Source organism: Labrus mixtus, chromosome 11 (assembly GCF_963584025.1).
Source record: "Labrus mixtus chromosome 11, fLabMix1.1, whole genome shotgun sequence".
NCBI lineage: Eukaryota > Metazoa > Chordata > Actinopteri > Labriformes > Labridae > Labrus > Labrus mixtus.
Genome location: NC_083622.1, coordinates 18,583,875 through 18,651,806, shown reverse-complemented (window position 1 = coordinate 18,651,806; position 67,932 = coordinate 18,583,875). Strand labels below are relative to the sequence as shown.

Here is a 67,932-nt window from a genome sequence, read left to right as displayed (position 1 = left end):
TCATGGATCATTGAAAGCAGGGGCGCACAAACAAAAAAAATGCAATATGAAGCAAAAATGCATGACCATAGCCTTGGGGAGTAGAAGGACAGCACGATAGGGACCGTTTATATGTGTGTGTGTGTGTGTGTGTGTGTGTGTGTGTGTGTGTGTGTGTGTGTGTGTGTGTGTGTGTGTGTGTGTGTGTGTGCATGTGTGAAAGATATAAAGAAAGGGACCATTTCTCTCAGAGCCAAAATGAGGTTGGGGAATTGGATAGAACACTTTCGTTCCCCCCAATGAAAGTGGCTCTCTCATATTCGTAGGGAGGACATATGGGGTGTGAAGCAGGGGGGGAGAGGGATGCTTGCAAGGCTGAAGAGATGACAAGAAAAATAAAATTGAAACCGAGTTAAGAGGGAATCAGGTGGAGTGATTGCTTGGGAAACCTCGGGACTGGCACCAGTGCAAACTTTAATGAAGAAACTTCCTCTCCTGTGGGACTGATTGTTTCGACCATCTCCCCCACCCCCAAAAAAAGAATCCACGGAAACTTTCTGTCAAACTCTGATGGCCTGCACCATACGTTCTAAGGTGTCCACCTCTAAGAATGTGAAGATACACTCAGGCTCCCACACAGGCACATGTATGCATCACACATGCACCAGTATTCATGCAGACACACAATACTGGACACACACACTCAGACTCACACATACATACACACACACACACACACACACACACACACACAGGCACACAAGCAAGACAAGGAGGTATAGACAGTCGGTGTGGAGATGGATGGGGGAGGTAAATAGGGGTGTCATGGTGGTGTGATGGAATGAGGCAGAAGAGAATTCATCCTGTGTTTCCTCTAGCCTCTGTCCCCCTGCTGACAGCATCCTGAAATAGGGCCCACTGTGTCTGTATATATACCTGTATGTATGTGTGTGTGCGTGTGTGAGCATGTGTGTGTGTTATGTTCTCTTTGTATGGTCTTCCTCCTTTCTTATGTGTGTGTGTTTTAACTTCTATATGTGTTTGTGTCTATGGAGGGTGTGTGTGCATGTGTGTGTGTGTGTGTGTGTGTGTGTGTGTGTGTGTGTGTGTGTGTGTGTGTGTGTGTGTGTGTGTGTATGTTTCTCCCTCTTTGTGTTGTGTATCTCCTCAGCTCTGGGAGCTGGATGAAAGAGGCCTATGTGGAAAAAGATAGAGATAACACTTGGGAATGGGTGAAAGAGAGACAGGAGAGAGAGAGAGAGTCCCCCAGGGAATTGTGAAACATCCTGTTTCACTTCACTGTGTTCATAACCGGTTTTGAACTGAAATCCCATTGGGCCGATGGTCAGTAAAGTGTTAATTAGATCCCGCTGAGCATCTGTCTGTAGTCTGTACAGGTTGGCAGTACCTGAGGGCAATCATTTTAATGCTGCTGCAGCTACAGGTAGAGGAGATACGGCAGTAAATGTGATCGTTATTCTGAAAATGTTTTCACATTGCCTGTACAATTTGGACCAACTTCAGCCATTGTGTATTTATAGACCAAAAATATGAGAAAACCTGCTGCAACATTCGCGACTTACATGGACATTTAATTAATTAATTAATTCAATGTTAAGTTGTAAAGATACATGTTTGGAGAATAAAACAACATTTATAGCCTTTACCCTAATGAGCAATGCCTGTCCCTTTCAAATTCATAATAATAAGTTGAAGTTACAATGATCCAAGTTAAGATCCAGTCTGAGCTCTGCAGGTAAGGTGTTTCTGATTTTGATCCCCTGATGAGAAGAAGCTGCTTGTCCAAGCGATGTTTTAAAGCACTCTCTTTCCTTTTATTCTACTAAGAAATACTTATTAGAGATATCATTTTGGATATTGTGGTACATAATTCCTGTTCGGCATACATAAATATGCCTTTTAGAGACGTCCATCAGTAATGCAGAAAATGTAGCTTAAAAAAAACTGCAAAAACAAAACAGAGAAACAAACAAAAACCCTGCAGAATTTATATATAAAAATGGCCTTTGGCTTTACTATTACAACAAAATAACCTTCAAATTATTCAAATTGACATAAATATCCAATATCCAATAGTGTCAGTAGTGTGTCCCTGCGGTACAGAATATTGTTGTTCAGCAAATATTGCAAAAAGTGCTTTCCTCTCCAACCCAAAGCAATCATTTGGTTTTTAAGAGGCATGTTTGTAATTGTGATGCCATGTTCTTCAGAAAATTTAAATATGTCTTTATCTCAATTGCTTGTTTTTTTATTTGCTTGCCATCTCTTGTCATTTAGTGTTGAGCAAGGCGGTACTGTTTCTGTTTTAGTTCCTCTTCTCCCTATAAACTCCTTGTTTAAGACATTCTGTCTTTCCTCCCGCTGTTTTTCTGGTTCTGTCTGTCTGCCTTTGTCTCCTCCAGTCTCTTCCTTCTTCTCTCCCGAGGGATAAAGACCCTCCCAGTCTTTAGCTCACTGAAGCCTGTGTGGAGTAATTAGAATTAAAGTATTAGAGTTAAAAAGGAGGATTTGAGTCTGATTATGATGAAGGAAAAACTATAATCCAAATATTCCCTCATGGGCTTTATATAAATTCAGCGCACTCCCGTCAAATAAACAAAACTAAAAAGGACCAAATATGTTTTGCTATTAAGTGTCTGATGCTCTGTGTGTTTGCTTAAGGCTTGTGTGAATGGTTCTTTGCATAGGTGTGTCTGTAATGTGGGTCCATGGGTGTGCGCAGGCATCATCAATCTCTCTTTCTCTTTGCAGTGAAGCTGACTTTTCCTCTCGATTAAAAATGAATGTCTCCCCTTCTGCTCTCTGTCACATTCCCTCGCTCTGCCTGCGCCTGCTCCCTCTCTTTTTCACCGTTATCCCCTCTATATTCTCTCTATTTTCTTCAAGCCATCTCTATATATCACCCCCCACCCCCTACAAGCAGTCATACCCCGACACTTTCCTCCCCTCCTCGCTCCTCCCGGCTTTCTCCTCCCATCTCATTCTCTGCGACCCCCTCCCTTCTCTCTCTTTCTGAACATATTTCATCAAAGGTCTCCTCACAGGTAACACTCACCCTGATCTCATTAACTGCTGCTAAGCACAGAAGACTTGAAAGAACACACTGTCTCATCCATGCACACACACATGCTCACACACACACACGTTGCTTTTATAACCCTAACAGTCGGATAGGACAAGGGAATCAAAGACGGGGAACCTTCCAGAAACCTCATGTATAATTCTTAAACTGAAGATAGATATATGGATCTAATGATTTCAAGCTGCACGGGCACAGAGATAGGGCCCTTTATTGGCGCTTTGTGTGTGCGATATGCATGCGTGTGTGTGTGTCCCTCGCTCAGTCTCTGTCCTGTTAGTAGCTGTATTAACCTGGGGTCTCTCTGCACTCCTGATCACTGTAACCCCATTAACTCCCATTAAGTCTCATTACCACCCTCGTGAGAATCGTTACCGCTTGCTTTATCTAATTTCCTAAACACCACACTATGCATTCCTCTGCTCACTGCAACACAAGTTTTAGTCAGTAATTGTGAGTTGTTATGCATTTGGGTGGAGGTGGGACTAGGTGTGAATGATGGCAGTGATTGACAGTAATTGAGCAATTCACTGCCAACTCAAAAGGAAAAGAAGAAGGCAGCCCACACTGCCATGGAAAAATGTTTTTATAGGCCTGGAGGGTTGTGTGGAAAAACTATCAGGCACGGGGCACTGGAGTGACAGTTTGACACAGAGTCATCTCTAATTATACATGACCGTCAGAGTTAGATATTCAGCAATGTGTGGTCATGCAGGTGAATTATAAATTCAGTACCATCAGGACCTCTGTTCCAGAGTTGGATTTGATGTTGTAAGGGTAGAGGGGGAGAGTAAAATGGAGATAAAAAAAGACAGAAATGGGAGTGAATGGAGTGATTACAGAGGAAAATGGAGGGCAGATTACATTAGACATGGAGGAAGTGAAGTTTTAACTTCTACAGCTCACTGGAGTCTGAAATGTCTCCAGGTAGTTGGAAGATGCATGCCAGGTGCTGGTGACTTACAGCCGGAGGGCTGGAAAGTTTCTAACACATTGCATATTAACACATTTCAAGTTTTGATTTTAGTTTTCAGTTTGCCCTCGATAGTTTTGTTTGATATTTTCCGTCCTGTGAGTTGACAGTAATAGATGACTATCCAAAACGCAATGAATCATCCACAACCTCTGGAAAATGTGCTGAACAGTGCATACTGCTTCCAGTCAATTCACTTTCACTTTCTGATTTTGTGTTTTTTTTGTATTTATTTCATGTAATATAAATATAGTTTAAAAAAATGACTTAATAGGTCTGTTGTAACTGTTTTCAGTAGACATTGAGTTATACAAAGAACAGTTTCTAAATGGATATGGAGAAAAGCCTGCAAAGCTAGTTCAGACAGTTGTCTGCTTTTACAGCCCTGTTTGCTATGAATGCTGGCAAAGTTACTGCTATAGATGCACTGCATTTCATAGAAGCTCACATAAAATATAGTTTGATTTCCCACTCCGTATCAATTGTAGCTTGGATTTAACAGCTGAATCATTAAGCCTAAAACCTCTCTACATTGTAATTAAAAGAAGCAATAATCATATGTTGTATTACCAATTAAAAAGTCAAATCCAGTGCATCAAATTCATGAGTGGTTGTGTTTTGATCAGATGTGATTGACATTGGCCAAACAACTCTGCAACTTCCATTTATTCAGCAGAAGAATCCTGATCATCGCTTCAAAGTATGTGACCTTTTTCCTAACCGAGCCCTGCCACAACTTCAGCACACCATAGGCGGAAAAAAAGAAATGCAGAAATCTCTCATGGGAAATAACTGGATGGCATAACCCATAACCGAATCCATTGCAAAAAAACCCACAAAGAAGCTGATTAGGGAAATAAAATTCAGGGCCTTTAAAGTGTATGTATGATTGATGAGATAGCAGCGAAATATCAACTATGCAGTATCCACAACTTGCAGAAATACAGTATCATATGAAAAAATACATTTATGGAAGTAGACATGAAGTAAAGTAAAAAAAAACACAGAAGTGTGGCCAAGTTTCAAAACAAAGACAATAGCTAAAAAAAAATATCATGATTTTATTTTATCAATTTTATTTTCTCCCCAGTTTTGGTTTGAAATTATAGGCATTATATGTAGATGCTTTGGTCTTATTTCCAAGCTACCAGTGGCTTTAAAAAAGTGGGTTTTACCTGTCATGTTAGGAGTTTGACCCACAAGAACACCAAAAAGCAGAAAACATATAATTAACAATATTGCTTGCAGATGGGGAGCTACAAAAAGGCTAGCAGTCTTAAGTCACAGGCTGCACAGTAGAGATTGTTGCTGTAAAGGTTCAATGACACCAGCCTTGGTGACTACCTCAACCACACTACCAGCGACTGCACATCAAGTTATGTGCTTCAGTAGCAACTCTCTGCACCTCCAAGAGATCCCAACGATGATAGTGTCCTGACATTTATCTGGCAGCTTCACATTCATGAAGCAAATGTTGCAAAAAAATAAATAAAAAACTGGTGTAATGCTTGTGAAACCAAACTGTGAACACCCGTGTGGATGTTAAGGACTACGTTTGACTAATAACGCAGTAGAAAATATAAGGTTGGAATCCTGATAAAGTAGCTACAAAAATAAATCATGATACAGATGCCCTGATTGGAAATTTGCACATACTAACAATGCTGGTCTTTTGTTGCCCTGTGACCTGGAATTTAATTTCCCCAAATGTGCATCTGATGCAGTAACATTCGTCACTTCTGAAAGGTTTTGATTACCCCAAGTCAAAAACGTTTTTTAAGGCTGCAATACAACACATTCGGTTTTCATGATCTTTCTTGCCTTCCCCCTTGTGACTGATGAAGTTACTCGTGCAACAGCATCATAAGGCTTCTCCATCCTATTATGCATTTTGGACGTCTGCTAAAAGTCCTTGCAGGTTTATAAATACACTTTACTCTGAATGGATCAGTATACTCCTCGCAAAATGATTTATCTCTAAAAAGCTGTCAACTTCCGCAAAGGCTGTGTCCTGACATTCTTTAGATGAGGTCCAATAAATCATCATATATGAAAAAAAAGTGTGCGTGGACCATTGTAGGTTTTTCAACAACTCCTTATCATTTATTTTTTTAGTTGTTGGCGACAGAATGACACGGAGTGAATCTAATATCAAGGGTCTCAAATCCTGAGGTTCCCTGTAATATTGCATACCTCGCTGTTAACACAGAGCTACTGCTCACCCATCCTGTGAGGTTTTATAACCACTGTGATTAGAGTCCCTATAAAGCTGAGACCATGTCCTCATGCTCTTCTGAATTGTATGAGACAGAAAGAGAGACAGGAAGATTCGTGTGTCGTCTGTGTGAGGACGAAAAGATAGAAAGGCAGTGGATGTATATGCGTTTGTGCCTACGCGTGTGTATGTGTGCGTGTGTGCATGTGGAGTGAAGTGTGTTACAAGGAAAGATTGGATCTGACCCATTAACTTTACAGGCCACTCATTGAGCACCGATGCAGTAGGGGTCACTAGGGAGATTTCACTGTAAATCTCTGCAACGATCACAATGATAGACTAGAGAGAGAAAGATAGAGAGAGGGAGAGAGAGAGAGAGAGAGAGAGAGAGAGAGAGAGAGAGAGAGAGAGAGGCACAGCTTGCAACACTGTTCCCAACTCTGTCCAAAGCCAAGATAAGTTTCACTTAGGATATCATCTCCTGCCAACCAGCCAGCTGGACTTCCTTTTTTCTTTTGTTACTCATCTAAAATGCTCGACAAAAAAACAGCTTACAACTTGGCCGTTTTCTGAGAACATGATGAGAGTACATTTTGGTTGTTTTTCAGCTGTGCCCTCTCAAATTCCCGCCTTAAAAGAAGCTGTTTTTAGATGTGGCCTTTCTGGCAGTGTTAGGTCATGCACTGCGCACTCCAAAACATAACCTCAAAAAGATAGCTGATGGCGCTCGTATGAGGACACTCTGTGCCTCAAGGAAAACACAATCATCACATGTGTTGTGTAGGGGAGGTGAAGCGAAAAGAGAGAAGTCACTATACCAAACCTCGGCCTACGACCTGGATGTTTCTCACTCTCCTGTTTCTGCCCTGAGGCTAAGCTGATCCTTGGCTTGGTCACACCATAGATCCAACAACATTTACCTACCAACCCCCTGTGGGACTGTGGGACCATTATCTGGCAGGACTTCTAACACACCCAGCCCTCCTTGATACTAGCTTCCTCTTTCTTTTCTGACATGAAATCACACTCTGCAACAAATCTTTCCACTGTAGATTATTAATAATTTAACCCCCTTGCCATACTGTCCGCTGAATAATTGCTACAATTATTCATGTATCTGATGATCCATTACCTGGAGAGCATCTGCTCTGGTAACCTCATCATTGCAGAAAACATACATCAATTCTTTTTTTTCCTTCATCTCTCAATAGTCTAAATTCTACCATGTTCACAATTATACATCCAATATAGCTGCTTTGGAGATATAGCAGCACAAAAGCCAAGCAAACAACACTGCATTAGGAATAATCAATCATGTCTAGTAAAATGATCTAGAAAGCAGGATGTTACTGTATCAGTGAGCCTGATTTCATGCACCAGAATTCATTAGCATACACTTGTGGTTCTAATGCTCCCTGCTTTTTGCTTAGACAATCACATATTGCGCAGTGTAAAGCCAATCATGGTAATGGCTGCAGCCTTGGAACACTGGCCGCTCCAATCATCACCCTTGCTTTAGAGTACCTTGTTTTCCAGGCTTGACATTTGATATGTGATTGCAGCTTCCATTCAGTTTTGTTTTGATCATCAGAAAACCACCCACGCTGTTGGAGCCTTGATTGTTTGTTGCCCACAAGTACTTGACTGCAGTTCCAGTGCTCAGTGAGGTCAAGCTGGGCCTGGGCTGTTACTCTTTGATCTTTGAGTTTGGCTTCAGAGGGCAAGGAACTTGAGTTCAGTTATAACTGACCACTCAGCATTAGAAATAAATAAAACCAACTCTCACCAGTGCATAAATCATTCTGACCTGCACCCTTTCTGTAAGCTTGTCTTTTGTTTGCTTTTGTTCTTTTTAATGCCATGCCCCAAGGACAAAGTATGTGTGATTTCTGACTAAGCTGATGTTTGAAGGCAGCAGGTGATAGTCTAGAACATTAACTAAGAGTAGAGCAAGTAGAAGATGCTGTTCACATTGAGTAAAGTTTCGCTGCTTTATACTTCTTCCTGTTGGCCTCAGTTGCCAGTTTTATGTTTATCCTTCTTGTGTTTGTATTGCAGAATTGTCCTGATGTTGTGATGTTTACCCTGGAAACAGCCCCCCATTACTAGATGTTCCTTCTCTTCCTTCTGTATGGTCTACCAAATTGGCTATTTCCAATTGTAAGTGACCCGTACAACACAATCAATCTCTGTTGTGTTCTAAAATTGTAAGCAAGCCTAGAAAATGTCAGGATCTGAGTGTCTGGAATATGTCTGGAAATCTTTCAGAGTTCATGTGTAAAAGGGACTTTGGGTAATAGTTTACCAAACCACAGATTAACTGCTGTGCAAATTGAAGCTCATGAAGCCAGATCAATGCGATTTAACGACATTATCTTTTGTCTGTCTCTATGTTTTGAGTGGGTGATTTTGTGCTATTAAAATAAGATTACATTTATATGACAGTTAGAGATTCACATAATTACAACAACATACACAGGCGTTTTAGTGGAGCAGCAGAGCAGAGTGAGTAATTACAGTGTAGGACAGGTCACTAGGCCTGTGGTTCACCTCAACCCTTAACACTGCAGCTATTCTAGACCTCTGGGAAAATAACAAGGGCCACTCTCAGAGGCCAACTTCAGCTACCAGGCTATGAACATTAATTACTCACAGGGGCAACACACAAGTGCAGATTAGACTATAATTGGTGGGTTTGCCTGCTCGCATGAATCAAGGAAAGCCTCTGCTGACCACCGTATCAGTGACTGATTATAAGGATTGGGTTCTTTCACTCAGAGTGCACAACAAATGAAGTGCTGCAAATAAAAATGTGAGTTATTTGTTTTGCACACATGTCAAAGTGATTATGCACTTGGCAGGGTGTGTGAGGTTTATGGTCATATAATGGATATTATGCAGGGGAGGAAAGGAGGGGGTTGGGAGCATTCCAGCATATTCTGTTCACATACCGTGACTTAGACTTGGTCCATATGTGTCCAACTGCTCCCATTTTAGTCTAATTACTCTTTTTGTTTTTTAACTTGCACTTATTCTAGGCCACTATCTGAAGATTTACTGTCACTGCTTTGTTTTAATTTTTTGTAAATGCCGAAAGCTGTTAAAATTAGCTTGTAGCTACAGTAAGTCAGTTAGAAAGACCTCATTGTGTCTTTAAATGTGCTTCTCTCATGTCCTGAAATAACCTGACTTCCCTCTTGTGTTTATATTTGTTCAGTCAAAGCAGTGATTTGGCAAGACCAGAAAACCCCAGCATTCCAGGTTCAGAATTATTGGCAGAATTATGTATCTTCCAGTGTTATACAATCTGTTACAGATCACCAGCTGGTTTCCCAGAAGATGTTTTATGGCACAAAATGTTGTGACAAAATGTACTGGCCCAAGACAAACGTGCAGCAACATAGACACACACAGAGTTTGGTACAAATCAAACACTGTTGCATTCTGATAATCTTCCCAGCAGAGCTACATGCATTCCACCTTTTGCACATGGAGTTTCCCAGTTTAGTCAGATTTCACACTGAGCCAAGGGAGGGGTTGGGCTGTTACAAAAACTCACGCTGGTTTTCTAGCACACACTAAGAATCCGTCAGTCTGAGAAGTAATAGGTTAGTAGAACAGACACTCGGGCTTCAATTTCTGACACTTTTTTTCCTTAGGCAACTTGAAGAGCTATTACTTTGAAGGCTATTACTTTTGTAAAATATACCTTGAATCTGGAGACATTAGTCCGTCATATTTCAGGACAGCTGTCTGGCTTTGACAGATATCTTGGTGGATTGTTTTGATCACAGGAGATATCTTCACTGTTTGTGTCAGACTCGTCAACGGACAGATTGAGCAGCATGTCAAAGGAGGAGAAACCAGAGAGCGTGTCGCTGTGTCCCTTGGGTGCAGCAGCTGAACCTGAACAGGAGCTGCTGTGCATATTTGGGACGGGGGATTTAGGGCGCTCCCTGGGCCAGCGTCTGCTCCAGTCTGGATACAGGGTGGTGCACGGCAGCCGCAGACCTCACAACTGTGGCCCCTTACCTCAGGGGGCTCAGGTACAACACACTAAATGCATAATGTTTTCTCCAATCTACATTTATCTATTTCCCAGCGTTTTGATGACTGCTGTCCTTGTTTCTTTGATTAGGATTTCAAAGGGGGAAGAAGATTGTGGATAAAATAAAAGTGCAAAGCTAGTGGAAAAAAAGTTCACTGATGTTTGTCTGTACATGTTACTGCTTGGTTTGCATTGTGTTTTGTGCAGATTGTTTTTAATGAATGGATCCATCACAAAACATGTTAAGCCAGTTTTAAATAAGTGTGCTGCCCAATGTGACGCATGTGTAAAAGTAGTTCTGTGGTTTTGTGTGTTTGAGCAGGTGATGAGCCATGAAGCAGCAGCCCAGTCAGCCAGTCTGGTCTTTCTTTGTATTCACAGAGAAAACTATGACTTCCTCACGACTCTTGCACCTCAGCTCAAGGGAAAGGTATCTATGTTTGTGAAGTCAGACGCCTTTCTGTTGCAAAAAAGTTGCTGAATTTCTATGTTTTTTTTATCCACTCTGCTGATTTTATTGAATGCAAGGTGCTGGTGGACGTCAGCAATAACCTGAAGAAGAATCTATACCCAGAGGCCAACGCAGAGTATCTCCAGAGGTAAGAGGAAATTATAATTCCATTCCCTTAACTATTAGCGGTCTCATACATCATGTGGTTTCAATCTCCAACAACTGGCGGTACAAGATGCAAAACAGAGTTTGTTGTTTGTTGTGCAGGCTGATCCCTGGAGCACATGTCGTGAAAGCTTTTAATACTTTGTCTGCCTGGGCCCTGCAGAACGGGCCCTCAGATGCCAACAGACAGGTAATAAATATGCAGTTTGTTAGTGTATTTCCAGTCAGATGTTTTAAAATATCTGATACTTCACTCTTCTTTGTCTGCTTCTTAGGACTGCTTCTATTTTTCCCTAATGGGGACATATCTTATTTTAGAAATTCATCCTGTGTGTATTCTTCTTCCAATGCAAAACTACAAGCTTTTTTTTACGATTCCCTATTGTGTTCACATAGTGGGGTGTTGACCAACAAGTTAAAAATAATAGTCGCTTTCAGAGAGGAAAGCATTTCAGTCCAAACTATATTAACTCATTTTGAAGTTTTGATCAAACCAAATCCAAGTAAAAGAAGCCAAATCGGAGGAGTCAGCCTTGTCTTTACTGTGAGTGCCATCCTTGATGTATCCTTGAATCAATTAACTCCACAGTCGCTCTCAGATCTGAGCTTCCATCACGTGCTTTGCTCTCTCACTCTGTACTGAAAAGCTGCAGCATATGTGGGTTTGTCTGTTTCGTTTGTATCTGGTTTGTACAATCCCAGAGGACGGTTAAAACCACACAGGAGAGAATGTGTGTGTGCTGTAGAGGGCATATGTTTAAGTAGTGGAGTGTGTCGGGGTATTCAGAACAAAGTCCTCAAACTAATATAGGCGTTTAACTGAACGTTGTTGTTGCTTCACCTGTTTTCTTGAATTCATTTTCGTATTCCATGCAGGATCTTCTGGTTCTTTTGTATTTGAAAAGAAATGTACAAAATCGGCACGAGCTTTAAGAAAAAACTTGCAAAGGTATTGGTGAATGATGCCTCTAATTATGATCCAGGTGTATCTGTGTGGAAACAATGTGGAGGCCAAGCAGGCAGTAGCAGAGACTGCATCCAAACTTGGCTTCTCTGTTCTGGATAGAGGGTCTCTGAAGGCAGCCAGAGAGCTGGAGGACACCCCTTTGCTGCTCTTCCCTGAGTGGAGGCTGCCGTTACGCCTGGCCGTCGGCCTCAATGCCTTCTTCTTTTTCTATCTGCTCATTAGAGATGTCGTCTACACGTATGTTGACCAGGGGAAAAACAACTCCTTCAGAATAATGGTGTCACTGGCTAACAAGGTAAATATTTGTTCCTCTTCAAACAGTAGCCTCAAAGTGTGATTAATAGAAGAAAAGTCACAAGGATCTAGTGCATGATATCCTTTCTGTAACACCTTCCGTGTTTGCCCTCCATCTTTCAGGTGTTTCCCATTGTGTCTCTCATCATGCTGTCTCTGTGTTACCTCCCTGGTGTCATAGCTGCCATATTTCAGCTGTACAGAGGAACCAAATACAGGTCAGAAAAAAAACAACAAGGGATGGATATTATGAATCTGCACAGAGGTGTATACTATTTCCATCATGTTCTAAATATTGCGTCAACCAAATGAAACTGTGTGTTTCAGGCGTTTCCCTGTCTGGTTGGATCGCTGGATGCTTTGCAGGAAACAACTGGGACTGTTAGCACTGGGCTTTGCATCTCTACATGTGCTCTACACTCTTATCATCCCCATAAGGTTTGTAACAGCGTATGCTAGTACTCCCCCTTTAACGTATCTGAACGGGCTTGTAAATGTTGTTTATTTCCTCCAAAACAAATAGTGACACCTTTAAACTTGGAAGTAATGCAAACCTTAACTTTAACGACAGGCAGTTTCCAGTTTTAATACAGGAACTGATGCTGAAGCAAATGCAGTGAACTAATGCCAAGCAATACGTTTCACCTTTGGGGAAGGTTTTTATATTTAGATCGTGTTGAAACTGTGTTAGTTATCTGGTGCCTACACTTAACGTTTTCTCTGGATGTTGTGGTTTGTGCTGCTTTTGAGTTGTGTAATGTTAAGGGTATTCAGATAATATTGTCCACACTTGGTTTAAAGGTTATTGTATAGACTGTAGCTTAATAGCAGTCAGACCCCACAGAGGATAACAACATGTTACCTTAGAACTCATATTGTAGAAATAGCTTTTAGTTTCTTAAAAAAAGATCATACAGGAGCTTTATTTAACCTGAAATAGTTTGAAACCTAGAAGGGAAAGAATTTCGGGGAGAGCCAGTGATTGATAAAAATACAGAATTACACAGGAATAAATAAAAAAGAGATGTGGTGTTTACTTAGTAATAACCGTGCTGATCTAGTGTCTGTCTGGCATAAACTCATGATTAGTCTGCCAATGAAAATGTTGTCTCCTTATGGTGTTGTGCCAAGGTGCATATTTTACAGACTGGGCTTATCAACTGTAAATAGCCTTCCTTGTTTTCATATTTAGCCATGTTTTGAAACCCCATATTTTCAAGTAATTTCCATTATTCCAATATGTTTTTGTGTTTAGCTTGCATTTTACTGTTTTTAAAATGTATCTTAGTGACTATTTCTTTTGTGTTGCACTTTGTGCTCTTTGCTTAAAACGTTCTCTACAAGAAAATAATCATATAAGCTTGGTTAAAAAATACATTCAATAATTCTTACAAACTGGAGTAGTTTCCATTACTCTAGATAAGCGGAAGAATGCATCTTAATTTCCCTAACAACTTGTATCTTAATAGTTTGTCATGTTCATCCCCAGATATTATGTGAGATTCAGGATTGCTGCAAGCACCATTTCAAAGGTAAGCCAAGCAAGTAAAAAATAGCAACAACCATTCAAAGCATTCAATTTGCATGAAAAAAATACATGCCTATTTATATCCCAAATTCCTACAATTTCGGATAATTTGGTTCTTTTTCCAATCTTATAAATACAGTTAATAAGAACCCTTTGGTTGTTTGATATAATTTCCAGATAAAGGAGAACCAAACGTCAGAGTTTGACATCACCTCAGCCTGGCGTGGTGATTCTTACTACTCTATGGGGATTCTGGGATTTTGCCTGTTTCTCCTGCTGGGAATAACCTCTCTTCCCTCAGTCAGCAATGCTCTCAGCTGGAGAGAGTTCAGCTTCATACAGGTAGATACTGGCATGTGTGTCTGAGCCGTATGAGAACTGGATGTGTCCGAATATGAGGCACAGAATACAGAGCTCCACTTTTCTTGTGAAGAATGCAGCCCATTTAAAATTATCTAAATCCCTGCATCCTGTTTACTGCTCGCTGGCGGTCAAAACTCGAGACTGTGGATTTTTTTTTTTTATAACCTTTTCCACTGGAGCTAGCCCTGTGGTCTCTTTAGCAATCTGTCTAACAGCTCTTCCCTAAGCGTATGTTTATGTTTGTGCCTGCGTGTGGTATAACAGGATTTACTAAATAACAGATTGTGTAGTTACTGCATTTCAGCTGAATATCACAGAATTCTAAAACCTTTTATTTGAAACCTAAACTGACTTCAAAAAAGTAAACACAGACGAGCCTTCACACCTTTTGTATCCAACCAAACAGGCACTTGAGAAGGAAACTGAAAGGCAGACAAACACATAGCAGCTCATTTTAGAGCCACTTCTATGATATTTAATGAGCCAGCTTGAGATAGAGTGAATACAAACAGGCTCATTGTGAAGTTTCATTCAGAACAACTGATTAGTTCACCTCTACAATGTGGCCTTGAAAAGCTGCAAATGACATGTAGATTGATGATTCATTTAACACAGTGATGCATAATCTCAATAATAAATGGACTCAGCGGGTATCGACTTATGATGGGTAAACTGAAGTCACTTGGAAGTGCATTATGAAATGTTCTATACACTGTCTCTTAGGATGCTGATTTTCAGTAAGCAAAGACATTTAAAAGGAAATTAATGAACCTAAAATGAAAGTGGAATCGTCAAAAAAAAAAGAAAGTTTTTTCTACAATTTCCATTTACAAAGATTCAAGTTACAGCAGATTCTGAGCCTCAGCAAAATGTAAAATAGGTGTGTGAGCCAGATAGCAAAGTTCCTGTTAAAAGTGCGTTAGTGATATTTTCCATTTTCCATGGTAATTTGATTCACGCTGATACAAATGTTTACCTTTTTTTTTTCAGCTACTTTTGACCAATTGAAAATTAAATCAGCCCCTCACCACAGGGAACAAACTCATTCATAAATGTAACTGGGTCATGTCAAGCTCTTTTTATTTATTTTTTTCAATCCACAGCCCTCCCCTTTACTCTCGCCCAAATTAGAGCTGTGCTTTAAATGTTAAGTTATTCATCAAATATAATTTAGGGGGCATACATTATCCTTGGCCACAGTCTTTACATTTTTGTTCATGTGCGTTGCATGGATGCTTTTAAATGTGTGAGTATGTGGGTGCATGTTCTCTCTATATATAAACCAACGTATCTCTACAAGGTGATGAGTGTGCACATGTGTAGGTCAAAAGCTTGTCTCTGTAAAGGTCAGTCTTTCACATTTCAGCTTAGTGAGCCCATTACACAGTGATTAGTCATGTGTTTAATGGTGCATGTGGAATCATGTGGATCTGTGAATGTGCACATCTTCAGCGTCTGTAAAGGTGGAACTTGTTTTTTTTTTCTCTCTCTTCCAGTCCAAGCTGGGGTACCTGGCATTGTTCTTCTGCACCTTTCACACCTACCTGTACGGCTGGGACAGGTTCCTTCATCCCTCCACCTACAAGTGGTACACACTTCCGGGCTACATGCTCTCTCTTGTGGTGCCGTCGGTGGTGCTGATATTCAAGCTTCTGCTCCTCCTGCCCTGTGTGGACAAAATGCTCACACGCATCCGACAAGGCTGGGAGAGGTGCGATCCAGAGGAGGACGCCAAGAAGTCACTGCTAACATAGAACGGTCACTATTCCAGAAAATGAAAAAACAATACCATGTAAAAAAATAAATAAAATCAGGATGCAAAGTCACCACATGATATAACCGTGAAACAACCATTTACAATTGTTCCAGTCTATACTGTCAACATAAACATCAGACATTAAATCAGACCAGTCTCTTATTCCACTTTTTAAACAGTTTGTAATACAACATTATGGAGGTTAATCAAATAACTTTATGGGATTTGGCTAGGGAAAAAAAATCTAAGGTGTGCACAGACAACGATCTCATGTGCACCAGGAACTATCACATGAGCATAAGAATGTTTCGGATGCTTATGGAAAGGTATTGCGTGCGCAGGAGATAGTTTCTTGTTCTCATGAGAAAATATTGCATGTGCATGAGAAAGTTCTCCAATCACTAGAAAGTAAAGTAATGATTGTGCACCTAAGGGTTTCTGCCATTCTGTCTCAGAGGATGATCTCTTGCCATCTCTGTTCTCTGGAGACTTCTTGCATTGTGAGCATGTAAAACCTTCTAGTGAGCCCAAGAACATTTTTTTGTGAGAACAAGAAATATTCTTGTGAACATGGGTTAGTTTCTGATGTGTACCAGAACTGCTTTATGTCATTACTTTCCCTTTCAAATAGGATTGTTTTTTCTTAGTTTTACATGCTGTACTTGTGTCTATCAATGTTACAGTCTCTAGCTTGAAGATGACCAACTTGTTGTAATCCCCTCAACAACATAGCAACATTTTAACCCCCTCAGATTTTTATACCTTTAATTTTCTCAACTTTTTCTTTTTCTACTGTATTTGGCAGCTTGTGTTTATTGAATATAAAGTGCATATTTTTTATGTAAATTTAGATTTTTAGAAAAAATAAAAGCAAAATAAATGAATAAAAACATCAGCCTCTCTCTCTCCATTCAATAAATCTCATCTTGTCTGAAAGCTCAGTCAAACTCAGCAGTTTTTCCCCGCTGACTTGAGAGTTCTCTGTCTCATCGTCTCGGTCTGATCCCTCTCCAGGGTTCATCTCCCTGGCTGAGCTGTTGCTGTTCTCCAGGAAACATTCGCTTTGAGCTGCAGGCTTCTCCCCAGTCACTACTGGATCTCATCACATCAATGAAGAGAGGAGCGTGCAGACTCCATTACTGAAGTCCTCTGCAGAGAGGAGGTTATATTTGGCTGTGTCGGTACAGATAGGCCCTTGATGTCAAGCTACAAGTCATTTCAGTTGATCCTGGATGGAGTGAAGACACCAGATGACTATGAGAACTCGTAGTTGTTATTGGCACAGGATCCAAAATTAATCCATAAACACTGACAAGAAGCAATACAAATATGCAGCATGTTATTATGTGCTTAATTGTTTATGATGAAGCTAAAATAAAACTGATAAAACAAAACTCCTGACTGTCTCCTGGATAAGATCATTACATCCAGTCAGTAGGTCCCAGACTTTGGAATGCTCTGCCTGTGTCGTTGCGCTCTGCTGAATCTGTTTGTAATTTCAAAAGTCAACTTAAGACACACCTGTTTACGGTATACACATGTTTACCTATTACGGTAATTCTAACTACACCATTATTACTACTCTTTATTGTATTTTATGTCTTTGTAAAGAACCTTGTGGCTAATGTCTTTGAAAAGTGCTATAAAAATAAAATGTACTTACTTACATGTAATGCACAGGTACACTCATATATACTGTAACAAGCTAGGGCAAGAACATATCTTTGTAGTTACTTGAGGAAAAAAAGTCAGTGGATTTGTCATTAAGTTTGAAAGGTAAAGGGGATATCAAAGACATTTCTCTCTCTTTGTTCAGTACTTGAGATTTGCTGTTTTTAGTAAGACTCTTTAAAGCTTCAAAGCCTTTTTTCATAAATCATGAATGATAGGTTGGCAACTTGGGGAGCATCCAGGCTGTAAGATTCAAAGATTCAGTCCTTTACATTTTTGAAAATGAAAGGTCCTAATAATTACATTTTTGTACTTGCTTTAGAATTTTCACTAATTATATATTTTAATTTAAAAGATACACACGAGCAACCTGAGTGTGTGTCGCTATAGAAGTACAAATCTTAAGATAAAAACTTTATGATATCATTAATAGCTATTCCCCAAAAAGTGCCCAATTGCACAAAGCTGGAACTCCAGATTATTGAGTTTTGACAATTGACATATGACCTGTCAACTTTAGAACAAAATGATCAATGTCCTGTGAAGTCAAAAATGTTAATGATTTATTTGTTCAACTTTAAATCTAGTATAATTGGTACCATTCTCTAATGTTAACGTGGTCATCAATCAATCGATCAATCTTTAATTGTATAGCGCATCATTTTTATTATTTAATATTAGAAAAGAGCAGGTAAAAAGATATTACTCATTGTTATATGTTACCAAAAGCATTAATCAATCATGACCGTAGAACTTAGCAAAGTTACAGTGGCAAGAAAAAAACTTTAAATGCTGTGATTTACCATGTTGAAATATACAATACACAAGTACTTCTTATGGCCTTAGTGTGTAAATCACTCCTCCTAATTAAGACCTACCATGTATGTCAGTGTATTACTATGAAGTACCTTCCATTTTTCGAAGACACTACAGTGAAACTGGACTGGAAAAGGAAGCATGATTTGTTGCCAGCTTCAAGGATGTTTAGACTTCAAAGACATTTTTATTTTTATTTTTTACGTTTGAATTTGGTCTTTTTCTACTCTGACTACTTTTCCTTTGTAATTATATGCCCCCTCCCCCCAGTTGTTTTACATGTTTCTTGTGCAGATATGTCCACCATTTATCAGTAACTCATATTAATAATATGCAATGCAGAATAAAGACTATTTCAACATGAGGGTTTATTCTGTTGATTAAGCAGAAACTACTTTTTTAAATAATATTTTCTATTTTTTAGATTCTGCAATCAAAAAATGAAGAAGTAGATCAAGGAAGGAAACACAGTTTAAAGATGTACAGATGAAAATAAGGAACAAGTGAGTTTACATAAACTCACAATCTTTTTCCCTGCTGCACACACAGTTCAAGCACAGATTTGAAGGTAAGATCTATGAAATACTGCACATACAGGAATTGAAAGTTATTGTATCATAAACTGCTTTAAGTTTTTTTTTATAGCCATCCAATACAAAGAAAAGATAAATCATTTCGGATCTTTGGCACACACAATATTTATTGGACCTCAAAGTTAAAGAATTCATAGAAATCATTTTGTCTTTAACGTTGTTTTTTTTATTTTTGTTTGTTATTAGATGAAGCTGCTGATGCTGTTAGTGTTGTTGACAACATGCACTGCAAGTCCTCAAGGTAAAAAAGAATCCTTGTTTGAAAGAGAAAAAACAGAAATGAAATGTGTAGTCGCATTCAAATGTAAAAAAGTGTGAATAACTCTCAGTTGAAGCCTAAATTTAGTCTTTTCCATTATAGACCTGTTTTTTCAAAAATCTTTTAGGTACAAGACAAAATCTTTTTTTTTTCTGAATGCATTTTGACAAAGCATTTCCAGGGTGTTTCAAATTATAAATAATGTGGAATATAATGAAAAAAGCAAAAATGAGAATGTTCAATTGGAGAAAAGACTTGAGAAAGCCCAAAAATGTATGAAAAATGTAACATAGTTGAGGGTTTTATTCAACATACAGCATATTGTGGTTGTCTATGATTCTTGCAGTTAACATCTCATCTCCAAGCTTTTAGATTTTATTATACATTTTGAATGATAGATATGCCACATGTGGAGCAACGCTAACATGAATGCCAACAGGTTCAAGAGTCTGTGATTTCTACATGTTCCTTATTTAGTTTATGGTGACTTTCTTTCAAAATATACAAGTTTGTTCGTTTCCACAATCTAAAGGGCAGCTTTAATAAAGATGATGTATTAAGTTTTTTAGAAAACCTTAAAATATATATTTTTTTAGCGGAATATATAATCTATTCTTATAAAAATATTCTTAAATATATTCCTCTCTTTCTCTCAGATCTTTCAGGTAAAATGTTCACCTTCCCTCTGAAAACCAACAACGCTCATGTGAGACTGTTGACATCTGTAGATAGTTTGAGTGCTTTTACCGTCTGCCACAGGTAGAACAGAATAAGAGAATTGTATCAAAAACATAAAAAACACTACTGAATCTTTGATTGTGAAAAGCATCACAACTGATGATTGTTATTTTTTTTACTTATGTCCACAGGTCCTTTACAGACCTGAAGAGAGATCATGTGCTTTTCTCTATGGCCACGCTTTCTAATCCTAATTCCTTCCTGACATTTTGGGATGCAACAAATAAGGAGATGGAGGTCCACGTCAAGGACAGAACATCTGATATGGCAGGGCTGGACTACAAGCTGAACATGTGGCACTCCATTTGTACCACATGGGAATCTACATCTGGATTGGTGCAGCTGTGGTTTGATGGACAACCTTTGGTTAAGAAATTCACCACCTCTGGAACAAGAATCCAAGGGCCCTTTATAATAATTTTGGGACAGGTACAGTAATACCAATAAGGATCAAAGTAATGGTCTTCTTATCAATGCTGTATTTCTTAAATTCTAATTTATTGTGCCTTCCTCATGTACATATTTTGTTAAGATTTTGATTTAATTTACTGAATCTCAGTCTTCTTTCATGTCTACAGGAGCAGGATTCACACGGTGGGGGGTTTGACATTAATCAATCATTTGTTGGAATGATGTCTGACGTCCACATGTGGGACTACACCCTCTCCGCTTGCGAGATTCACAACTACATGGACGATCTAAACTTCACTCCAGGCAATGTGCTCAACTGGAGGGCGCTGGAGTTCCAGACCTTTGATAGAGTTGTGGTAGATAAAGAAGAAATGACCTGTCAATAAACTTTATGTTAAATACCAACAATATTTGAGAATTTTAGAAATGTACCTTTCTGTAATTAAGATCCAGTGTAGACAGAGAATCTCATAAAGACACAATTAGGAAAAATGCCAGGGTAACACAATTTAAAGATAAAGATAAAGATAAAGATAAACTTTATTGATCCCCCGTGGGGGAAATTTGTGCATTACAGCAGCTCCAGAAAACAGGGGACGGGAATATAATTATTCAAAATAAAAATAGAAGTTAAAATCAAATCAAACATATTTACATCAGTTAAATAAAAAAATACAATAATGTAAAATTACACAGTAACTACACAGGAAAGGGTTTTGTTCTTAAAAAAACACACACAGTGTGTAGCATGAGGTGGTGATGCTGTTAAAGAAATGGGTTTGTATTCATACAGTGGCTGTCAAGTGAAATAGTCGAAAGTCGTACATTAAGACAAATGTGCAGCAGAAACAAAGCAAATAAAAAAAGGACATTGAAAGTCCACAACAAATGCAACAATTTAAACGTGCTGCAAATGAAAAAAAAAAAAATTGCTGCCAAAAGCTGAAATAACTGCATTAAGTCAGGGGAACATTTGATTATTAATGGGAGAGAGTGAGGGAGGCGAAGAAGTAAAGGTATGGTTTGGATGGGACAATGATAGTTTGCTGACAGGGAGTGTGAAGGCTACTACCAATACAGCAACTAGGAGATTCAAAGTGAGTCCAGCCATTTATGCGTTTATTGAAATGTTTCTGTGTTTCATGAAATAATTTTTGTTTTGTGACACATTTTCAGGTTTGATTCAATATGTTTGTGTTTTGTGAAATATTTCTGTCTTCATTAAATAATTTTTCCTTTGGTGAAATGTTTTTAGTGTTCTGTGAAAGGTTTTTGCAGTGGACCTCCCGGGCCACCTTACATTTAGACCATATCTAATTTATCAATATCATGCACAAAAATGTATCTTTTTTACTTCAATAGTAAGTACAATGTAAAAGTTAACTGTATCTACATTTGGTAAAGTGGAACATGTATAACTCTTTTTTTCTGTTCTGTAGTCTCTTTTTTGAAGAGAACCTTAAAAGCAATATGGGAAGCAACTTGAGTTCATACTTGACCTATGGTGCTTAAGAACAATTTTGAGGTTCTTCAGTATTTTGTCTGTGAACACTACTATTATACTTACAATCAAAGGCACACATTTGACTTTTTACTCCATTACCATGCTATGGATGCGTCGGATGTGAACACTTCACAGTAAAGTGCTCCACTGCCCAGCTCGACAGAGTCTCCAATACCCTGCCTCCCAGAGTCTGCAACCAATCATGTCTGGTCACCAATTTGTAGCTCACTCCTGTGCCTATGGTCAAGCTGCCCCGGCTGATCCCTGTCCTCATGATCCAGTCGGCGCGCTAGCTACTCCTGTCTCTGTGATCCAGTCAGTGCCCCAGCTGACTCCTGTCTCCTAACTAAAAGGAGGCTGTTCAGGCCTATTCTCAGCGTCAATCTCCTCACCTCAAGTCTGCAGTCACTGACTCTCAGCTGGAATCCCCATGAACTCAAGCCCCCAGGAAGTCCCAGCCAATTTCTCGTCGTTATGTGGGTTTTCCAGCTGATGTCTAAGTCTACAGTCTGGGGGTCCCAACTAATGTCTCTCCAGTTCCTGATCCTCTTCCAGTCTGGCCTGTTGTTGATCCAGTTTGTGAGGATGCTCATGTTGCCAGACCAGTTCCTTTTTTGGACCAGCTGGTCAACAACCCTCTTAGTTCTCCATTGGTGATCAAGCCAACACTCATCCCTGCTCTCTGTCAAAGGTCTTGTCATCACCTGTAGCTGATCCCCTGGATACTCTCAGTTCCTCTCCAGCATCAAGGCTGTTTTGACATTAAACCTAGCTATTCTTCTACTCCTAGAGCAGTATCCTCTGAGCCCCTCCATCCATCCTGTTTTCTTGTTTCCAGAGAAACATATTGGAAAGTCTGGAATCAAGACTTCTTTTGATTAGTTTTGATTCAGTTCTTTCATTGTTCATTAACCATTTACATTCGATTTGGTCTTTTTCTACTCTTACTACTTCTCCTTTGTAATTATATGCCCCCCTCCCCCCAGTTGTTTTACCTGTGTCTTGTAAGTAACCTGTTTCTAATTACACATTGTGTATTTAAACTCTCTTTAATCCCATTGTGATTTTTTTTCCAAACCAAACATATCTTTCATTTCTGGGTAACTCATATTAATAATATGCAATGCAGAATAAAGACTATTTCAACATGTGGGTTTATTCTGTTGATTCAGCAGAAACTACTTCTTTTGTAATAATGGTTTCTATTTTTTTAGATTCTGCAATCAAAACATGAAGAAGTAGATAAAGGAAGGAAACACAGTTTAAAGATGTACAGATGAAAATAAGGAACAAGTGAGTTTACATAAACTCACAATCTTTTTCCCTGCTGCACACACAGTTCAAGCACAGATTTGAAGGTAAGATCTATGAAATACTGCACATACAGGAATTGAAAGTTTTTGTATCATAAACTGCTTTAAGTGTTTTTTATAGCCATCCAATACAAAGAAAAGATAAATCATTTCTGATCTTTGGCACACACAATATTTATTGGACCTCAAAGGTAAAGAATTCATAGAAATCATTTTGTCTTTAACATTGTTTTTCATTTTTGTTTTGTTAAAAGATGAAGCTGCTGATGCTGTTAGTACGGTGGCCGGTAGGGGTTAAACACTCAGCAACTGATGAAACAACATACATTTAGAAAAACAGGCAGCATATATAGAAACGCTGCACATTCAAAAGCAAATGCAAACTACCACAACAAATGCAAAGACACAAACGTGCTGCAAACAAAACAAACGCGCCGCAAATAGGCAAAACAACTGCATCAGCATCAAACGCGCTGCAAGTACAGAAACGAAACTTAAGTCAGAACACACACAACCAGAAAACAACTGCAAACACAGAAACGCTGCAAGTTCAGCCTTAAATGGAAGTGCTCCAGGCCTGTAGGGGCGCTGTGGAACTGTTTATTTCGGTTTATTTACGGGATAGAGTAAGAGAGACAGCTAGGATCAGAAAGTTATGTTTAGATAGGGAAGTTGTATCATTGAAAGACACGGGATAACTTCAATGTTACTGAAACGCAGAGATTAAAGCGAGTCCGACCGGGATTTTGACATCGGGGACGAGAGCCGAGTGTGGGTCTGTGGCTGTTAGCCCCGGGATGCCTGGAGCTAGTGCTAGCTCTGGGGCTATGAGCTCCAGCTGCAACTCATCCCTCGGCACCCGCTTTACCAGCCTTACACTTTGTGCTTTCGCCATCCCCGGAGTCCGGGTTGAACTCGCTACTCATCTCTTTGCAACAGTTTATACTTGTACGGTCCTCCCCGGAGTCAAACGGGACGTTTGTTGTTTTATTATAGTTTAAAAACGGTGGGGACCATCGGCTACATGGTGCCGGGCTTCTTCTGGCGTACCGGGGCTGCTCTCATTGAATCCCCGCTCAGGTCGCTCACAGATGCAGGAGGGAGACAGGGAGGGGATTTTAATTAAACACCACCGGAGCCACAAGACTCCTCTCAACGCAGTAGCGTTTCACCGGGGTTCTGCTCCATTGTTGGTTCGATTGTGCGCAAACACGACTTTATAACATGTAGGGGGAGAAAACACAACTTTGAGAAATGAGGTCTTATTGACCGGTAGCTTTGTTAAGTTGGCTACCGGCACCGTTGCCCGGCTTGAGTAGGCTACGGGACTTCCGTCTGCCAGGATTTTGAACTTGTCAGGCCCGGGGCAGAGGGCTCTCCGTGGGTGAAGTGTCAGTGTTTGATGACAGGGAGTAATGTTAAACTGTTGCAAAGAGATGAGTAGCGAGTTCAACCCGGACACCGGGGATGGCGAAAGCACAAAGTGTCAGGCTGGTAAAGCAGGTGCAGAGGGAGTTGGAGCTGGAGCTCATAGCCCCAGAGCTAGCACTAGCTCCAGGCATCCCGGGGCTACAGCCATGCTTATGCAGTTGTTTTGCCTATTTGTAGTGCGTTTGTTTTGTTTGCAGCGCGTTTGTGTCTTTGCAGCGCGTTTCAGCCTTTGCATTTGTTGTGGTAGTTTGCATTTGCTTTTGAATGTGCAGCGTTTCTATATATGCTGCGCGTTTTTCTAAATGTATGTCGTTTCATCAGTTGCTGAGCGTTTGACCCCTATCGGCCACCGTATGTTAGTGTTGTTGACAACATGCACTGCAAGTCGTCAAGGTAAAAAAAAATCCTTGTTTGAAAGAGAAAAAACAGAAATGAAATGTGTAGTCACATTCGAATGTAAAAGAACAGTGTGAATAACTCTCAGTTGAAGCCTAAATTTAGTTTTTTTCCATTACAGACCTGTTTTTCAATACTCTGAATGCATTTTGACAAAGCATTTCTAGCATGTTTCAAATTGGAAATAGTTTGACATATAATGGAAAAAATTAAGAATGAGAATGAAAATAGTGCTTATTTAGTTTAAAATCATATCATTACTCTTTTTGCAGAGGGAAATGAATAAATATAAAAAATAGGAACAGAATTGGACATAGTCGAGGGTTTATTCAACATACACTGTGGTTGTCTATTGTATGTTTCATGCAGTTAACATCTTTCTGATCATAATCTATGTTTAAAAAAATACTGTTAAATGTATTCCTCACTTTCTCTCAGATCTTTCCGGTAAAATGTTCACCTTCCCTCTGAAAACCAACAACGCTCGTGTGTAGCCATTGACATCTGTAGATAGTTTGAGTGCTTTTACCGTCTGTCACAGGTAGAACAGAATAAGCCAATTGAGTCTACATCTGGACTGGTGCAGCTGTGGTTTGATGGAAAACCTTTGGTTAAGAAATTCGCCACCTCAGTAACAAGAATCCAAGGGCCCTTTATAATAATTTTGGGACAGGTACAGTAATACCAAAAAGGATCAAAGTAATGGTCTGGTAAATACCAACGATTTCTGTAAATTAGATCCAGTGTAGACAGAGAGTTTGATAAGGCCACAAAATACACATTTTTTATCTTCAATAGTAAGTACAATGTAAATGTAAACTGTACCTAAATATGGTAAAGTGGAACATGTTTATCTCTTTTCTGTTCTGTAGTCTCTTTCTTTCTCTGCCATAATAAAATAACTTTTTGTTACATCAAAGTCTGAAAGATGTTTTTTTTTTTCTGTCCGTTCCAACATTGGATGAATATCTCACTTTGTAGGGTATATACAATTAGTGCATTTATGACAAGTGTTGTTTCACATGCAACTCAGGATACAACTTTGAAACATAAATTTTAACTCAAGCAAGAACCTTAAAAGCAATATGGGAAGCAACTTGAGTTAATACTTGACTTATGGTGCTTAAGAATGATTTTGAGGTTCTTCAGTATTTTGTCTGTGAACACTACAATTATACTTATAATCAGAGGCACACATTTGACTTTTTACTCCACTACCATGCTATGGACGCATTGGAAGTTAACACTTTACAATAAACCAAAGCTTAATACAAACTCCAAGCAAGCATAACGGACAAAAGACCTGTATGAAGAGCAAAGAAATTATAATTTCTTCTTATATCAAGTATGTCAATTTCGCAATATATAAAAAAGTATTTGTTATGAAATATGTTCCATAAACCACAGAATCAAACAATGTAGGTGAAAAAACAAAAACACCTTTCTAAGAGGATGGTACCAAAAGTTTGTTTAAGTTAAACCACGGCCAGAGAGAGATCTCTTGGGATTGTAAACCCCCCTTAGAGGCTTGCCTATAAATGGTGGGATGCCTGAAAACTAGATCATTTGAGGCCAGTATGGGACATACTCATACATCGTGCGCCATCCGGCAAAGGTGTGGTGATCAAAATCCTACTTGTTGATGTAAGCTGTACATGTACTTGAATGCAATACAGAAGGACATTTTTTCAACATGAGAAACATCCTTTATTTTGTTAATCTATCGGAAAGTTTCCTTTATGACATAACAGGTTCCCCTTTCAGGTCTCAAGAACCAGAAAATGTAGAAGTAGATAAAGGAAGGAAACACCCAGTACGGAACAAGTGAGTTTGAAGAAACTCACTTGTTCACAATCCTTTTTCCTGCTGCACACACAGTTCAAGCACAGATTTGAAGGTAAGATCTATTCATGAAATATAGGAATTTAAAAAGATTATATCATGTATAAACTGCTTTAAGGATTTGTTGTACCCATCCAATGCAAGGAAAAGTTAAATTCTATGTAATCTTTGGTACACTGAGTTTTTATTGGACCTCAATGTTATGTGAGTCATTGAAAGAAATTTAAGAACTTATGTTTGACATTGTTTTTGTCTTCGTATTAGATGACAATTTTGTTGCTGGTGGTGATGTTGGCATCATGTGCTGCACTTCGTCAAGGTAAAAAAAAGAATCCTTGTTTAACAGACGGAAAACAGAAATGAAATGTTAAGCTGCATTTGAAAATGAACACTTTGTATGAGTCTCTATTTAAACTAAAGGTTACTTTTTTCCTATAAACCTGTGATGAAATACTCTCAGGTGTAAGAAACACTTTTTTTTTCAGAATGTATTTTGGCAATATATTTCGAACATATCGCAAAATCTAAATGATATGTAATAGAATGAAAGAAAATGCAAGAATGAAAATGTTTGATTCTAGATGAGCTTTGAGGAAACCAAAATACATGGGCTTCTTTGATTTAGATCACAACCTTTTCACTCTATGATACATTTCTTTCCTCAAAGCTTTAAGGTTTTTATTAGAAACTTTTATGACAGAATTGTAACATATTGAACAATGCTAACATGAATGTCAACAGGTTCAAGGGTGTGTATTATTTCTGTTCCTCATTTAGTTTGTGATGACTTTCCTTCAAATTAAATGCTAAATTGTATCATAGAAGAAGTTTGTTATTAATGTGTTTGTTTTTTACCAATAGCCTCATACTATGAGCAAAACAAAAAATATATATATAATAAAAAAAACAATATTATAACTTTTTTCTCACTCTTTCTTTGGGGCGGCAGTAGCTCAGTCTGTTAGGACATGGGTTGGGAACCGGATCACTTCCTGAGCACTGCCAAGGTGCCCTTGAGCAAGGCATCGAACCCCTCACCAGCTCAGAGGCAGCCCCCTCTTTCTGACAACTCTCCATTAGTGCATGTCCATATAGGATCCTGTTTGTGCAAGTGTATTTCAGCCTATGTGTGTGTAACATGTTTCAATAGCGGAGTGTAGAAATTGAATTTCCCTTTTTCTTCTCTCAGATATGTCAGGTAAAATGTTCACCTTCCCTCAACAAACCAACAGCGCCTATGTAAAGCTGAGCACATCCGTGCAGAATTTGAGTGCTTTAACTGTTTGTCACAGGTAGGAATAAACGAGCAAAAGGCATTAAAAAAACTGATTGTATCTCTGACTGTGAAAAGCATCATTCATGACAATATATTACTTATGTCAACAGGTCTTTTACAGACCTGAAGAGAGATCACAGCCTTTTCTCAATGTCTACGCGCACTGCTTCAAATGCCTTCCTGACTTTTTGGGATTCAACAAATAAGGAGATGGAGGTCCACCTCAGGGAAAGAGCATCAGAGTATCCAGGGCTGGACTACAAGCTGAACATGTGGCACTCCATTTGTACCACATGGGACTCTACATCTGGACTGGTGCAGCTGTGGTTTAATGGACAACCTTTGACTAGGAAGTTTGGCATCTCTGGATCAAGTACCCAAGGGCCCTTTATCATAATATTAGGACAGGTACAGTAATATTGATAAGGATACAAGTAATGGTGTTTCAATTAATTTTGTATATGCTAACTTCTGACTTATGTTGCTTCTTTAATGTAAATGTCTCAATAAGATTTTGATTTAATTTACTGAATCTCAGTCTTCTTTCATCTCTACAGGAGCAGGATTCACACGGTGGGGGGTTTGACCTCAAGCAATCGTTTGTTGGAATGATGTCTGACGTCCACATGTGGGACTACACCCTCTCCGCTTGTGAGATTCGCAACTACATGGACGATCTAAACTACACTCCAGGAAATGTGCTCAACTGGAGGGCACTGGAGTATCAGATTTTTGATAGAGTTTTGGTAGATAAAGAAGAAATGACCTGTCACTAAACCTGAAAACAATTCCATTAATATTTGCAGTTTTTCAGTTTTACATCTAATGTTAAGTAGAGGTTAAGTCCAACTTAAAAGGCCACAATTAGGAAAAAATACTGAGGCGCTTAAGCAAGGAATAATAGTTAAATGGGTATGCATTCATAATGGGAGTTAATGAGGTAACTTCAATGTAGGTGTGGAGGATAGAAAATGTTCAAAGGTAGTTAGCTGACATGCTTTTATCAAAACATATCAAGATACTGTAGAGGTTTGGCACAGTGCAAGGAAATTGTTCTTTCATTTTAAATTACTTTTTTGATTGTGTACCTTTCAAATAACATGAGAAATGCAGAATTATCTGGTAGCACCAATTAGAGCTTAATTTTCTGTCTTGATCACATCAAAATAATGTTTCTGTAATTTGATGTACAATGTAAAAATACCATCAATTAAATAAAAGTTTGATGAAGGGGTGGATCTGATGGTGTGATTTTGTGTATCCTTATATCCAGTGTAGTATGTAGACAGTCTGAAAAAGTCCAACATTCTGAATTTGAAGGGTAGGGTAGATGAAATGTGAATGCATGTTTAATGGGAAGTACGGAGGAAACTTTTCTAATTAAAGTCCTGGAGTTCAGAAAGTGTTAAGGTACAGTATTTAGAAAAACTAAGATACACTTTCAGCATAGTGTAAGAATGAAGCATGCAGAATTCACATGTAGCAGCATATAAAACCAAACTATCAATGTCTTTGCAAGATAAAAATTATATATATTTATGAACAATGTAAACAGTAAGGCCTGCATACACTGTACTAGTGTAATAATGTGGTGGTCGAATGTCAAACTCACACTGTGAGTTGTAAGTGAAATGTTTCAAACACACAACCTAAGCTGTGATTTATGTGCTTACACTGATTGTACCGCTGAGTGGTAACACTGTACGTGTTGAATCAGGAACAGGATCACACATACTCAGTAACAAAGGTGGGCAATAACCGTAAAAAAAAGTAAAAAAAGATGTTAACTTTGATGTTAACTTTAGTTAATCCTGTACATATTTTACTTAAGTAAGAGTGAACTGACGTGATTTGATATACTGTATAATCCCCCACAACTTGTATTTTCTCATTATCACCATCGTTTAAACAAGTGCTGTTCTGTGTAGCCTAAAAAGCTACGGTAAAGAAATCTTTAATTTTACTTCCTGTTTAGTTTACAGAACTAATACAATGTTTTTCAGCACTTTTTCCTGTGTATAGACGAAGGTGGTGCCCCATATCCTTAACAAGAGCAACAGTTATGAAATATTGATTCCTTAAAAAAACGTACAGTTACAAAGACCCAAAGAACAACAGCAGCAAATCCAGAGAGGAGTGAAATGCCAGCTCTTATCTGGCCAGGGTAGCAGTTAATGTATTTCATCTTATAGGTAGATATTGTGTTGTTACACAAGCAACACATCATACATGACTATTCGACAACCAGCATTTTCACATTAAAACAAATACTCGACCTCTTTACTAAAAAAAAAAAAAACAACTCCAGGGCATGGGTCTTGATGCATTTCTGATGTTACAAAATTACACCAAAATATTTTCCAACCAATCAGCCCTTAATGTTGTCAAGTTTCAGATTTGTGTCTCATCAAGATGAGGATGAAGAAAACACAGAATATCACTTGCTTGTCCCGAGTGATCCATATTTTATCTGTAGATGCAAATGAATTTAAGTTATAGATATTATAAATATGAATACAGAGATGATTGATATGAATATGATCGTATTAACAAGAATTAATATATCATAAGTACAAGAATGCACCTGTACTTGCTTGGCTGTCTATGAAAATATGATTCTCTATAATAAGGATTGACTTGAAAAATACAATTGTCAGATGTTATCTTTTTCACTTATCTTCATGTGGTAACTTTTAATATTTTTACAATGCAGAAGAAAGACTGTTTCATGAGAAACATCCTTTGATCTGTTGATTCAGCAGAAAACATTCTTAATGGACAAAAAAGTTGCTACATTTCATGTCTCTGGAAGCAAAAAATGTAGAAGTAGATAAAGGAAGGAAACAAAGCCACAAAGATGTGCAGGCAGAGAAAAGGGAACAAAGAAAGGAACAATTAGGTTTACAAAAACACGCCATCCTTTTCCCTGCTGCCCACACTCCAAGCATAGATTTCAAGGTAAGATCCAAACACTAAATACTGCAAATACAGGACTTTACTGAGATTCTATAGATAAATAACTTTGAGTTATTTAGTGTAGCAGACCAATGCAAGGAAAATATAAATTGTATGTAATGTTTGAGACACGGGATATTGAAAGGAAATGTGGGATTACTATGGAAGGACAACATTTTTTTTGTCTTTGTATTAGATGAAGTTTCCGTTGCTGGCGTTGATGCTGACATCATGTTCTGCAAGTCCTGAAGGTAAAAGCAATCCTTGTCTAACAGAGAGAAAAGTGAAATAAAATGTTTAGCCATAATAAAGTCGTAAAAAATGAAAGCATTTTAGTGAAGGACAACATTCCAGTAAAGTTACAATGTCCTTTACAGGTATATGTAGTTTTTTTTTTAATCTTTTCATTTCTTAATATTTTATATTTCAAACATGTTCGTAATAAAACAATACAAAGAGTTGATTAACGTGAATTCTCTAAGGAAGTTTAATTCTTGATAAGACTTGAAAAAAGGGTGAAGTACTCTTGTTTAGTTTGTTTGTTCATTGTTGTTGTTGCTTAGTTGTGATTTCCTGTTTTATTTTGTATTTTGTATCCTTGTGTATTTTTCTGTTGATATTCCTTAGTTCTAGTTTTCAGTGCTTCCTGTTATATTTTGTAGTTTCTCCCAGTTTTCTCCTTGTGGATATTTTGGTTGGATTTTGATTAACTTTGTTTTGGAACTTCAAAAAGTAACCCTTTTTTTTTTTGCCTTTTTCTTTTATGTTTCATTAAATATTTTGGTTTTCTGCAATTGGGTCCACCTCTTTGACAGAGGGGGGAAGTAAGAGAAGAAACACTAGACATGATATTAAGAGGGAAAATAAAACTAAGGCCTAGTCGACACGTAGGCAGTTATTTTTTTTAACAGAGGAGGATATTATACAAATCCTGACAGAACAAAAGAATACATAATTAACACACAAATGACCCATGACATAATAAGCATTTCATCAACTTCTGTAACTATAATAACCCCTGCCATCCCAAGTACAATATCCATGTTATAGATTAGTATAGCACCACAGTGTCCCCAGCCAGTATAGATCTGTGTGTACTCCATCACTTCTAGCCATGGCCAACATTTATATATGTTCCTTATTTCCTGTGTAATTAATTTTTCCCAACAAAAATGCAATAAATGTATTTAGAAACAAGTTAGTTTCCAGAGTTTTAAATATGATTATTTGAATGATGATGAATTATGATTTTGGTCAATCTCTATCCTCCCCATAAGGGTCAAAATAATAATCTGTGCTGAAAAACAAACACACCAATAATTTTTTTTTTTTTCTCATTCTTCTTTTAGATCTGTCGGGTAAAATGTTCACCTTCCCTCTGAAAACCAACAGCGCCTATGTGAGGCCGACTACATCTGTGCATGAATTGAGTGCTTTTACCGTCTGTCACAGGTAGAAGTGTGAATGTAAAACGCACGAAAAAAAACTGCACTGAATCTCCGGCTGTGAAAAGCATCATTCATGACAATATATTACTTATGTCTACAGGACTTTTACAGACCTGAAGAGAGATCACTCCCTTTTCTCAATGGCTACGCCCTCTAATCCAAATGCAATTCTGGTTTTTTGGCATTCATTAATGCAAGAGATGGAGGCCACCGTCATGGACCACCCATTAAAGTTGACAGGGCTGGACTACAAGCCGAACATGTGGCACTCTACTTGTACCACATGGGACTCTACATCTGGACTATTGCAGCTGTGGTTTGATGGAAAACCTTTGATTAGGAAATTCTCCATCTCTGGATCAAGAATCCGAGGCTCCTTAATAATTATATTAGGACAGGTACAGTAATACTTATTAGGATAAAAAGTAATTGTGTTTCAATTAATTTAGTATACTAACTTCTGCATTTTTTTGCTCTTAATGTAAATGTTTTGATAAGATTTTGATTTAATTTACTGAATCTCAGTCCTCTTTCATGTCTACAGGAGCAGGATTCACACGGTGGGGGGTTTGACCTCAAGCAATCATTTGTTGGAATGATGTCTGACGTCCACATGTGGGACTACATCCTCTCTGCTTGTGAGATTCACAACTACATGGACGATCTAAACTACACTCCAGGCAATGTGCTCAACTGGAATGCGCTGGAGTATCAGATTTTTGGCAGAGTTACTGTAGAAAAAGACCAGATGACCTGTCACTAAACATGAAAACAATTACATTGAAATTTCAGAAAGTAAAAAAAACCCAACATTTTCTGTACTTCTACATCCAATGTAAAGTAAAGGTTCCAGGCTGCTTAAGCAAGGTACAAAAGTCAAATGGGTATGCATTTATGGGAATTAAGAACGACAATTTTGTGTAGGTGTAGTGGTCATACAATGTTGAAAGACCTGCTATCATTAAAACAAATGAGTTAGAACTGAGGAAAGTCTTGAAATTCTTGAATTTTGAACTCAAATTATATTTGTAAAACTTAACTGTCAATGTTTTGCTAAATCAAGATAATGTTATTGGTATATGATGTCTACGTAATCTTATAATTTGATGATATCTCCAAATTAATTAAATGTTGAACCAGTAAATTCATCTGTTTAAATTTGGTTATATAAATTTAGTATATCACTCATTTTTGTTTAATGTGTTTGTCTCTTTCTTGCTCTTCTCTGATAATTTTCTGTTCCAGCTGAAAAGTGTTTTGTTTTTTTGTCTATTTCACCAGCAGATTAATATCTCACTTTTAATGGTAGATATGATAGATATAAACTTACATCAATGTAAGGTGTTGTAACTCACTTTCACACAACTTTCAACCTGTTGAAAAACCAGTGCATAAGGGCCCACGTGCAGAACATGGACACAGGGATTGGTAATGAGTGTTATTGTAGGGAAAAGGAAGATGAAGATGGAGATGGGAGAATGATGTCCAAAAGGTCGTAGAGGTAAAGGAGATATGGCAGGTTGGGAGAAGGTGAGGGTGTGAGTGAGGCTGATGTGGGCAGGTTTAGGTAGATGGCTTGACAGGATGGCAGATGGGTTGAGTGGTGAAGCTAAGCACAAAAAAATCCATTGAGTGGTCAGTTGAAGCAAAAACAGATTCCTTAAGAAGTGACACATTGAAAGTTTGGTGAATTCTCTTGTTAGGGGGGAATTTAAGTTTGACAACAGCAGGATTGATTGCAGGGTCTATTTCATAAAGGACCACAAAACTGGGAGTGAGTTTCTTGGAGTCAGTTTGCAGAGGGAAGAGTAGAGCCGACGTTTCTTACCTTGGTAGTTCAGTGCTCTGGTTCAGTGGTGATTGGACGACTGTGGCTCAGATGGTGGAGTCGGCCATCTCTCAACCAAAAGGTTGGGAGTTCGATCCACAGCTCCTGAAGCAACATGTCCGATTTGTCCTTGGGCAAGACACTTAACCCCACATTGCTCCTGTAGCTTGGTCTGTGGCGTATATGAATGTGTATGAATGGGATTCGCTAGTTCTGATGGTCACTTTACCTAGCAAACTCTGCCATCAGTGTGTGAATGTTTAGGTGTGACATGCAGTGTAAAAGCGCTTTGAGAAGTCAGAAGACTAAAAAAGCGCTATACAAGCTCAAATCCATTTACCATTTACCATCAGTGGTGCGCTATTTTTCATCACTGACTGGATTCATTGACTGTCCTTTTAATCCAAGCGGCAACCTCTGGTCTTGAAAAATGAAGCCAATGCACTAAAGCAGTCGTTCATTGGCATGATGTCTGTTGTTCACATGTGGGACTACACACTACACTTCCACATTGTTTTCTCTATTTGATATTTTATTATCATGGTTAGCTTTTTTGTTATGCTCGTCATGACAAAACAATTAGCTATTTTTACTTTACAAGTGTTCATTTCACCAAATATTTTGCTATTGCATAAAACAGTGGTGAAGCTGAAACCAGTAGATGTTTTTTTATTCAATAATTAATGTTTTTGTGCTACATTTCATAAAGAAATATTGTATAGATATTGTTTTGGAGATCTTAGAAAGATGAAAAATAATATGACTACACCTTATGTATTCTTCTTTTCAATTTTCTTCCTGTGGAAAAAAAAAATGTTTTGCACGGTGTTGTCATATTAGTGTGCTCTTGTATCAGATAAATATTGAGCATCCAGGTGTGTTGTTCACAGAAGAATCCTGGGTGAATTCTCATTGAAATTTGCTCCATTCTAAACAGCTAATCCTCACCCACCGTTGATACTGTTTATTTATGCTCATGCAAGCTTTTAAAACTGGACACACATAATGTTATTATGGGCTTCATGTCAGCCTTAAGGTGTATGAAATTAAACATGAGTGTAAAAGATGATTTAAACTAGCATGCTTGACAGCGTTTCTGTAGGTTGTTACCTCTTTAATCCTTCCCAGGGCAATATTGGAATAGTCTAACAGTATTAACATCTACATGCACAAACACAGAACCTAAAACATCCAAACTGCAGTATAGGCTAAAATAGGAATCAACAGTAGTCTCTTTCATATAGCAGAATAATACAATGCACGAGGGTTGAGGGGACAGATTGCATGATAACAGATAATGCTGTTAGATGCTTGATAATAACAGGATGTCTCTGACTAAATGTTCTGCTTGGGGCAGGAAAGCTGCTGCAGATTCCCTTTGTAGCATTGGGCTCAAAGAGACAGCTGCTCCCTCCTCTCTCCCCTCCTCTGCATCTCGATCATAATATTAATTTCTATGATGTGCATTCTGACTTTCCTTGATGTTCCACACCAGCCTTTCTCTACCTGCACAGAAGTTGCCCACGTTGAGTCTGGGGTCATAAGTGCACCCAGCAGCTTCGTTATCACTGGCATTGAATTATTTCCTTATTTATGCTGTGTACACAATACGCATACTCTAAACAGTTATTGTGATTGTGTCAGAATCTAAAGAGTTCAGAATCTGAAAATAAGTGTTACTGATATGAATTTTTTTTTCTCAGGTGACCCAAATAAGTCATGATGTCAATGATGACATTCTCCTATTTTATTTTTTTAAATATATTTTTTTGTCCATTTGTGCCTTTATACATTAGTGCAAATACTGTCACAATTCCCTGCATAGTTAACTTCATCATTCATTTTGTACTGTATATACCCCCTATTTTTATTTTTATTTATCTTATCTATTCTGTTTAATGTGCATTTGAGCTTTCTTGTCTGCTGCAACGCCCGAATTTCCCCTCTGGGGATCAATAAAGTATTATCCTATCCTAGTACAGTGAAGAGAGACAGGAACCTGCTAGGCTTAATCGATCATCTAGTGTCTTTAATTGAGAATTATTGCAAATGAATTTCACAAGTGGTTTAAAAAAACGACATATATTTATCAGGACTAATTCAAACCACATAATCTTTCAAATTAATTGTAAAAAAAAAACCTGCTTAATGTTTTAAAGTGGATCGACCACCAAAAAGGAGTTTACAATATAGTTTAATTGGTAACGCTTTAGAATAAGGGTACATTAATTAACATTAGTTAAGGCATTATAAAGCCTTAACTAATGGTTACTAACAGTTAACTAATGTGTCTAGTAATCATTTATTAAGGGTGTTAAAAACGATATTAATTAATACATTATTTAATGCTAGGATGCTATTAACATTAATTAATGCAGTAATAAGCCTTAATTAACAGTGAATTCATACAATAATGAACGTTAAGAAACCCTTAACAGATGTCTCTTGTTAACATTAATTAAGGGTTTACATGTTAATTAAGCCTATTAACTAATATTACTAAATGGTTGATAAAGATGTTCATTTAGATGCATGTCTTGAGGTTCACAGCTAAGTCATAGCATTAAGACAAAAGTGTTTGTTTTTATTCATGTTTATTTAAGGCTAATGACTGTTCACTTACTTGTCCATCCTCCAACTGGTGAGGCGGGGACCAATAGTGGGCCCTTAAACTGTTTATAGGCTATATAGCATATGCTGTAGCCTATATAGTAATATAGTATAGCATTTATGGTATAATATCGGCTGTATGGAGATACAAGACGGGGCGGGATGAAGAGAAATGCCACTGCAGATTACAAAGGGTGCTATTACAGTGACAGGGACTTATCAGTGAGCTGCTGATATTTAAGCAGAACAAGTGCTGATATGTCTGTGCGCATATTCCACCGATTAAACAAGTAAAGCAGATTTAATTAGCTGGACGGGAAACCAAAGATAGAAGGCAACTACAGTTTAACATTCAGTGAAGTTGGACGCTCATCCAGCCACACAGCCAAACAGACATACAATAAAACCACACATTATCAACCCACGCATGGCAACAAACTTTGTAAACAGTGTGCAAGCAATGGCCTGCCGTTCATACAGTACGATAACCAAGCAGACACGGCGGTCTACAACACATGCACCCACAAACAAAAGACCAGCATCTAAGCGTAATCTCAAATAATGATGAAACAACTTACCAATTAAGTTTTCATCAGCACTGTTGCTTTCCTGCATGGAGCTAGCTGGGTGCTCCTCGCTAACATGTTTATTTGCTTGGCTAGTAGCTTTTACGTTAGTGGAGCTAGCAACAGGAGGAGACTTGCCAGGTTGAGTTGTTGAGGGTTGAGTTGTCAATGAGAAAACATTTTTTATTTCGTTTTTTACACTTTTAATGTTATGAAAAACTGTGAGGTAAACAGAAATAAAGCAGACAGACGACTAAGTTTTTAAAACTCCAGACAGCAGCGGGGGCCCAGCAAAGGTGGTGCTAAGAGGTGGACTCAATGACATTACAAGTTATGATGCATTACCCCGAAAAATGATCTCGGGAAGCGCATCTGAACGTAAGCTGTCGATGGGAAACCGGGGGGGGTGATTTAGATATAAAAGTGACGCGCATGCCACACAGCAGGGGTCGCTTGTTAATGTTGCGCGATTGAATGAGCTGCTTTGTGATTTAATTTGTCCGAATTGTGTTGGGTCAGGGATGAAAATAAATATATATATAATACAAATCTTTAATGTCCGTTTTCTCAAAATGATTTTTTTCTCATACTCTGACACAGAACTCTCCACTTAAGTGGCACTTGAATACACCAAACTTTCCAGTTTTATTCCTTTCTATATTCTGAAGGTATTTACAGAGGGGTTTGTTCATATATCATTCACGGCCTGATTTATATAACATTTTTTTTAATAAAAACATGGCGGAAATCGATTTTTTTAAGTCTGTTGATAGTATTTTTTGATTTATGGAGTGATAAAAAGAGATATCCAAAATCCCCTCTGTAAATACCTGTGTCTTTTATATGTCAACAAAATGAAAAAATAATCTTGAACCTGGATTTATCCAATGTTCAGATTTCTCAGCAAATGCAAATTAGCGCATATTTAATTAGATAATGCCTTATTTACATATTTAAACATAACATTTGATAAAACTTGTAATATTACAAATATTTGCCTTGATTATGATATAAGTAATAAACTGGAGAAGTTTCATGTTGATATCTGTGAGTTAATCTTTTTACCCTATTCACCTGTAGTGTCTTGCCTTAACTGTTAGTAACCATTAGTTAAGGCTTAATAATGCCTTAACTAATGTTAATTAATGTACCCTTATTGAAAAGTGTTACCATTTAGTTCAATCTTTCATATTTGATTTAAACTACAATCGTATTTTTTTTCTCTCAACATTTTCAGATACTTTGCCAAATTTAAACTGGATAAATGGGCTGCCTGTTTATTTTTATTCAACTGACATAGAATATGCTTCTCTAAAAGCATAGATATGTTAGTGTGTGGAATGTCCGGCATTTGTCAATAAATAAATGTGACTTCAAATGTTGCTGAGAAAATATCCCCTTTTCTGTCTTGTGGTTATTGATCTCCAATTTTCAGGGTGTAACCCAAAGTTATAGAAAATTCAAGCTGTCAAGCTGAATGAAGCTGTCAAATTCAAGTGTCATCAGTTTAATCGACATGTGGATCGAGTAATTGTACATGTTAGCTTGGGCTTTGTTGGTGGGGTCCACAATCAACTTTTCATGGGGCCAACCCGGTGAAGACAAACACAGATTATACTGCCTCCTCTATAAAGACTTAAGAACACCCTTTAACCTTGACCATGACCATGTATCTTCAATCTGAGATTGTGTCCAGGTTATTGCCTGTTGTTTATTTCAGCGCATTACATTGGTATATTCAACGGGGTAAGCAACCATTGGTTTTTCTCTAACTTTCACTGTGTATTGTGGGATGCTTTGAGTCCACTGTACAGAAAACTCTACCAAACAGCAAACCCACTGTGGACTATTTCGGGAGTAATGAGTGATTTCAGACATAGCCTTTATTAAATTAGTTTGAATATGATAGTGATCTAACGAAAATAAATATAAATGTAAGGTAAAGTGAATGAATCATCATTATCATATCATCATTGATATCATCATTATGACCTGGCAATTCTCTGAAAAGCTTTTTGCTTTTATTGACACATGTTAGCACAGAAACTCTCCATAGTTCTAGAAGTCTTTGTGCAGGTAACTTTCCATTATCATCCTCTATAGTCCTACTGTTTTATGATATCTTTTTGAACAATGTATGTCAAACCATTTCCTCTTCATGTCTGTGACAGTCACACAGTACAGTGCTATTCCTTTATCATGTCTTTGACAGCTGTACTAGAGATTCTGTTAGGTGCCCAGTATGAATTCTGACAGCAGGATTTGATGTTAACCAGTGTTTCTTGTTCATGCTCCCTGGCAAAAGTTGTATGAATGAGTAGAGAACACGTAACTCTCAATATGGCCATTTTGTATCCAATTTAGAACCAAAAAAGTTGCATTTTTTTGTGGCCAAAATTAGAACATATAAACAAAACATTGGAAAGAGTCAGAGAATTTCAGTAGTATATGAACAAATTTTCTGCTTGAGGCCCACTTTTTTTTTACGTTGATTGTTATACAAGTGATTTTCAACAGGTTCCTTCGCCATCCTTCTGCCAGTGGTTTGCTCCTTGGAACATTGACTATGTTTACATGCACACCATATTCCTGTATTAATCGGAATAATGACAATATTCTGATTGCGTAGGAGTCATGTAAACACCTTATTCCAATTGCCATAACCCGATTAAGCTCATTTTCCGATTATTAAAAACCAGAATAAAACCCCTGGCATAAGCCTGTATCAATCCGAATATTGGGTCATGTAAACGCATTAGTTGGAATAGGCTATGCTCCTGAATATGCTACTTCAAGGATTTGTTTACTTCTGCGCATGCTCAACATGGCGAGAAACACCTTACACTTTTGGGGCAAGGAGGAGAAAAATGTACTACTACTACTACTACTACTACTACTACTCGCTCCCACCAGTCGTGGCTGTAAACTTTCATCCATAGTCTTCGCGGGTCTTCTGGTTGGTATCTATGGCATAATGCATAGAGCTCCGTTTACCATATCCTCGCGTTCTCGTCGGCCACGGTTGAGGAGGTGAATGAGAATGAGTGTTCCAGTCACACTTTGACTGAGAAGTGATAAGAATGTTACACAGTATAGCGCAAAAGCAAGCATCTTGGACTATTTGGTGGAAATGCCAATACAGTGCGTGCGAAAAGAACGCCCCTAGATGATGTCTTGTCATGACGCTACTACTACGGTTTATTCGGAATATACTGATTAACATGTAAACGGGAATATTCCAGTAGCTCAGCACTCTGCGGAGCATGTAAACACCTTTTTCGGAATATTGCCTAAACCAGAATATGGACCTTAATAGGAAAATGGTGTTCATGTAAATGTAGTCAATGTCTGTGTAGTTTCTCGGGTCATGGTGAATTTGAAGCTTTATCCAAAGGCAACTGGACTTGGTTGAAGATCTTGAAGATGTTTTACCTCTCCTCAAAAGCCTTCCCAAGTTCTAAACTAAATAGCATTTTAAGCCTCTGTTGATCATTAGCATGCTACTTTAATGTGAGTCAAGGACGACTCACATGAAAGTCGTTAGCTGGTTTAGCCTAGAGTCATTAAGCCAACTGGTCGGTTTTGGTCACATGTGCCAAGGTGAGACTGAGGCTTTTGTTGTTTTGAGAGAGAATTCAAAAGAGCATTGTGGGTTGGTGAAAGATGGAGTCTCAAACCACCACCGTGGCAAAGGGATGGTTTTTCCATCCAAAGAATACCAATCCTTATCCCCCCCCATACATACAGTCAAACATGGTAACAACAACAACTGATAAACCCTCCACAAGATAAACAAGAGTGTTGACCTGTTTCTCTCTCTTCCACTTATTCCATCTCACCCTGTCTGGAAGCTCAGTTAAACTCTGAGTTTTTTATTTCCTGCTGAGTTGAGTGTGCTCTGTCTCGTTGCCTCGGTCTGATCCCTCTCCAGGGTTCATCCCTCTGGCTGATCTGTTGCTGTTCTCCAGGAAACATTCGCTCTGAGCTGCAGGCTTCTCCCCAGTCACTTCTGGATCTCATCACATCAGTGAAGAGAGGAGCGTGCAGACTCCATTACTGAAGTGCTGTGTAGAGAGGCGGTTACATTTGGATCTGACAGTACAGATAGGCTATTTTGCCTATCTTTGCATATTGTTGTTATTATAATTCATCAAGAGTAGAAACTTTGAACAACACACCTAAGTGAAATTGAACAAAGAATAACCATTTAAAGTGTCAATCGTGTGGCCTTTTTTAAGAGGGGTGCAAACTTGGTACATTTTTGTCTGAAGGCATGAGTATGTCTGCAGGGTGTTGCAGGATAGAAAGCTCATATTTTTGTCATAAGAGTAATTCATACATTTTCCTGAATCCCCCCCTAAAAATGTATCAGCTTAGGGGGGCACAGATGGTGGAGGTTTTGCCGGTGGTCCCATTTGAATAATCTGACAGGGTTTTTACAGTCAAAAAGGAAAATATTCTACACATTTGTTCTTTAGTCTTTATTTGTCTGGGCATTCGATTTATTGACTGCTTTCAAGATATTAAGAGGATTTCCAAAATGGTACAAAATGTATAACTAAAATACATACTACTAAAGTACTAAAGTACTAAACATGCATAAAAGGAGGATTGATTGATTGATTGATTGATTGATTGATTGATTGATTGATTGATTGATTGATTGATTGATTGATTGACTGATTGATTGATTGATTGATTGATTGATTGATTGATTGATTGATTGATTGATTGGGGAAGCTCTCCTGAAGAGCTTTGTCATTTTTAAATTGAAAGAAATTTGTACAAGAGTTTGACAGTGAAATGATTATCCAATCATAGGTGCTACCCCAAAAATCCTAAACTTTGATTGGCTATTTGCCCTGTCAGAGGCAGGACTTGTGTTAAAACTGACTATTAGGGCTTTTATGCATAGGTCTTCTAGTAGATTTCTGTACATGTGAATGTTGCATATTTTCTCGTTTGTACTCTAACTTGTAAATAAACTTTGCACATCTATTTCATAAGATCTGTGCATAGAAAAGTAATGCACACTATCTTACTGAACTAACTGGAAAACTCACCAAACTTTCCACGCTCATCAGGTCTCGTGAAAAATTTTATATTTTGGTGGTTTCGTAAAAAAAAATCGCAAAATGGCTCAGTGGCGCCCCCTTCAAATTTTCAAAATGGCCTCCCCATAAAGGTTTTTTTTCACATACACTCACGAAAATTGGTATGCATATTAAGCTTGTCGGGACGGACTAAAAATCCTCTTGCGGCGTTTCAAAAAACCTGACAGGAAGTCCACAAATTAAAGTTGAATTTCACGGCCCAAAATGGCTCAAAATCGCTGATTTCAGCCTTCCTATTTCAACGCACTTGTCCGAGGGCGCTCATCCCATCGACGCAAACTCAGTGTCAGTGCGTTCTAGACAGGCTCAGCATATCTTGTTGTGCTCCGTAAGTTATTTCGTCAAAGGGCGTGGCCGTGGCGTGCATTTTAAGTTTTTTGGCAAGTTGCCAAAAAAGTAAATGCTTATATCTCTGCCATCTAGTCTTCAATCATATTATGATTTCTCATGCATGATACGGGACCCGCCCTGAACACATCCATGATTGACATTTTTTGATTAGTCACAGCGCCACCTGTTGACAACAGGAAGTTACTGCTTCTCAATTAGCATTAGCCATTGCTACACGGTAGCTCATTTTCCCCTCAAAATTGGTGTGGACCATGCTAACACCTTGGCCATACAACACTTTCAAGCTCAAATGCCTACGTCCAACGCTGTCGCCATACGGACGCGTCGATCGCCATCAAACAGGAAGTACTTTTTTCACGGGCTTAACATAGTCATACTGTCCCGAAACTTCATACATATAATCCTGGTAGTAAAGTCAAACATGTTATACCGTTTAACTGAGTGGGCGTGGCTTAATAGCTCAGTGGCGCCCCCTACAATATTTCAAACATTCAGGCCCCGCAGCACGTTGAACCTACAATTCTGAATTTTACTATGCATTTCCAACATGACAAAAAAGCCTCTTCAACCCACGCCCAAAACTCAATAGGAAATCCACAAATCACATCGCCATCAAATAGGAAGTGGCTGTAGCTCTTATATACTTTGTCTGATCTTCTTGAAATTATATAGGTATGATCAGGGTTGGCCTCTGAACACAGTGACACAAAACAATAATAAAGTTTAACCATAGCGCCCCCTAATGCAAGGACTAAGTACTATATCATACATACTTTCTCGGATCTGCTTCAAATTTCCCAGGTATGATCAGGGTTGGCCTCTGAACACATTGATATAACAATATTCAACTTTAACCATAGCGCCCCCTAATGCAAGCACTAAGTACTACATCATACATACTTTCTCGGATCTGCTTAAAATTTCCCAGGTATGTTCAGGGTTGGCCTCTGGACACAATGACAAAACAATAATAAAATGTAACCATAGTGCCCCCTACTGCAAAGAATAAGTACTACCTCCCATATACAATGTCAGATTTTCACCAAATTTCACATGTATAATCAGGGTTGGCCTCTGAACACAGTCACATAGCAATAATAAATTGTAACCATAGCACCCCCTACTGCAAAGATTAAGTACTACCTCCCATATACAATGTCAGATTTGCTCCAAATTTCACATGTATAATCAGGGTTGGCCTCTGAACACAGTCACATAGCTACAACAAATTTTAACCATAGTGCCCCCTAGTGCAAACAATAAGTACTACCTCCCATATACATGTCAGATTTGCTCAAAATTTCACATGAACAATGTCAGTACTGGCCTGATCACATCTAACCTAATACAATTATGCCATTAACATAGCGCCCTCCTACTGGAAAGAGGCGGTACTGTATCTCAAATACTTTGTCTGATCTGCATAAAATTTCAGTATGATCAGGGTTGGCCTCTGAACACTTTAACATAACAATAGTCAACTTCAACCATAGTGCCCCTTACTGCAAGGATTAAGTACTACATCCTATATACTTTGTCTGATCTGATTGAAAGTTCACTTGTATGATCAGGGTTGGCCTCTGAACACATTGACATAACAATAGTCAACTTCAACCATAGCGCCCCCTACAGCAAAGAGTAAGTACTACATCCTATATACAATGCTCAATTTCCTCCAAATGTTATAGCTATCATGACAGTGCCAGCCTGAACTGCTCTACGTCAACATTTTATGTGATCTTCATTTCGTTGCCTATTTCAACATGCCAGTACTATGACTTTTACACATATCGAACTGCACAGCCTGCTGCTTTGCCACGTTCCGCTGCTGCTGCACTCCCGCGGTCGCGATACACCCCGACATGCACAGGGGTGCGAGGGCCCTTCATCACCGCTTGCGGTTTTAATTTATACTTAAAATTGTGTCTTTGAACATACATCACCTTTTTGAGTGAAGTTAGAAAGAGTAAATAATTGATATTTATTTGTGTCTTTGAGCACATAACACTTTAGGCTACCCCTGCAGAAGTCAGTGCACCATTTGGGCAACCCCAGTCAATAAGTCTGGACACGCCCTTAATAGCAGATAAATAAAAAATGTGAACTCACATCATAGACACTTGTTGAAATGATTCAGTTGTCCTCCTAATGATGCCTGTTGTTTAAACATTCACTCTCACTGACCCTGTACACAAGTTCATTAGCAACATCAAAATAAGACAGTAAGCCTTTCTAATCTTTTTCTATTAAGTTTTTTTCTTTTCTGAACGAATTGTACAATTTGCTCCAACTACATAGCACTGGGGATGTTGCAGGCTACTTGCAAACCTTGTGGGACTTTCAACATAAATTAGTCTGCACTAGAGGAGATGAAGCAGTAACATTGCTCACCTTAAACACCTCTCTTTTGACATTCCTGCTGAATCAATTAAGTGTTATGTGCTGCGTGAGAACTCAGAAAAAGCCCCTTGTGGTATGCTAGCTGCTTCCTGATGTAATGGAGGGCAACTTTTACCTCAACAGACTGAGGGATTTGAGAGTTGGAGCATATTGTGAAAGTCTAATCCAGCGGACAATGAGGAACACTTGGGTCCCTTTGGATGCCATATGCCTGCTTGATTTCCTGAGCCACGGTACATGTACCCCATGCTGTTCCCTATTATTCAGTCTTAAGAGCAATCCTGAGGTGTTATAGAGTTGGGCTTTCTGAACTGTTTCAAAGAAACAGTATGTCAAAATGTAGCATACAGGCAGAGACTTTTATTCTATCTATTTTAAGCAATAAGACTACATTTTTCTTTGAACCTTGAGAGCTTGCAATTCCAAGTTCACAAAAGGAAGAAGGAATTTAAACATTCAATAATTTTTTTGGATAGAGTAACAAAACTTAAAGATAGCAAAACACTCTTTCAAGTTGTGCAGCCTTAGATTTATTTAAAAGAAAATAATTTAAACAACGCAACACCAACATCTTAGAAGCAGACTAAAGAAGTGTTTTATTTCATGTTGTTTGTAATCAGTCTTTAAATACATTTTAACTCTTTGTAGGGATATAAAATGAAATTACATTAGTCACAGGTGCATTAAACATAAAAAAATCAGTTTATACACATCTTTCCCTTTCCCAATAATAAAAGAGTCAACATTTTAAAACAACTTGCAATATACATTTTAATTAAATTCCTACAAGATAATTGTTATTTAGCAGCTTGGTCATGTGCATTTGTTAATTTAAGACAACAATTCAGACAAATGTCAGCGATAATAAAAACATTTTGTTCATCATAGAGTGATGAATCCTGGCTGAACTCTACATTATGGTCCATGATTTTGTTTTCTACCCACAATTCCATCTGTTTATTTCTGCTCATAGAGGCAAGTCTTCATGGCTGGACGCACATAATCTTATTACAGCTTCATGGTAGCCTATAGGTGTATGAGAATAAACGCGAGAGGAGATGATGAATGTAAACTAGCTTTTTTCACAGCTTTTCTCAATGTTGCTACATCTTAATTCTTTCCCAGGGCACTATTGGAATACTCTATCTTATTTATATCAGCACACACACACACACACACACACACACACAATGGCACACACACATCCCAGCAGCAGGAGATAGGCTAAAATCAACAGCAGTTCTTCGGTAATAAGAGAATAATACAACTTGAGACGGTGGAAGGGATTGCAGATTGTGTGTGCAGATAATGCTGTTAGATGCTAGATAACAGGATGTCTCTGACTAAATGTTCTGCTTGGGGCGGGAAAGCCGCTGCATATTCCTCTTGTAGCACCAGATCCTGTCGCAGAGACAGCTGCTCCATCCTCCTCTCTTCCCTCCTCTGCAGCTCATTTATCTGATTAGGGTTTCTATATTCCTATGTTAATATGTACACATTTCACACCTGCTATTCTGCACCTGTTTACCAGCAGTCACTAGGGATTCTCCCACCTCTGCTCATCACCTGATCAAGTCACCTGCCTACCTGGCAGTCCCTTATCTGTTATCAGAACCTATTGAGGGCAAACGTTCAATATTGGCTCAAATTCAATCTGCCCCTTAAAGGCTGAACTCTTCAACCTCACACACTGAACTGTTGTCAGACATGAATGTGTGAGTCCATTGGGGCTAAAATGATATAAAAAGGAGGAATAGGACATACAATACTGAGATCACGTTGAATAAAAAACATTGCCAATAGACTAACCTAAATAAAAAGCTGTGCCTTCAATATGAATTTGTGTCATGACTTAACGGTGCAAACAAACAGAAGTCGGGGAAAGCCATAGTCTTCTGACTGAAAATACAAATAACTCTGACAAACTTTTGACATTAAGTAGAGGTCATTTTACAAGTCAACAACTTCCCTATGAACCATGGGAAATGGGACATGAAATGTGGAGTGGAAAGTCTTCATCAAAGCCCTTAAGCACTTTAACGCTTAATGGCAGGAAACTTAACGGAGAAAGTGCCACAAGGTCCAGGAGTCAGTGATGACGGAGATTGGTATTGGGCCATTGACCATATTCACAAGATGGCCCATTTTACTCTGAGATCAGGCCCAGGGTGGGACGCTCAAATGCTATCCTCGTTCTATGAGTGTTTTCTAATGTCTAAAGTCCTAAATGTATGAAATTTGACACATTGTTGTGATTTTTTTGCTTCTTCATTGATTAGCGACTGATAAGAAAAAGCAATCTTGAAAATCCAGAGACATTTAGGCTCATTTTGGAAGTAAAATCAATTACATATAAAACAAAAATAAAATAATTTAGCTAATGTCAGACAGCAGCTGTTTGTATACAATAATTTCCCTCTTAAAATTACCACAGGCTGTTCATTTATGCCTTTTAATGTAATGCTAATGGTAATATTAGCTAGGGAGTGGCTAGCTGTTGTTTACTGGAAGCTAATGGCTTTTCAAACATAGACAATTGTTTTAACAAAAAATCTGAACAGTTGTGATTTTCCCTCATTATTGTCTCAGTTGCTTATCTATAAGGAAATTGTGACATAATAAGGATTGTCTTATTCCTTCAATTATAAAAGTAAAGCCTAAAGACACAACAGTTTGACATCATGACAGCCTGAGCACAATGTCACTGTTTGTTGTTTGAATATGGTAAAAGTCTATTTTATAGAGCCTACATTCTGTTCTGCTTTTCCCCTTGGCTCTCTAAAATTTTTGTTTATTGTTACTCTGTTTTGGATATATTAGGGACTGGTTTAATAACAACTGCTTTTGGCTACAAAATGTGCGACCTGTCGTTGCACTTAGTTGTCGGCACCAGTGTGCACATCTCTGTGTGTTGACCCTGCATGTGGGAATATAATTAGCTTTACATCAATCTCCTTTCTTTGGGATTTTTTGCATTTGAATGCATTGTGTAAGTGTGAGTATGCACAGTCTGGTTCGGGCAGCGAGGTATTTATGTTAGAAAACTGGGAGATCAATAGCATCCTGAAAGAGAGCAACCTCAGGGATACAATCTCACCGCTACAAGGGAGAGAGGGGAGGAGAACTGTTGAAATGTTTATCAAAACAATGGATGTCGGCTGGGGATAACAATCTATTTTTCACCATATTCTGTGAGAAAGACACAGCACAAACATTTCTGTTTTTTGAAAGTTCACAGGGAATACACATTAAAAAACATATATATCTATGGCGACCTGTCAATTTTGGCTGAAATAAACTATACATTTCTGTTTTGTTTGGATATTGCACAATTGAAAGGCAGTGTAGACAGATCAAAGGACACAAACAACAACTGAGCATGGACAAAGTTATCATGGATATGTTTTTTATTTTTATTTTTACAATTTTTTTTTTAAATCAGAATGATCAGAATGAAATATGATCAATCATTTACAAATGAGAAAAATATTTAACTTCACTATCATCTGTATCTCTAAAATGGAAAGTTATATACAGTTTTACATTGTTTTTGTTTCTTAAGAAAGGAGTGATTATAAATTGGTTGCCTTAGTCATAGCCATCTCTTCACCTGGCTGGTTCCTCTCCCAGCCTTGTCGAATGCGGGTTAGGGTCCGGTCCACACAGGGGAGGAGGACCAGAAACTTGAGCACCAACACCACAGAGGGCACAATCAGACAGAGCATGTAGCCCGGAGGAGTGTACCATTTGTAGGTAGAAGGGCGAAGGAATTTGTTCCAGCCGTAAATGTAACCGTGTGATGTGCAGATGAACAGGGTCAGGTGGCCAAGCTTAGACTGAGGAAAATAAAATGTCAATGTTAAAAAAAACACAGTGACATTTTAGAAAAAAGGTGATCTATTGCATTGTTTGACGAGAGGATTCATACCTCTCTTGTGTCTATACGCTAATTATGTAGCTAGAGCTAGCCACCTGTTAGCTTAGCTTAGTGTAAAGGACATTAGCTGAAAGAGGTACAAAGGTAACAAAATCTGCCTATATCAGCACCTAAAAGTTAACTAGTTCACACATATCAGCATGAGATAACACAACCAGAAAAAAGTCTGTCATATACTTTAATCCCTTAACACTATATTATTGTTACATATTGGTTTGCGCATAGATTCTGCAAGCAAGATAAAACATGTTAGCTATTTAGCCCTTGGTGCTGGTAAGAGGATTTAATTATCTAAAGACAGAGCCAAGTTAGCTTTTTTTCTTTAGTAAATCAGCTAAGCTAACTGGGTGCTTGTGGTATCAATCTCTTCTTCTCAGTTTCAGCAAGAAAAAGGTTTCAAGGTTCACTGACATGTTAAAGGCAAATGCAGATATTGCATCATTAACATCTGGCCCTCTGTACAACTCTTTAAGTAGCTTAAGCCCCTGAAGCTAAAATACTTGATGGTTACTTTAATGGTTAATGTGGATGTAATCATATTCAGCATGTTTCTTTCAATAGATATAACAGCAATGTGGTCAAATAAATCTCATGTACAAATTACTTTAGGAATAAAACGCCAGTAAAGCTTTAAAGTGAACTTGTTGTGACATTTGTGATGATATTAAAAGAAAATGTCTGGCTCTATTCTGTGACAATAAGCTCCATCAATGCAGAAATTGTCTCACTGGCCTCGGAATAATTGCTTTAGTGGCGCCACTGGCCTTTGAGTCTCCATTTTCTTTTTCCTTTTTTGTATACCATTCTTTTCTTTTCTTTTTAGCATTTAGCAGATGTTCTCTTTTAAGAGGATTGAAATAAGTGCAAACAGCACATAAAGAAAAAAAAGCCCTGTTGATTTAGTACAATAATGGACTGTGCCTCCATTATGATAATTTACCAAATTAGAGAAGTTCAATATTTTTACAACCCTGATCACCAGTGTAATAACAACAAACAAATAATAGAAATGATCATCAGTGGATATTATTCACATTTCTTCACACCAGATCATAAGGATTGTCTTGACCCTGACCTCTATCTCTGAGTCATTCCCTATCCAAGTTCTATCTGTGGACCTGACCTTTACACAAAAGGATCTGTGACCTGTATTCATGATCTTCTCCCGCAGGATCATACTAGGTATCATAACTCTCTTTAATGAATAACTTAACATTTAAAATCCTGGGCTAAAGTCAGTAGGGCTTTTCGTTCTGTGTGCCCAGTCTATGCTGTTAGTTAACTAGGCCCCAGGGAGAACAGAGCCTGTGACTTATTGCTTTTTTACAACACTTTAATAACTCTGATGAAAACATGCTTACTACAAATATAGATGATCTAAAATGACCAATAAGATATGTTTACTGATAGTGAGCACATGACTGATAACAACAACACAGTACAGGCTTAAAGGTGAACACAAGCACACACACCAACACTGAAACTAACACATGCACTTAGAGGACCACACATTTTTCAATGGCGCTCTGACCTGAATGAAGCTGAACTCTCTCCAGCTGAGAGTTCCTCCCACAGAGGGCAGGGATGTTAGTCCTAGCAGGACATAAAGAAAGAAGCCAAGGATCCCCAGCACCAAGAATGAGTCAGTGCCCCATGCTTCAGTATTATCAAAGTCAAATGGAGTGGTTTTATTGTTCTTCATCTGAAAGACACAAAGACAGAAACACATCTGTTAAATTGGCGACTCTGTTGAAATGAAAGCTTTATGTCTTCTATGTACAGGATTTCTGGAAAACCTTGCAGGATTTGAGCCAGCCTGCTGTACCTCATCTACCACCCGCGAGATGAGTTTGTGTCTGACAGCATAGCGAATAGGAATGATGAATGTATAGATGGCATGGAGAAAAGCTAAGCCCAGTGCAACCAGACCCATCTGCTTCCTGCACAGCATCCAGCGGTCCAGCCAATCAGGGAAGCGCCTGGAACATCCAAAAGTGAGCTAGTTACTTCACACTCCCAAAATGATACACCTTTTCTGAACAACAAATTGCACAGTAAGTGAACATTTCTGTCCCTGTTTGATGTCTGACCTGTACTTGGTCCCTCTGTAGAGCTGAAGGAAGGCAGCTATGACTCCAGGCAGGTAGCACAGGGACAACATGATGAGAGACACGATTGGAAACACCTGAAAGGTAGGAGGCAAACCCAGAACACATCCTTCAAAAGGAACACAAAATGTACAAAAAAAACCCAGTACTTAAAAAAAAAGGGGGGGGGGGGGGGGGCAGCTCCTTACCTTGTTGGCCAAGGATATCATGATTCTGAAGGAGATGTCATTGCCCTTTTCAACAGCCTCGTAGATGACATCTCTAATAAGCAGATAAAAGAAGAAGAAGGCGATGAGACCAAGGGCAACGCATAGCGGCAGCCTCCACTCTTGGAATAACCGTAAGGGGAAGTCCTCCAGCTCTCTGGCTGATGACAAAGACCCTCTGTCCAGAACAGTGAGGCCCATCTTTGTGGCCATCTCTGCCACTGCTTGCTTTGCTTCTGCACTGTTCCCACACAGGTACACCTGGAGCACAAAGGGTTGGGTTACCTTTTAAAATGGACTATTGTATTGTAATAGGCAGTTACAAGCCTCTGGAAATGGGCCTTGAAAAAGTAACATTGCATATCATCGCGTAGTTCAATCCTTGGAAGAAGCAAATGCCCTGACATCTGAAATTGTTTTGCCATTCTTACTAAAGTTAGCTGTTAGCAAACACGAGCAAGACCAGCTCAGATGCCCTATTTGTGCTCTAAGCTTTGAACATAACGCTAAATGGTGGCTCTGTAGTGTTAGCAGGCTCTAAATTATAACAGAGTTCAACTTTGTTCAAGTACGTTCAACAAATGCTGCCCAGCATTCTGCAGTGCAGTTCAAGTTGTCTGCCCATAGCTCGCAGGTGTCATACAGTTTATACAGGCTTTAATGTCAACTAATGTTGGCAAAACAAATGTAGAATTTTGATTTACATTTTTACAAAGGTTTCAGCATTTATAAGAGCATATTGCTAAATCTTAACCTGCAATTACGTTGACTGTGCGCCCAATTATTTCAAATCCAGGTGCATCTTTTCTTCAAAAATTGCCCAGAATAACAAAAGACATATAATTCTTCATGCTGATCACCTTTTGCTTTTCAGTTTCTAATAATTATTCAGAGATTGTTGTTCGATGACTCACCGGCCCTGTTAGGAATATGTAATGCATGACTGCACCATACACACCTACAGTGTCTGTCAACAGAATTACCTCGGTTTTGTTGATCCCCACAGAGCTGTTTCAGTATTTTTGAGATGGAACTGCTGGATGCGTATGACTATGTAAGGCACATTCATACTATATACATAAGGTGCTAAATATGTAATCACATTGGAGTTCTCACCATGGCGAAGGTTATTACCACACTCACAGCTCTGCCATAAGACGATTTAGTTGTTTTGTAAAGCGAGACAAAAATAATCGTACAAAGGGTAAGAGAGAGAGAGAGACAGAGAGAGAGAGAGAGAGAGTGTAGTTTGACAGGCATACAGTGGGGGCAGCAGGATTGAGCAGTTTTCCCCCAGGTGTGTGTTTAAGTGGACCGGGCAGCCAGCCATGTCTCCCTACATTACTGCACCAGTAACAGCAGGGGACCGCCGACAGACTAAATCTCCATCTGAATGTAAATGTGACAGAGGCACGGCCCTGCTGTGGATCTAATCAAATTGCTGACCAGGGAAGATCACGCGCTTACAAGCATGTGCAGATATGTACTGTAGCTGCACACACACACACACACACTACTTATGATCTCTCACAGCTACCTGTTTTCAAAGAAAATAGAGCACTGCAGTGTGCATGTGTGTGCGTGTGTTTGCGTGTGTGTGAGTTTTTTTATGGGGGGGTTAGTTGAAGAGGATTCGAGGCAGATTCAGGTTTGGTCTCCAGAGGTTTCAGCATGTTTGTGTTTCTCTTTGTAGCTGTGAAACGGAAGCTGCAATAAACACGGGTCTTTGTAGTTTGTAACATCATAAAGTGTGTTTGTTTGTTTGTGTGTTTATACAAGCGCTGCCCTCGTTTTTTGTCTTCTATTGTTTTGAGAAGAAGGCAATATCAATCATGTGCAGCGACACAAATGAAATCGATTGCTTTTCTAAAACTTTCAATTGTCCATGATGAAGTCTTTGTCTCCTTTTAATACAAATTCTGACAGACATTTATCCCATTGTATCGCAGTAAATGATGAAAGCAGTTTTTGTTTCCTGGTTTGAAGTCAAACATGTATCATCTGTAAAAGATGAAGTCTGTAATCTCCTCCTGTTACAGCTTTGTCTTTGTATGTTCGGTCTAGTCAAGCAGAGCCTTCAGAAGCTTCCTGGCTCTGTTTCCCTTTGATCGTGTTGACATCTTTTAACAGATTCTTTACTTTCACTCCTCTCTCACCTGTTTTCCTGCCAGCAGTCCGTTTTGCAGGGCCCAGGCAGACAGCGTGTTAAGGCCTTTCACCACAGCGGCTCCAGGGACCAGGCTGCAGAACACACAGCAAGGACTTTTAGTTTAGCTATTGTTTCTTTTATCAAACACGTAGATGGTGAAAAAGGGTCTCAAAATGGTGAGAATTGATTTTTCCTCTCAAGCTGAATAGACACACAGCAGGACATCCTGCCAAGGGAGCTGAAACCCTGCAATTTCTTTTTCATTTCCAGTTGGGAGTTTTGATAGCCCATGGCATTTAGGAGCACTCCCCTCCAAAAAAATAAAATAAAATAAATAAAAAATAATAATATTTGGCATTTGAAAAAAGTGGCAGCTGCTTGCTTACATGAAAGAACATTTTTTGCAGAATGTGTTGTCTTGACATATTGATATCAAGACAAAAATAATCATATTATATGCTTTTGTGCGTAGAGGAAAAATTGAGACTGAGTGTGTTACCTCTGCAGGTAAGCAGCGTTGGCTTCTGGGTACACGCCTTTCTTCAGGTTGTTACTGAGATCCACCAGAACCTTCGAGCAACGACAGAGAAGAGCAGGCGAAAGAAAAAAAGCAGTCAGATCTATCCAATTAACTCTTATCTTATCTCGTTCATATTCCTGCTCAAATAAAGGAGGGATGCTAATTAATTAAGTCATTTTGATAAAGATGTGAACAGAACTGAACTCAGGGCCCCTTCTTTTTTTTTAGAATAACCTAGAGGAATGCTGATCATGCACACTGTCAGAGGAAACGTTTACGGACGCTGCTGTTATTACAAAAGAGCTGCAAAGTATTAACTGATAGGTTGTCTATTGTTGAATTAATTGATTATTCAACTCTATACTCTATTTTGATAATCAATTAATCAGTTTGAGTGTATAAGAAAAAAGGAAAATTCTTAGAATCCAACTTCTTAGAGGTTAATATTCATATTCATATAATTCATATATATTTTAGTCATGACAGTATCTATGACAATAAACTGATGTTATTTAGGTTGTTAAAAGAACCCAGAGAGTCTCATCTCGAGGTTTGGGGAGAACTGATCAATATTTAAAAAAAAAAAATGTATTATAGACCAAACCATTACAAGATTAATATCGTAAAAAAGTCAATCATGATAAATCTTAATTACATATGTTTTAGTGGAACAGGTGTAAGGTTGAGGATTCTGTTTAGTTATGTCAGAAATTACATAAACATTAGTTCTGTTAAATTTACTCAAAACTGTCTACATGTGTTTTTTTTACTTCACTCTTGCATCACCATTTGTATGTGTGTTTCCTTCCATTAAGTAGCCTACTTATACATACAGTGTATTATTACATCATTCTGATTTTCTCAATGGATTTCTTCTTGAGATTGGCCCTGTACGGTTTATATTTATTAGAAGTCAGCATCTCAAACATCAGCCTTTATGTTACGGTTTAGCACAAGAACAACTCAACACAGTAGTACAACATTTGAAGAGAACAAAGTCATTATTTTTGCTACAGGAACAATCATTTTATTTAAGAGCTCAAATCAATTTTAAAAAACAGAAACAAAGTCAATTCTCTGCCCAAGTTTTTCTTCCTCCTTGAAATAAAAGAGATTACTTTTATCTGTTCAAGAAGATGATTGAAAAATAATTAAACCAACAATACATTTTTATCATTTGTGATTTATACAGATCAGTTTGAATGTGTGTGAGTTTTTAAAAGAGATTATTATAATATCTTGGTATATGTTTTATTGCTGTAAATTGCAACTTTGAGCACTTTTATGTGTATTGTAATTGCTCTTTAAAACTTGCCCTTGATAACCCTCTTTGTTGAAATATATGCTATAGTAAAAAGATAGTATTCAAATGTCAGAAGTTGAGAAGGATTTAGAATTATTTGGTGGCTCTCAAAGTCAATGAAATATTAAAATTTAATGAGGGGATCCAACAACCCTTTCTAAGGCTCATTATATGACAGTAAACCACTGACAGATGTAATACTGATGTAACACGACAAAGCATTAGTTAACCCAAAAACATTTTCAATGCCTCCCTATACTAAGTGTATGTAAGTTCATTTTTCTGTCCCTCCTCTCCTGAGGGCATCATGTGAACTGTTTACATGAAAACAAACCTTTTTTCATGACTGGATACTTTTTAGCCTGTTATTAATTTAAACCTGTTTTTATTATTGATCAGCCTGTTTTATTAGGACAGCATTTAACAAAAAATTCTGATTGTAAATGAACTTTTAAAGAACCAAAACGCTCTAAAAACAAAGCAACACTTTGTCTTTTTAGGAAAACTGAATGTTATGATAAAAGCCAAAACATTGAAGTGAATGTTTAGGAAACTATTATTAAAAATGTTTAAACTTTATAGATAATAAAAACAGACTGTAAAGAACGGCAATGGTTGGCAATAGTTGGAAAGAAAAAAATGTTTTTTTAATATGAAATGAGGGTTAAAAAAGCCTGATTCATCTTTATATGCTTATTTATTTAAAAATAATGCTCTTAAAGTTACAGAATAAATATGTCACAGCATTGAAAGTCTTTCATAGTAAATTCATTAACTTTACCAAATTTGTACGACACTATTCACACCTGTTGACCCTTTTCTATAATCGTTCACACTAACAAGATTATGTGTTCTGAATAATTGTTTTTCAATTTATTTTTAAGATGTGTTCAAATGATTGAAGTCTAAGACACATTTATACGTTTACTCAATAAAGATTTTACTGTTCGCTCACATTTACTTGAATTCTTAGAACTACTTTAGAAAAGACAGCACAAAAATCTTAACTGATGTGTACATAATACAGAACCTGCTCATCATTGTTCACAGTTCAAATATTTTCTGTTGATCATGATCCATACCTTGACTGACACTCTTAAGATTTGAATATGTGGAGGACTCAAAATATATTATATTTTAGTAGTTATAATTTATAAAAAATGTTCAGCATCCTGTGGTACTTTTATATGATTAGCTGTTCCAGTGATCCTGTGATTTGAGTCTGATAACTTCTCCTGGTTTCAGATCCTTTTATTGTACTGTTGTTAACCTTAACTCACCTTTCCATCGAGGTGAGGGGCCATAGTTTGCAGGAACCCATAGTGCTCTCTGTGAACACAGATGAAGATCAGGCTGGCTGACCTCGCTGCTGCAGCATGGCTCATCACCTGTTCAAACACACACATTCAAAACATTAAGACACATGTTTTAGCGACACACACACACACACACACACACACACACACACACTCAATCCTTTTTTGTTCCATTTTGACAAACCCAAAAGGTTTTGTTATGTCATGTGTTGTACCTGAGCTCCCTCAGGCAGGGGGCCACAGCTGTTGGGTCTGCGGCTGCCGTACACCACCCTGTATCCAGACTGGAGCAGACGCAGGCCCAGAGAGCGCCCCAAGTCCCCCGTCCCAAAGATGCACAGCTGCTCAGGCACGGGGACAGCCGCTGTACCCAGGGCACGTGCGGACATGCTCTCTGGCTTCACCTCCTCATACATGCTGCTCTCCACCGTCATTTTCACACACTGAGTCTGGACACTCACTGCTAACTGCTATGTATATCTGATTGGAATCTGACCTGTAGAGTGCCTATCCTTGTGAGACTCAGTGTGTGATTTTTAACCCATTACTAGCTGCTTTAATTACAGTAAGTGTGTTCTTTATGACCTTATCTGCTGATTACACCCGGAAAAACATCGAGATCACATGTGCAGGCATGTGTGACTTGCATTATGCAAACTGATTACAAATTTCAAACCGTGAGTCATTGCTCCACCCAACAATCGCTGTATATTTATATCTGTTTTATCATTTTATAATTGCTTCTGTCCAAAGCAGGACTGTATTTCTGCTCTAAGGATGTATAACATTAACCTCAGATTCACATTTTGTAACATTTATGGCTTTTCAGAAACAGGCTGCTTTGAAGGTGAAATCTAGTTCAGCCAGAATTTGACTTTAACATTTGACAGAAAGAGAGAAAAAAAAATCTTATTCTGCTGCTTTCCAGGGCTTGTCTTTTTTTGTTTTTTTTTTTCTATTTCTTCTGTTTCCACACTAGACATGGTGCCATGTGGGAGATCCTGGCCCACAGATTCATTATCATTTCAAAACCCACTGTTCCAACCAAACGACTGCAGAGAGAATTTGTGCAAATTTAGTGTTCATGTCCCCATGGCTAAAACATCTGCAAAGTTGTGACACGAACAGACTCAGCAGAGCAGAAATGAAGCTCGGCAAAAATGGAAATGCTTTGTGTGTGGCTTTTTTCTTTTGTATGAATGTTCAGTTTTTCTCACAAATGTTCAGTGTGTGTGTGTGTGTGTGTGTGTGTGTGTGTGTGTGTGTGTGTGGGTGTGTGTGTGTGTGTGTGTGTGTGCGTGGTTATTTAGGTCAGGATGATCAGAGCTGTGCAAAGACTCAGCTGTGATCTGCAGGATCTGCAGCACCTGGGGAGCTGGCTCCACAGACAGAGTGACTACCTGGCTGTAGAAATGACACATAGCATCACATCAACTTTAGTGACTATTTGCACAAAAATATGCTCCTTACCGTAAAAGCAGCCTCATTGAAATCACAATCCGCGCATACATAGCCAGCAATATTTATGGCAGACAAGCCGCGCGTTACCCCAGGAGCTTTTACAGTCAAGTCCATAACTAAAGCATTAATGTCTACCTGGGGGGATATCGAAGCAAAATGAGAAATCATTTTATGCCTAACCTTTAAGGCATCCATTCACTTGTGGCACTGTTAGAATAGACCTGATAGCAGATCCACTCCGATGACTCATTTACTAGCTTTGCCTCCCGGATATCGCTCTTTTTTTCTCCTCTCTCTTTCTCCTCTCTCTTTCTCTTTCTCCCTCTCCTTTAGATCTTCCTGCTCCTACAGCATCCACTCTTCATTTTAACTCTCTTTTTATCTCACTTTTTCCTATATCTCTTTTCTAATTTTCTGTATATTAAAAACTACTGAATTAATTGATTACTTTGAAGTGAAACTTTAATTGATGATGTCATCAAAGGTGCCTGTTGGACAGAGGAAATCGATCTACCCCCCATAAACACATACAGTAAGTTGTAAGTTTTATCAGGACATTTCCTGCAGGCTTACAACAACAAGGACTAGAGTCAAGGTTTCAGTCATGGTTGATATCTAACCTGTGGTTTCTGGAAATTATTCATGTGTGAACCAGAAGAATACAAGAAGAGCAACCAAAGTATCTGTTTGCAGTGCATCCAAACAACTGTGGGCTGCAGGGTTCATTCTGTCACATTGTTTTAGTTCAAAAAGACTACAGAAGACAGTCAACAGTGTTTGTCTGCTGAATCATCAGTGTGTGTAAGCTTTGTCACCTACAAATCCCTTGGGTGTGAGATTCCAATACCGTGCAACATAAGCAAACTTTGCCCGTAGCAATGACAATGACAAGTATGCAGATACACTGTATGTCTATCACTAAAAAAAAAAGGTAATTGGCTGAGTAATATGACACATTTTGTCGTACAATGGTGACCACACATACAATGAGCAGGTATAGAAACATAATCACTCATTTTAATTCATGTTTTTTTTCCATCACTAAAGTGAGGTCAATATTCATTCTCCATCTTGATCTGTTTTCAACGACACCAATTCAAGAGGGAAATATCCAGCATTTTTATACGTTTGACAGTGTTAAACAGGAGTGTGTGTAACATAAAATATCTTAAAGGTTATGAAAAGTGTGTTTTAAGAACATTTTTGGTTAGAAACAAAACCCTCACCTCCATAACTGTTAACAAGATTGATGCAAGTGGCTTGTAAGTGTTGACCAAAAAACTGTAGAACACTGTCCAGCAAACCGCAACGATTGGTAAAAAGTTGCTAAAATACTCCCTAGATTGAACAGACACTCCAGAGACTCGTGATTGATTTCTGCTCACCCTTTTTCAAAATCACACAAAAGTATTTGAAAAATTCCTTAAAGTAACCTTTAATAGAACTTTAACTGTAATCAAATCAAATGCCTAATCTAGCCAAAAAACAGAACTGAACAAACTTTGACGGTTGCAGCTTGTTGAAGGCAATGTTCTCCACTGGAAGAAGCATGGCTTGAGGGGCAAGATTCAGAGGAAAATATTTACCAGGTCTCTCATATTCTACAAGCTGGCAGAAGTCAGATAGAGTGTGGTTCAACATGTTTCACACACACACACACACACACACACACACACACACACACACACACACACACATAGGTTCAAGATTCAAATCCTTAAAGGTTTCCAGAAGTCCGGAGAGGATTTGAAACCCTGTGAAAATGCTTATCCCAAAACATCTGGCGACATTTGCCAGAGATGCATTCTGGGATATGTTTACATCAAACACATGCTGCACTGCCATTTCAGAAATGCCATGGTGGAGTTGCTCAGGTGAGGAACTGAACCCAATTTTAGTCACTGTTATGTTGGCACAGTCTGCAGTGCACTACTGCAAGGAGATTCATGCCATAGTGAACATTAAACATTCATTCTGCCAGCTTAAAGGCTGAAAATGACAAATTTTTCTATCAACCCTGCACTTATGCACCGCAAGCAAGAGTGAACTGAACTCCTGTAGTGCTGTGGTTCATTTCCCGAGGGGAATTATTTGGGGTCTCCAGCTGTTTCCAGCTGTCAGATAGCACACAGAGTGATGTGACGCATGGTTATTAAAGACATTTTTGGTGAACAGCATACACACTACATGTAAATCCTTGCTGTTACAATTGACACCAAATATTCTGCAGGATGGATGAGTTATACAAGATTTTTTTTTTTTTACATGCCAGCTACTAGTATAATGCTTTAGGTATGAGGTTCACATTGAGGTTCTGACTGAGCTCAGGTTTTGAAGTTGTTTAAAAACCAGACAGAGAAAAAAAGGTAGGAAAGCACAGAGAAAGCTACTGTACAATGAGACACAAAGACAGAAACAGGGAGAGAACAGCAGAAATAGTTAGACCCAGAAAGACAGAGGGAGAGAGGCAACTTAGGAAATCAGAAATCGTGCCTCAGTAGAACAAAGGCACTTGTTAAAAATCAGGGCTTCCCACAAGTATTCCCAGAAATATTCTATAAATATTCCATTACCAGCTTTCCAGACAGACACGCTTGGGATGTTGATTATAAAACACTTAGAATAGGTTTAAGGAGAAGCAGAAACAGTTTGGATGAAAGAGTAACCTATATTCTTCCAAAGTTTGTCTTTGATGAATTTGTTGCTTTGGGGCTGATAAATAAATGAAGAGATCATATGCCTAAGTATTTAAATTCATGTATTTATATCTATGTATTTATCCATGTGTTCATATTTTCAGAATGTGAACATGCATCTCTCAGTGTTATGGAACTATGTGTTTGTGTGTTTGTGTGTGTGTGTGTGTGTGTGTGTGTGTGTGTGTGTGTGTGTGTGTGTGTGTGTGTGTGATGACCAGAAAGACAAGGCCACACTTGTGAAGTATATACCGATAGTCCCCTACTATGGTAATCGTGTATGTGTGTGTGTGTGTGTGTGTGTGTGTGTGTGTGTGTGTGTGTGTGTGTGTGTGTGTGTGTGTGTGTGTGTGTGTGTGTGTGTTTTCATAACGAAACTCTATATGGTCGTGAGTCTATACTTAATGTTTTCATTTATTCATGCTTTATATTTTCACATTATCACAATCTCTAGCAGGCCCACATACGGATATTGAAAACATCTCCAAACTCAGAAAGCCTCATCCTCTATCTCTGCTTTAACAGAATGAGCATTGACTGTATGTTTGAAGTTCAGAATCTTATCTGGCAAGCCAAGCGGCAGAAATCACAGGCGGGGAGGAGCTGCATGAAACTCCAGATTTAGAGATTTTCCTCTCTCGTCCGACACACATTTCTTCAGAAATGATGTGGCCTTCCTTACACCAGCCTTTTCAACTACAGAGGGGGACAGTGGAGCTTTGAAAATACCTCTACAAAGACAATTCTTGCACGGTTGTCTCATCCTCTCCTTGGAAAACAAGCTTTGATAATCTCTCTAATCTAACTTCTTCCTTCTCCCTTGCACCCCGTGTCACTCTTTGTGTGATCTTAGATAGAAGTTAACCGAACAGAGCCGTTTTGGTTGCCATGCCGTGAGAGTTCAGATTGAAATCACTAATGTATCTTTGTCATTCTATATAATCATATCTTTGACAAACAGCTGTGCTCTGCAAATAGCATGCATCCATGCCACTGCTCCTCAGTGGCTGCAGGGAAATCTGTAGCCCATTATAAGACCGAAATAGGCCTAAAGAATTTTTCGCCTCATCTCCTCACCCATACCTCCAGTCAAGTGAAAGAGCTGACAAGGTAGGAAACGGCTGACACAAAAGTATAATTCTATAAGGATGAAAACCTCATAGTCATCAGAGGTGCAATTTCCCTGCTCTGTATTTTTCCAGGAGCTAGGGTGAGAGACGAGACAAGTAGCCTGGGAAGCATGCAGTTTGCACACATTTCATGCACATAATAAGTGATAAGTTCTTCCTGTTTCTGTGTTTATTTTCTGACCAAATGTGTGGTTTACAGAGTACCCACCACAAGAGGGAGTGTGCCAATATGCTCATTTCTAATGCCTTCTGGGTTACAATCTCTAAATGAGACTACTCATGTAGATCCATGATTGGTGGAAAATAATTATGAGCCAGCAGCAGGTCTGTTTGATCAGCGGCAACTAAGCTTAATTGAGGCCTCTTCTGTCAAGGCTGCTATCTGTCTCTCTGCCTTATGGGCATCTGTTTGCTCCTTGAACCTTTCTTAAAGGAACGTTTTGCCATCATAAAAATTAATTTTCTTTATAATTTGTATGGTCTGCATTTTTAAGCAATATACCCATTTAATGAATTTGTGTTCAGGAATTATCTCGCTGAATAGAAGTTTTCATTCTTAGTGGCGGAGTCCGCCATTCTCATGCTGTAATTAAAGTGCCTTCAGACACACAAATTCACTGAAAATTATGATGCATAAAACCCCATAATAACAGCCTTAATGTTTACTGTTAACTGTCTTTATGCCATATTAGAGCTACATTAAGATGTTGCAAATGCAAACACAACATCTCACTGCCACTGGTTCACTGAACACGTTTTTGAATGTGGATGGCTTGAGCAGACAGTGGAAATATAATGTATTGGATGTATTTGCCACCAGACTACAGGGCTGTCAACAAGACAATGGTCATTTTTTTGATGGTGGATTTACAACAATAAGACAAGTAACAAAGGAAAAAGGAGCAGCTAAAGAAAGTTGTTAGATGCAGGTGAAAAGGACACACACTATTGAGAGGAAAATCTGCTTGTGTTGCGTAAAACATAAAATGTGTTTGCCATTCATAATGAGGTCATTCTTTATTTTACTGAATATTTGTTTGGCTGTATTGTAAAATGACACATCAGTTCAGTTCTTCTGTTGTATTTGTAGTGTTGTAGTGCATTCCAAATTCATCTTGCAAACTTGTGTGTGCGAGAATGCCAGGGTGTGAACTACATTGGCCATATTTTTTATGTGTGATACAACTGCCCCACAATGCATTGCAGATCTTCAGACTATCCAATGGTGGAGCTCAACAGCCCAAAAAGCAGTATATATGTATAAGTAACCGTATTACATTATATGGTCATTATTATCTAAGTAACTACATTACAGCAGAATAAGTAATGAACGTGTGCTGTATTGTTGTTCTAAATACAGCCCACTAGGGGCGCTAGTGCTACAGCTCAGTCAATGTAGCTTGGATTTAAAATCTGACATTGTATCATTATGTGAAAGACAGAAAATAGAAAAACACTTTAAGAATTACGACTTTGGAAATTAATTTAAAAATAAAGAAAGTTTTTAAAGAATTTTAAAGAAATACGAATTCCAGTGATTGTAATTGTCTGTCGGTTTGTTAGTAATGATATCAACATACTCTCTCTCCTTACATCCATAACATTTAGTTTCATAGAGAGTTGAGACCAGCATTTTCTACTTTTGCTGTTTTTAAGTAGTGCCATCCCAATAACAATACAAAACAAACATTGCTAGTAAACCCCAAATAAATAAAATGTTAAATATGAAGAAGTATTTGTTTGAGACTTATTCAGTTTGTTTTCTTTATACTGACAGTGGGCTACATGTGGATATAGCTCCCCTTGCCTGTTTATCCATCTGCCGGTGTCTCTGTGCGTTTGGTCGCCCGTCTATCTCTGTGTCAACCAGTGGATGTGGTTATTCACAGAGAATCATGATTTCCAGGGATTTGCTTTGAATTGAGGTGTATTGTGATGTAAATGTTAGGTCTTTGTTACTTCAATTTGTATGTAATTGCAAAAAAAAATCCATTCTACTTCATTCAAAACCATCCTGCATTACCGTGCCTACTTCTTTTCTGGAAAAAAATGCGACCATACATCCTGTCAGCACTGATAAGACGCATCAGCCTCTGCTTTCTTGTGTAGTTTTTTCATAGAGAAAGAGAATTATTCATTGTCTTCGACAGTACACTAATCTGTTGGGTCTGTAAAACGTACATGTGTTTGTGATTCTGTTATGTTTCATTGTGATGAGCATTCCCACGCCTTCATTCAACACTGTGTATCCAAACAGCAGATGGTTTGCTAGCAGCAATAAGAAACAGACATTTAGCTGATAAATGAATAAATAAAAATGATGATTGGGTGTAATATGTAATATTAATACACTGCCAAGTTGTCAGAAAAGAAAACAACACTGTTTCTTTCCATTGTTTTCTTTGTGTGGGGATGTGGATTTGGATGTTTGTGTGTGTGTGCAAGGGTTATTAACTTAAAGTAGCCATTCTTTCACTGAGGATTTTCACCTGTAGCACATACTTTACCTCAAATGTTGTATTAAAAAAAACATTTAGGGGGCCCTGGTAGCCTATAGTGGTTAGTGTGGCGAAAGGTAAATTTCAACAAGCAGGTGGCCCGTGGCTCCTTTACTGCATGTCATTCTGACTCTATCCACTGTCTAAGATAAATGCATAAAAAGCCCTAAAATAAACCTTAAATATTTGTTTTAATTTGAAATCTATGTATGTATTACTAAATCATGCAGGACAATATTTTAACTATAATAGCTTGAAACCGTTACATGTTGTAACAGTTCAAAGTGTATTGAAATAGCAGAAATCTTTGGTAAAGATCTACAATAAATATTTGAAAATTACTTGCTTATAGTAAAGCTGTTTTTCAGTGTGTGTGTGTGTGTGTGTGTGTGTGTGTGTGTGTGTGTGCCTGTGTGTGTTTGTGTGTGTGCAGAGGTCTCTTTGTCATGAGGCAGCGTCCTTGCCTGTTAGCTACGGGAAAAATTGCAGAGCATGCAAAGCTAAAATGGCATGTGTCGGCAAGAACAGGTGAAAATCCGACACTCCATCATGCATTGGGCCTGTGTGTGTGCCTGTGATGTACGAGATAGTGTTCGACAGAGGTGGAAAAAGATTGCTGCACACACAAGTTTGTACTAGATTCTGTTTCCCCCAAATCTCGACACAATGTGCAAATGTCTCTGCTTAAATATTCCATTTGATAGAACTGACCCCATTTAGAAGGGCACAGGTGGAAAGTGAGCAGACAGTTAGACATGCAGTTCAGATTAGCATCAGCTGCAGTTTATGCATGTGAGCGTAAACCTTTACACACCAGAGCGAAAGACAGACAGAATATAAGGATGATAGACAGTTTGTACAGTATGCACAGCAGGTTAATTGCTGTGTGACCATGCTGAGAGCGTTGACCTCTGCCCTGCACGGGGTCATGCAGGGCTTTTTATGATTGGCTTGCAGAAGAGAAAATGTATAATTACTCTGGGTACCCTTGCTGCTGACCTTCATATTGAACAATAGATGTACCTCTATTGCTGAATATATGTGTTTCTCTACATTTAAACCAGTATTCATGTAGAGAAACACACACAGTGGACTTGGTCTAGGGTCGCAAATTTAGTTAACCGTATCAGTCATTACTGAATCATTTTAAATTCTAAAGTGCAGTTTTAAGTGGCTCCTCATACAAATGTTTTTATCTAACAACAGGACCGTTTTCTCCAGCAGTAGGCCTTGTGAAGATCTGTGCATCTCCAAATGTGAGCTTTTGAATTAATTGGCCATTACACCACTGAAATAAAGGCATTTCTATGGATTTTGATTATTTGGATAATTCTCAACTTGAGAAGAAAAGAAAAACACTCCAAGCAGGGTTTAATGGGTGTCCGTTTTTTTGGGGGGTGGTCAAGTGCAAGGGGCATGGATGTCTTTCTAACGAGCGGTTACATCCAGTGTATAAAAATGAACCTGATGTGTAAGTGCAATATCTGGCATTTCAAAAAAGCCTGTTTGTACAGCAGAAAATTATATTTCGACCTGGTTCAAAAAATGAAATTGGTCTGATTAGCTAATGTCTCTGTCGGCACACACTGAAGGGGGAGGGGGGGTGAATCTTTCCATAACTCATCCGTTTTGATTTTATGAAGGATAATTAGGCCCTTAGCTGACCTGAATGACAGGAGGGAGGGCGCGGTGTAGCTGTTTGTCAGGAGGCTTAAGAAATAATTCAGCTCAGGCTCTCAGCCTGTCGTGAGGTTGACTGAAAGTTAGGGTGAGACAGCTATTCCAGCCAGGCGAACTCCATCGACAGGCTTCCAAAGCCCCCTGCAGTAACCAATGGGCGAAATCACTCAGGCTTATTAACAGTTTTCTACAGAAAGAAAAAATAAAATAATCGTGTTTGCTTTCATTATTTATCCCCCCAAAAAAATACAAAATCAAGAATGAATAACTTGGTAAATAAAAGAGCTCAACAAAAGATTACACCATATTATATGACAAAAAGGTGACAGAACAGTTGACCTAACACGATGATAAATCAATGGTATGATAATGGGCATAAAGTGCAACTTATTACAATGCAAAGCTAACGAAAAAAAAAACTTCCCCCCCATTTGGTATCCTCCAACAAGGTAGGTCCTGCATATAAATGTCCGCCACCCTTAGCCCCGCCTTGCTCCAACCAGCGCCATCCCCCAACAGCAAGGTAACTCAAAACAAAACAATGATGATAGAAACATAGCAAGATTTAATGCAGATTTAAACTTAAACTAGGTCACACTAAGTTTGTGAAGTGTTTGTGTGATGACTACAAATTAAAATGAAAAGTTGATTTATGGAAACTAATGAGATGAGAGTGAAGATGAGGATTGTGTTGTCCCTGTGTGTCTGTTCGCTTCACAATACCTTATATTTATCAAATCTCTCCATATTGATTTCTTACTGACAAAAGTATCTTTTACTACTATAGCTTGGTTCTACATATTATGCTGTAGATAAAACACCAAAATGCGAAATGGCTGTTGTCATATGGGTGGTTTTCTAAGGATGAACACAGTGCTTTAAAAGTGTGTTTGTTCACTGCAGGTCACACCTACCCATTCACACCACACTCACACACTGATGGCAGAGGCTGCTATGTGAAGTGTCCATCTGTATTAACTAATCCCGTTCACACATATTCACATGCCGCTCATACAGCAGCCCGGAGCAACTTGGGGTTCAGTGTCTTGCCCAAGGAAACTTCAACATGTGACTGCAGGAGCTTGGGATTGGACCCATGACCTTCAGATTGAGAGATGACCAAATCTACTCTTACTTTACTGTCTACAAAGAAAATAGAGCACTGCAGGGTTATCTGTGAGTGTGAGTGTGAGTGTGAGTGTGTGTGTGTGTGTGTGTGTGTGTGTGTGAGTGTGTCCATGCCTGGGTGCATGCACGTGTCTGTTTCTGAAGACAGTAATCCCTCTGGCTCTGTCCAGGTCACGTATCCTGTCAGGTAGCCATGGAGATTCAAAGAAAGAGCCAGAGGAACGTCTTTGTGTCAGCAGAGGAGTTTAATTAGTCCCTGACTTCCTGACTTATAGATTGACATTTAAGTGTCATTCCTTCTCCTCTGTCATGGTGTGTGTCACAGCACAAAAGTATTCTTGGAGTCAGAAACACCAGTTATTCTGTTTGTGCACATATTGTATACACACATGTGCACCCAAACACACTGCAGAAGAGCCTCTGGATCTGATCCCCTCTC

The 67,932-nt window shown here is 38.5% G+C and overlaps 5 protein-coding genes across 6 annotated transcripts; 4 read left to right on the top strand and 1 right to left on the bottom strand.

Moving 5' to 3' along the window:
* The first annotated feature begins 9,807 nt into the window (after nucleotides 1–9,807).
* On the top strand, nucleotides 9,808–16,734 carry LOC132983956 (metalloreductase STEAP4-like). The gene is made up of 10 exons (XM_061050532.1): nucleotides 9,808–10,313; nucleotides 10,638–10,745; nucleotides 10,844–10,914; nucleotides 11,034–11,121; nucleotides 11,915–12,193; nucleotides 12,316–12,410; nucleotides 12,520–12,630; nucleotides 13,682–13,724; nucleotides 13,898–14,062; nucleotides 15,580–16,734. The coding sequence occupies exons 1-10, from the start codon at nucleotides 10,113–10,115 to the stop codon at nucleotides 15,835–15,837; spliced, it is 1,419 nt and encodes a 472-aa protein (XP_060906515.1). The 5' UTR covers nucleotides 9,808–10,112; the 3' UTR covers nucleotides 15,838–16,734.
* A 2,087-nt stretch (nucleotides 16,735–18,821) lies between these two features.
* On the top strand, nucleotides 18,822–21,573 carry LOC132983955 (C-reactive protein-like). The gene is made up of 5 exons (XM_061050531.1): nucleotides 18,822–18,894; nucleotides 19,106–19,160; nucleotides 19,835–19,937; nucleotides 20,048–20,345; nucleotides 20,495–21,573. Exons 2-5 carry the CDS (start codon nucleotides 19,106–19,108, stop codon nucleotides 20,711–20,713), a joined length of 675 nt encoding a protein of 224 aa, XP_060906514.1. The 5' UTR covers nucleotides 18,822–18,894; the 3' UTR covers nucleotides 20,714–21,573.
* Nucleotides 21,574–23,103: 1,530 nt separating this feature from the next.
* LOC132983953 (C-reactive protein-like) lies at nucleotides 23,104–29,327 on the top strand. Of its 2 annotated transcripts, none has more exons than XM_061050529.1 (5): nucleotides 23,104–23,189; nucleotides 27,078–27,132; nucleotides 28,003–28,105; nucleotides 28,200–28,497; nucleotides 28,647–29,327. In XM_061050529.1, the coding sequence occupies exons 2-5, from the start codon at nucleotides 27,078–27,080 to the stop codon at nucleotides 28,863–28,865; spliced, it is 675 nt and encodes a 224-aa protein (XP_060906512.1). In that variant the 5' UTR covers nucleotides 23,104–23,189; the 3' UTR covers nucleotides 28,866–29,327. The 2 variants fall into 2 exon arrangements, with proteins under 2 accessions (XP_060906512.1, XP_060906511.1); XM_061050528.1 differs by lacking the exon at nucleotides 23,104–23,189 and adding an exon at nucleotides 26,727–26,868.
* A 1,613-nt stretch (nucleotides 29,328–30,940) lies between these two features.
* LOC132983954 (C-reactive protein-like) lies at nucleotides 30,941–33,654 on the top strand. Its single transcript, XM_061050530.1, has 5 exons — nucleotides 30,941–31,047; nucleotides 31,241–31,295; nucleotides 32,394–32,496; nucleotides 32,593–32,890; nucleotides 33,037–33,654. Exons 2-5 carry the CDS (start codon nucleotides 31,241–31,243, stop codon nucleotides 33,253–33,255), a joined length of 675 nt encoding a protein of 224 aa, XP_060906513.1. The 5' UTR covers nucleotides 30,941–31,047; the 3' UTR covers nucleotides 33,256–33,654.
* A 15,145-nt stretch (nucleotides 33,655–48,799) lies between these two features.
* LOC132983952 (metalloreductase STEAP4-like) lies at nucleotides 48,800–57,383 on the bottom strand. The gene is made up of 9 exons (XM_061050527.1): nucleotides 57,116–57,383; nucleotides 56,865–56,972; nucleotides 54,261–54,331; nucleotides 53,769–53,853; nucleotides 51,595–51,873; nucleotides 51,389–51,483; nucleotides 51,124–51,277; nucleotides 50,830–51,000; nucleotides 48,800–49,197 (listed from the first exon to the last, which is right to left on the bottom strand). The coding sequence occupies exons 1-9, from the start codon at nucleotides 57,332–57,334 to the stop codon at nucleotides 48,934–48,936; spliced, it is 1,446 nt and encodes a 481-aa protein (XP_060906510.1). The 5' UTR covers nucleotides 57,335–57,383; the 3' UTR covers nucleotides 48,800–48,933.
* Nucleotides 57,384–67,932: the final 10,549 nt, after the last annotated feature.

Excerpts from the sequence above, each read along its gene's own strand:
- LOC132983956 (XM_061050532.1), top strand. The coding sequence starts at position 10,113 with ATGTCAAAGGAGGAGAAACCAGAGAGCGTGTCGCTGTGTCCCTTGGGT. Across the intron at positions 10,915-11,033 it reads AACGCAGAGTATCTCCAGAG|GCTGATCCCTGGAGCACATG; the intron begins GTAAGAGGAAAT and ends TTTGTTGTGCAG. Across the intron at positions 12,631-13,681 it reads ACTCTTATCATCCCCATAAG|ATATTATGTGAGATTCAGGA; the intron begins GTTTGTAACAGC and ends GTTCATCCCCAG.
- LOC132983955 (XM_061050531.1), top strand. The coding sequence starts at position 19,106 with ATGAAGCTGCTGATGCTGTTAGTGTTGTTGACAACATGCACTGCAAGT. Across the intron at positions 19,161-19,834 it reads ATGCACTGCAAGTCCTCAAG|ATCTTTCAGGTAAAATGTTC; the intron begins GTAAAAAAGAAT and ends TCTTTCTCTCAG. Across the intron at positions 19,938-20,047 it reads GCTTTTACCGTCTGCCACAG|GTCCTTTACAGACCTGAAGA; the intron begins GTAGAACAGAAT and ends TTATGTCCACAG.
- LOC132983953 (XM_061050529.1), top strand. The coding sequence starts at position 27,078 with ATGACAATTTTGTTGCTGGTGGTGATGTTGGCATCATGTGCTGCACTT. Across the intron at positions 28,106-28,199 it reads GCTTTAACTGTTTGTCACAG|GTCTTTTACAGACCTGAAGA; the intron begins GTAGGAATAAAC and ends TTATGTCAACAG. Across the intron at positions 28,498-28,646 it reads TTATCATAATATTAGGACAG|GAGCAGGATTCACACGGTGG; the intron begins GTACAGTAATAT and ends TCATCTCTACAG.
- LOC132983954 (XM_061050530.1), top strand. The coding sequence starts at position 31,241 with ATGAAGTTTCCGTTGCTGGCGTTGATGCTGACATCATGTTCTGCAAGT. Across the intron at positions 32,497-32,592 it reads GCTTTTACCGTCTGTCACAG|GACTTTTACAGACCTGAAGA; the intron begins GTAGAAGTGTGA and ends TTATGTCTACAG. Across the intron at positions 32,891-33,036 it reads TAATAATTATATTAGGACAG|GAGCAGGATTCACACGGTGG; the intron begins GTACAGTAATAC and ends TCATGTCTACAG.
- LOC132983952 (XM_061050527.1), bottom strand. The coding sequence starts at position 57,334 with ATGACGGTGGAGAGCAGCATGTATGAGGAGGTGAAGCCAGAGAGCATG. Across the intron at positions 56,973-57,115 it reads CCCTGCCTGAGGGAGCTCAG|GTGATGAGCCATGCTGCAGC; the intron begins GTACAACACATG and ends GTGTTTGAACAG. Across the intron at positions 54,332-56,864 it reads CCCCTCACCTCGATGGAAAG|GTTCTGGTGGATCTCAGTAA; the intron begins GTGAGTTAAGGT and ends CGTTGCTCGAAG.